Source organism: Macrobrachium rosenbergii, chromosome 45 (genome assembly GCF_040412425.1).
Source record: "Macrobrachium rosenbergii isolate ZJJX-2024 chromosome 45, ASM4041242v1, whole genome shotgun sequence".
NCBI lineage: Eukaryota > Metazoa > Arthropoda > Malacostraca > Decapoda > Palaemonidae > Macrobrachium > Macrobrachium rosenbergii.
Genome location: NC_089785.1, coordinates 8,286,448 through 8,358,536, shown reverse-complemented (window position 1 = coordinate 8,358,536; position 72,089 = coordinate 8,286,448).

Below are 72,089 nucleotides of genomic sequence, written 5' to 3'. Positions count from 1 at the left end.
TCTATTTTTCAACGCTGGAGATTACGGGCTAATGGATATTTCACTATTAACCGTATATTTAAGAAAAGTTATACAAATTTACTTAGTCACATGTCCAAGAAAATGTATCTTGATATAATTCGTTTTCAACTCTACAGATTCTAAGGTAAATAGGCCAAGGAGGACAAGGCTTCCCAAATAAAGCTTAGACACTGTACCAGAAATGGTTCTGACTTCCCTCTCAAAGCGAACAAACTTCTGCCAAAATGGCACCTTAGATTTCTGCGAATTAATGAAACACATTACATGCAAGCGTGTATATGGTGTATGGTCCTATAACCTTTAAGGTAGTATTTTACTTAGAATACCCTTTCTTAAAGTAATTTTATTTATTTCCAAGCCGACACGGCTCCTAGACCTGACAGAATCCTTTTCAAAAACCCGAAATGTTGCTGGGAGTTTTATCCTGAAAGCGGTGAAGGAAAGAAAGTTTTATTCTTTCTACTAAAGAGAACAAAGCTTTATTTCCTCTGTAGACAATATGTTCCCAGTGTCCGTATTAAAGGCATCAGTGAAGAATGGGAGGTAAAAAGCGAGTGCCTGAAATGTTGAGATAAGGACGGGAAGGGACTGCGGGATCAGAAGAAAAATCTGCAAATGATTACGGCTGATAAGAGAGAAATAAAGAGGGTAATTGACAGACAATTCCACTTGAGGTCTGGAAAAGGAAAGATTCCCGATAAATCGGAATGCCTAGTTTCATTCACATATTCTCTTAAAACGTTCTTTACTGATTTAATGCTTCTGTTCGTACATCATGACTGTATTTCGAGTGAAGTCCATTATAAAAGAGGCCTGAATACATTTTTACATCGGATATCTGTCTGCACCGATGGAATATTGGAACGAAACTCGTCACCTGCTTGCTCTTAATTAAGCAGCGTCAGATCCCGGGTTTCTTTCCCAAACGTCAGGAGGAGAGAGAGAGAGAAAAAATTGATAGACTCCTTCCCCTGGCTTTGATGGATGAACCAGTCACTTTTCTTTCGGTGGTGAAATAGTGGAATGATGTTCCCGAGCGGCATAGTAATAGGAACATATGTTGTCATCACCAACAATAATTTAGGTTTTCAAGGGAAGAACTCCGGGTAAGGAGAGACGTCATACTTTTTTTCGATATAGTGAAACATAAGGCAGAAACAAAGTACATAGGTCTTTAGGATTTTCAGAATTGTTCGGGACCGATAATACAGAAATGAAAACAACATGTATGTTAGATGTCAACCAAATGGTATTTTTTGTTTGCATGGCAGATAAATAACGAATGAATATGAAGGCTTTTCCTCAAATATTTTTACCCAAAATAACAGAAAACAATTCATCATCATCATCATCATCATCATCATCATCATCATCTACTTCATTGCCTCAGGGTTTTTCCTCCGCTTTTATTTCCTCAAACCTCCGCTCATCTGGAGCCTCCTGTCTCTCATAGTTCTCACCCAAATAGGCCTGGGCCCTCCAACTCTTGTAATGATGCCCGCAGAAGTCTAGTTGACACTGTCACGTGCTATTCTCCCCGTATGATGCGAAGGACAACTACATCGTGACAATATAAAAAATTTTTTTTCTTTAGGTAATGGGTAAGTTGAGATTATCTTGGGGCAATGATTCCTTATTTTGATTCATCTCAATTTTTTTTGTTTTGTTCGTCTAAATGACTGAATCAAAGCTGACATAATTCCATTGCTTCTGATAAGAATTAAAAAGTCGTTTAACACTGAAAGTCGTCTTCAGTGCTACGATTTCTAGCGGGGTGTTAAATCTGTTGTCATAATATTTTAGCACATGTAGGAGGAATAAGAGAAGTGCACTGTGAAATAATGAAATAAAGGTTTTATGAAGATCATTTTGTGTAACAAGGAGGAAGAAATAGTAAGAGTGAAAATGGTGGGTATTGAAAACTCATGGTAAATTTGAGGAAATAGGAAGACAGAAGTTATTCAGTAAATTGAGCTGTATTTTTGGTAAATTTCAGGAAATGGGACGAGAGAAGATACATAATAAATTAATCTAAGAATAAAATATGTAGTTAGTGAGGTTCTGCCTAAAGAGATTGCAGGATTCTGTCGATGAAAAAGGTTTGGAATAAGAATGGAGGTGGTTAAAGTATGCCAGAGAATGCTTGTAAAGAGTGTTGAGTATATAGTAGTAATAGGATGAAGAATGGCAAGATACCATGAGTTCAAAGGAATGCAAATAGCATGCTGAGTCATGGGGTAAGAGTACAACTGACCGTGTGACCAGGATGTTTCCCCACCTATTTGGCATGTGGATTTATATTGTATAGTCAGCAAAGCGAGTGATATGCAGTAACTAGGCGTATACTAATTTATTGATCAAAACTCTGGACATGTCATTAACAGTAGCGAGCGCAAAAGTAAGATTTAAACTAAGAACAAGAAGGGCATACAACTGGTATAAATTGTGTTTTCTCACACATGAAAAAGACTAACTGTTTCCTTGCATGTGCCAGGGAAGACAATATAATACATATGGCTTGAAAGCTGAAATGTTTTTATGTTTGTACACAGTTGCGTTTTTATATAATAGATGACTGTCTGGCGAGAATACGTAATAAACGTTGTTTCTACAGCTTGTCCCTGGTCTGTGTTTCTGGTGACCACATGTCAGGGGTCAGCCCCATGGTCGGTCTTCGTTTAAAGTTTCTGATGGCGTCTGCCTGGAGGGCCCCAGTGGAGGCCTACAGTACTCCCCTGACAAGAGGAGGCTCAGGTGAGAGTCCCGACTATTGGCTGGTATGCTTGGTGAAGAAGCCTGTTGTCGATACCCAGGTCGTTCTTACATCCACTGACAGTTGGTAGATTTCTCTCATCGCTGCAAGATTTTGGGGGGTCACCGAGTAGGCAAGTGATATTGAGGGGGCTGATGGGCGTCTATTCTGATGAATGCGTGGCTTGCCAGACCAAGTTCTTCTGGGAGGTGTAATTTTCTGGATGTTTCATATGTCGTCTTCGCCAGCATTATTTGCGTTAATGCTCTACGATAATTGCCATCCTATAAGCCAAATGACAAGACCTTTATCCCCAAGGATGCCATTCAACCGCCTATAACCCAGCCTCACCCGGCCCCTTCCAGGCCATCGACTGCAAGCAGAAATCCCTCCTCACCGACATCTGCGTCACGACAGATTGGGTTGCCATCGACTGCCTGAAACCAGCATACTTGCCCTGTAACATTACTCCTCCGGTCCAGTTTTCAAGGGCGGGACGCCCTCTGCAATGGCCTGGTCAACTGTTGGGGGGGGGGTGTATTGTGCCGCGTGAATAGGTTCTCACGCTGCACCTACTTCCACGACAGACTGGCACATACTTCCGCGACACCTGGATCACACGTGGCTCTCGGACCGTGGTTCTCACGCTATTCTCCTCAGCAACACATCAAGCCGGCAGGACGGCGCAGACTTCCGTGACACTCCTGATCTTCATCTTTCCATTTAGTTACTATGTAAATTCCTGGCCGCTAATTGGTCAGCAATTCATATAAATACCGCGGTAGTTTATTAATAAAGTATCTTGTTCAAGATCAACGTCTTGTCTCAATTACCATTCTGCTAACAGGTCAAAGGAAGGCCTTGCCACTAGTAATGGTCGAGATGGTCAAGAGAAGGGCAGGATAAATCCTCGGACAAGGACCCTTGTGAAACCCCTTCCATTATGCAGAGGTCATCGTAAGCCATTCCTAGTCTTTCCTCTCTCCTCCGGAACCCCTGTTGTCCACCCGCGCATTGCTCAGGAATACGGAAACAAGTCGAGTTTTCTTCTCCAGAGAGAGCAACAGAGGGATCGAGTGGGAAAAAATAGCTTCAATTGGGAAACAGTGATTAGCATTAATAATATTTTCAATGTTAAATACAGTATCAATATTAATCTTCTTATTTTTGTCATTTTCAGGTATTGGTGAAAGTTAAAAATACTATTTTATTTTTTTAATGATAAAACATTTTTTTATTTAGTCAGTTTTATTAGGTTATCTTTTATTTTTTTTCCGCATGTGTATTGCACTCTATTCTACTGAGGTATTGCTGATGTTACAGCTTTGTTAGTTGCTTTTGATTAGATGTGACTGGTTTTCTTTCAGTATCATTTTCTAATGGGAAGTTCGATCAAAATTTTGAATTTTTTGTTAGGTACTCAGCAAATCGTTATCATATTAATATTCATTGAAAAAGTAATTATGAACTGCAAAAATTTTGCAGTACGTTTCTTAATACCGAGAAAGGTCTGTAGCATCTAAAATAATTTTCTGAATGCGCGTTTGTACTCAAGTTTTCTATTTCGTAGGTAGTGCTGAGGGGTTTGCATAAATCATTTAAGCAGATTCAACTTCATCTTTCTCATTTCCTTGACAGTATCGCGAGTCCCTAGATACTGCAGGTTTATATCTGTCACTGGAATGCAGCAGACAAGCTTAAAAGTTATTCAAATTTGGAAAACCTGTAACTCGATCAATTTTGAAATGAACCTCTATTTTTTTCTTAATATTTATTTTATAAACAATACAAAACAACTCTAACGGCATCTCCAGTCCCTAAGGATCATCTTTAAAAAAAATGAATTCAGTGCCTCTGTTAATAACGGAGATGTGGTATTTTCAGACTCTGAAATCTTTTAGCGCATTTTATGCAAAACTTTTTTTCTTTTTTTGTGTGTGTGTTGTTGCTTGGGTTTCATTTTAGCAAGAACCTTCCGTTATTGTATGTTACAAAACTCTACTCTCTGCTCAAAATTAGAAAAAATGCCCATGAAAAACACAACATTAAATTACTTATAAAACACCGTGGACAGTTTTTTTTTACTGTAATGGCTCTTGTGAAACCCTTGTTTTAAAACGTATAATGGGGAAGATGTATACTTGGACAAGTAATTCTAACACCTCATTAGTAAATAGCGCATAAAAATGCAAGATTTTTTTATACAACCTGAGTAAAACTTCAAGTTTCCATTAAAGAAATTAATTTTAATTCTTGTAAAACATAATTTTGTGGACTTCAGCGGTCTTTTTCGTATATATACGAGTATGAGAATTCATTTTCTGAAACAGATCAAGTTGAAGCTGATTCCTTGACGAACCAAGAGCAGTAAAATTTATTAAAAAGATATTTTAAATAAAAATTTACCAATATAGAACACCATTATGACTGAATATACAAAATAGTTCAGCTATTATTTCGTTTTCAAAGCTGGTGAAGTAAAATTATTCAAGTAACATCGAATCAGACGGTAGTAATCCGATTACTGAGGCAATTATCTACTTAAAGCGTTTATAATTCCTGTACTGAAACTGGAGCGATTAGCTTTTAAAGCCGAGATTGAACGTTCACATAATATATACGATACTTATTTCAAGTTTATTCTTTAATAAGAATTTAGAAAAAAATAGTTTTTTATTAGCACTGGAAATATGTCAATTGATAAATTGTTTGGTTCCGAAAGAAAAAAGTAACGACAAATAGACCTCATTCTTTACACTTTATTCTGTTTATTCTTTTTCGTTGTCATAAGGTTTTGATTCATTTTGCCTGAAGATTAATGATATCAGCCAGGGCTATCACCAGCTTCTTCCATTGTTATATATATATATATATATATATATATATATATATATATATATATATATATATATATATATATATATATATATATATATATATATATATATATATATATTATATATATATATATATATATTATATATATATATATATATATATATATATATATATATATATATATATATATATATATATATATATATATATATATAAAATATATATATATATATATATATATAAAATATATATATATATATATATATATATATATATATATATATATATATATATATATATATATATATATATATATATATATATATTTTATATATATATATATATATATATATATATATATTTTATATATATATATATATATATATATATATATATATATATATATATATATATATATATATATATATATATATATATATATATATATAATATATATATATATATATATATATATATATATATGTAAAGTGAGTGTATATGTGTGTGCGTGTACACAAGAAACAATTGATTGTTCCATAACTAAAGATACATCGCTGTTATCTTCTTCGTTGTATACAAACTACGGGAATATAGGAAAGAAATAACAAAATAAGTATTGTAATACCTTAGAATGGTTGGAAACATTATCATGTAATAGAAAATGGGGCAAAAGTTTTAATATTCTTTTAGGTAGTTCCTAAAACATCAGTGAAAGGGACTTGCTGAATGATCGTATATGTGTGCGTGAGTGCGTGCGTGCGTGCGCGTGTGTTGAAAGAATAAATTCGTATTTATGTATGTGTAATCAAGATATCAAAGTTATGACGGGAATTTCTATTTGTTTCAAACGTTTTCTGAATGCGAGAGCCACGGCATGTAAGCAGCACATTTGTAGGGAATGATATGTAATGTATTTTTGTCATTTCGACCTCAATAGCCAGCGACTGTATAATGACCTGGTAGAGAACACATATTTTGCTGTCTTGGCTGAATTCAGAAATGAAGAATAGGGACTCGCATCCATTAGTGCGAGAATATTTAAATTTAAGAAAATCATGGTGAGTAGATCAGAAAGCAGAGAATAACACTAATGGTCGATATGTCACATGTAGATAAAATACACCAAGGAACTCTAGTTTTGAGGTCTGTTGTAGGACAGACTGCTTCCACCGGTGGTGTCATTCATTATCCGATTCATTGTCTAATCCGGTACATTTTATGTGGTTACTTCACGTAGTCCTCAGAAGTACTGTACGTGCAAATACTGTTAGATGCAGGCATGCATAGTAGCTCGGGTAATTTCCGAATGATTGATTTTGATGAATTGAGTTTTCACTTTTCGAACAGCTGTCTGGGCGTCTTCTGTCAGAGCCCGAAGGCTTCATTTTTTGTCATGTTTTTTGTGTCATTCACACTTACTTCTCTTTGTTAGGTGGCATTCTTTGATTGTATTTATCTAAATATTTTTGTATGTGTTCATGGCCATTATGATTGATAAGTTTCTCAGAAGGGAGAAATATATGACGAAATAGGAAAAAGATGCCCATTTCAACCCCCGCGGCCGGATGATGAAGAGTTAGAGGAATTTATTTCTGGTGATAGAAATTCATTTCTCGCTATAATGTAGTTCGGATTCCACAATAAGCTGTAGGTCCCGTTGCTAAGTAACCAATTGGTTCTTAGCCACGTAAAATAAGTCTAATCCTTCGGGCCAGCCCTAAGAGAGCTGTTAATCAGCTCAGTGATCTGGTAAAACTAAGGTATACTTTTTTTCAGAGTATTTATAACTTCTTATATATATATATATATATATATATATATATGCTGCTATATATATATATATATATACATACATAATGTGTGTATGTAAGTTTCATCGTATGATGACTAGTTTCTCAGTAAATATTGGATAAGGTTGCTACTCCAATCCCCCTGCTCTCTCTCTCTCCTCTCTCTCTCTCTCTCTCTCTCTCTCTCTCTCTCTCTCTCTCTCTCTCTTCACAGCAGACCATAATACCCATTTACAGCTGGGTGAATTAGTCGGCCACAATCCGGAAGCGACCCTTGAACCTAGAAAATGTGAGCTAAAGGCTGCACCACTGCCACGTTGCCCCGTTTTAGTTAATTTCACCTTCCACAGGTGGGCGAATGAGTCATCATGTACCTTTGTTATAGAATTAACGAAGACCGTGACAGACAGCCAGGAAAACACATTAAATTACATCTTTTTTATTTCGAATTCTCATGAGAAATTGTGGCTGTGCACTTCACGAACGCCATTGCACAAGAACCATACTTGTACGATTTACTTGTGTTAGAGTTGCTTTTAATCAGGCAGCCAGCCATTGAACTGGATGGCCAATTATCTGCTGTTCCCCCTTCCATATCACCTGAAGCGCTTATTTCATTCAGACTTCGCTGTTTTATTTGTTTTCCTTTACGTATTCACTCGGTTCCCTAACCTGCTTCCTGATAGGCTGGTCTCCTTCCGTGACTTCCGGAATTGTATTTAATGTTTTTAGAGCTTTTTCTGAAGGATGTTTTAGGCTATTTTTTTAACACATTTTATGCTTATGTAACTCTTATGAACTTCAGTTCCAGTCTTTAAAGATCTTCTTAGTATATTAAGTATCTGGTACATTGTTGTATGCTGAGCCTGGAGAGATAATGAGTCCAGAAACGTTGATCTTGCAACAAAATATACTTTGGTTGGATTTTCATTCTCACGCATTATACCTTAGCTCTCTCTCTCTCTCTCTCTCTCTCTCTCTCTCTCTCTCTCTCTCTCTCTCTCTCTCTCTCTCTGTATGTATGTATATAATATATATATATATATATATATATATATATATATATATATATATATATATATATATATATATATATATATATATATATATATATATATATATATATAATCAGAAAGCTACAAACGTACTTTAATATCCAATTCGCTCTACCTCAGAAATAATATACTTTCATATATATGTGCAGAATTTTTAGTTGATAATAAGTCCACACTCCAGTAGGGGTCGAACCAGCGACGGACGAGAATCAGGACTACAGGGCGCACTAACGCCAGTCGGCCACAGAGAGGTATAAGTGAATACCATCTCCCATCAACTCACCCGTCGAACTCAGGGGTTTTGCGTTTGGAGACGATATCCACCCACCTCTGCCATGTTGACCGTGTAGTGCGTTTGTCGCACGTAGCCATATTATGACTATTTATCACATCACCGTGATTCATATACAATCAGAAAGCTACAGACGTCCTTTAATATCCAATTCACTCTACCTCGGAAATAATATATTTTCATATATGTTACGAGAGATTTTTAGTTGATAATAAGTCCACGTCCTGTGTGGGTCGAACCAGCGGCGGACGAGGAATCAGGACTACAGGGGCCAGCACTAACGCAGTCGGCCACAAGAGGTATAAGTGAATATCGCCTCCCATCAACTCACCCGTCGAACTCAGGTGTTTTTGCGTTTGGAGACGATATCCACCCTCTGCATATTGACCCGTTTGATCGTTTATCATATATCAACCATATTGAAGCTATTTATCACATCACCGTGATTCATATACAATCAGAAAGCTACAAACGTCCTTTAATATCCAATTCGCTCTACCTCGGAGATAATATATTTTCATATATGTTACCGAAGGAGAATTTTTTAGTTGATAATAAGTCCACCGTCCGTTGGGTGAACCAGCAGGGCGAGAATCCAGAGACTACAGGGACGCACTAGCATGATGCGACCACAAGAGAAGTATAGTGAACCATGCGCCTCCATCAACTCACCGTCGAACTCCAGTGTTTGCGTTTGGAGGCGATATCCACCACACTCTGCCATGTTGACCGTGTAGTGCGTTTGTCGCACGTAGCCATATTATGACTATTTATCACATCACCGTGATTCATTTACAATCAGAAAGCTACAAACGTCCTTTAATATCCAATTCGCTCTACCTCGTCCCTGTAGTCCTGATTCCTCGTCCGTGCGCTGGATTCATTTACGAATTCAAATGTTCAATATCAACAAATATGATAAACATATATAATATTATTTCGAGTAAACAGTGAATGATAAGACGTTCTTTCTGTTCAATATATGAATCACGATGATAAATAAATGTTGCTACTCTCTGCTATATATATATATATATATATATATATATATATATATATATATATATATATATATATATATATATATATATATATATGTTAATTTATGTGAACATATATACATAAGTGAAAAATTTGATATATAAAAGATATGTACAGTCTATATACTGTATATATATATATATATAATATATATATATATATATATACATACATACATACATACATACATACATACATACATACATACATACATACATACATACATACTCATATGTATGTACACTTAAACACACACCTAATCACTGCATGGTGTATTTTATTTTTTAGAGCTATACTCTCTGATTCCGGATACAGAGTACTATAACAATAAAAGGTCAGAATCATTATTGTGAAACCTAACATCTTTTGACCTAAAAGGTAAACTGCTGACAGATGTTAAACAGTAATTATTCAAGTCGTGGAAAATTATGATTATAAAAGCTGGACAATTTATGTACGTTGAAAGCAATAAAAATTTTTACAATAATTAGTAATGTGTGATGGAGCAAAATGATTGCATACCTCTCCATAACGACTCTGCAAATAATAAAATATTTAATTTAAACGGCTAAATGATTAAGTGGGACGTAAATCTGCCATTAAATTAGCTGAACCGAAAGTTTAAGCTAATTAGTATGATGAGCCATAATGTGAGTCGAATTATCTCTTAACAAATTGGCATTTAAATTATGAGTTATAACTATTTTTGCTCAAATTTATAATGGGGTAATAGCTACATTTCATTCTGTAATCCTGTATAGTTACTGAGTTATAAAACATTTTTGTTCGTATGTCCCAATAAAACAAAGTCTACAGCCCCCCCTGCGAATTGAAAAGCTATAGTCTTCTCATAACATATTGAGGAAAAGGAGCTTGTATGTAAGATCACCACTGATACCTGGTGTTGTCTCGTGGGAAATTGGCGATGAGGAGGAGAAGACGAAATAATAAAGTCACAGATTCTAGTAAACGGATGTTTGAAAATGGACAGAGGAAGCCACAATACACAATCGAACTTCAAAGAGAAGAAAACTTTAGGAAGAGCAGACTAAATGGGGCTCAACTCAGTGAAGCTGTGTTAACAGTCCCTAAATGTTATAGGAATCAATTGAAAAAGAGACTTGGACTATGTATAATTTATTTCGTTATCTCCAGAGGTTTAATTTGGAATTTATCTTTCACAAAGGCATTTACAAAGATGGAAAAATGGTTGGTGATATGTTACGGACCACAGTTATTTTGCAGTGGTGCCCTGATGAAGCAACAAAGCGGCCAAAGAAATATATGTATCTGTATATACATACATATATATATATATATATATATATATATATATATATATATACAGTATATATATATATATATATATATATATATATATATATATATATATATGTGTGTGTGTGTGTGTGTGTGTGTGTGTGTGTGTGTGTGTGTGTGTGTGCGTATTTGGCGAAGTCGTTTCCTTAAAACATTTAATATTTCATTAAATACTGTCATAAGCAGATATTTAATTCTGTATTAAGTGTATGTTTATGTTGTATACATATTAAATACCTGTTACTTAATATTTTAAAAATTATCAAATACTTGAACGCACAGTCCATCAGTGACAAGTATCAAAATAGAAACAAACATAAAACCTCAAGAGGGGCATAATGCAATGCTCGCTTACAATGAGAGTTTCTCCTCAGTGTTGTAGGAGGGTAGCGCCCTCAATGTACCTCACACGGTGCGCTGTAGGGATGGTTCAAGGTTCTTTGTAGCGTCCCTTCGGCCGTAGCTGCAACCCCTTTCATTCTCTCTACTCCGTTTATAATATCTTTCTTACATCTTACTTTCCACCTTGTCCTAGCAATTGCCACGTTTTCCTCCAGTTACACCTTTCAGACCTTCTTTACTTTTAATTTCCTTTTCACCGTTGAATGACCTCTTAGGTCCCAGCGCCTAGGTTTTGGACTAAATATTATACTGCATTGCATTCTCCTCAGTCAAATCGTTCGCGCGCAAGCCGGTATGACGTCACAATCGCACCACGATGTAACAATCTAACCCTGTTGTTATAGCTTCAGTTGGTCAGTTGTGTGTGACGGTGTAACCTTGACTTTGTAAAGAGTGTTTGTTCTGTTTTCTCTGGTGTTATAATCCTGTGGGACTTTTGTATTGCTGAAGCTTTCAGATATTTTAAATGTGATGGACATTGCGAGTATGTTGGAACAGGACACGAGGTTAATCATGGAACTGCGGGAAGACTCATTTTCAAGAAGAAAGTAATTGAGAATTATAAGGAATAGTTGCCGGTGTTCACGCTCCCAGGACTTTCAAAAGCGCTTCAAGATAAAAATGACGAAGTACATGCGAGTCATTTTGTAATCAAAACCCCACCCATTGCCTAACGGCCTTGTTTACTCACTTCAAACCGGTTTTGATCATCGGCACACTTTGACGCTGGCTCTGTATAGCCTAGCCATGAGAAATCTATCGTAACTTCAAAAGGTTGCAGAGCCGATAGGAAAACATCCAGACAGTTCGTGAAGACGATTTCCACATTATTCTTAGCAAAAGAACTCCAGGTTTTATTCCCAAAACACTTAACACGTCTGTCGAACAGACGAAATGTCTGCAATGAAGAATGTCCTTCGCTAAACGTCCTTTCGAGAAAATGTTTTGGGAAATGTGTCTGTTTACGAAAAAGGGTTATGAATAAAATGGTCAAAGAGAAATTGACGTATAAAAGTGAGGGTTATAGAGAGAATAGACGGGGAATTCGAGTAGTGACATAAGAAACTGTCCTTGGAGGGAGGATATATACCAGGTGATCGAGCAATTGTGGATCCGGAAAGAAAGGTGTAAATAAAGAGACGCTTTTGAAGAGAATAGAGACATGTGTCGAGGGAGTGAGAATTGAGATTGGTTACTGAATGAAGAAGACGGAAGAGGAAAACCAGCCTGAATGATGCAAGGGGGGGAGGAAGGAAGGAATAAGTGTTTGAGAATGTTTGTGATATCACTGTGTAGTGTTTAAGGAGAACAGTTTGAAGGTTCGAGCACAGGGAAAAGTTACTAGTGGATGGGAATACAGCTGAAATGCTAACGGAAGGTGGGGGTGATTATGTACTTGTGTGGCTAACTGGGGAATGTAAGGTATCTCTTATTGAGGGAATGGTTCTGAAGGAATGGGTAAAAGGAGTAACTGCTCCGTTGTGTTGGGGATAGGTAATCAAGGCTAATGCTTGAAAGAGAAAAAATTGCTAATTAAGACTAAAAACGGAAATGAATGGAAGAAATACCAGCCCTGAAAAAAAATGTCGATATAAATAATTGACGACGGTCATGACAAAGAGAAATGAATACTTGCCGAGAGGCCTGGTAGTTAATAAAGAAATAATAGGACCAAGTTATGACTGGTGGAGATAACCCCATAAAGGATATATAGTATACGCAAAAATGGAAAGATTTGAGACCGAGCTAGAGAGTTTGAAAGGAGGAAGAAATAGAAGTATGATGAAAAAATATTCGAAACGGTGATCACGTCAGTTTACTGTCATATTGTTAATGCTTCACTATTGGGTGTTTAATCTTCATAATTCTTCTTGGTGGTTTATTTTGAATGATGGTGTTTAATCTTCATAATTCTTCTTGGTGGTTTATTTTGAATGATGGTGTTTCACAAGTAAAAACTCTTGCTACTTCATTTAATGGCAAGGTTATGAAGTCCATGAAATTTAAGTATATGATGGAATATTATAATAAGCTAGCTTTTGTACTTTCAGTCATTACTGCTCTGCCCATCGGCCATGCATGGCAAATGTTCTCCTCCTGTAAAACGATTTCCTCTATCATAAGGACCAGATTCATTCGTACAATGTCTTTCTAAATTACCACAGAGAAAGTAGTCTCATTGTCATCAGAAGTAAACTGCCGAAAATATTGCTCATTTCATAATTCAAATCCAAGAGACAGGTTCGGAAACGGGTTGGAGTGGTTGACTCTCCATTTTTTCATTCACTCTGTTTACCAAAAATCAAAACCAAACTGAAAGTCATTCAGAGAGCAAGGTCGTTCCAAAATTAATATCTGATGACCTGGAAGAGGTCAATTTAAATGCTGATTTTCGCTTGTTCCAGTTCGCATGGAATTTCATAATCTTTTCCAGCAGTCGCGTTTGCATATATATTTTTTGACAGTGGAAAAGCGGTATACTGATACCAATCATCATTCAGATGGGGGTATGAATTATGGAAGGGCTCAGTAACATGTGGTTCTCCTAAGTCTCTCTCTCTCTCTCTCTCTCTCTCTCTCTCTCTCTCTCTCTCTCTCTCTCTCTCTTCTCTCTCTACGGTCCTCAAGGCACAAGAGTACCACTCTACGTTCTCCACCAAGCCAGAACATAGATACAAATACCGTTACTAAAGGAAAGCACATATCAGTTTCTGCAACTGTTCTAGGTGTTGTTTTAGGTAGTATTTTAAATATAGCAGAGAGAGAGAGAGAGAGAGAGAGAGAGAGAGAGATAGAGAGAGAGAGAGAGAGAGAGAGAGAGATGAATGGTAACAGTAGAAGGTCTCAGAATCTGATCATATTTTGAAGATAAATGAGAATAGTTGAATTGGGGTCAGTTACAAGTTGTACGATTTTTTCCGTCGTTTACCGTTGTATCTTTTATGTCATCCGGATTATGCAACACAGAAATGAAAAGGGTTGTAGTGTGCATAATTACAAGGGTCTGGATGCAAAGTTCTGGCTCTCCCAAGCTTACAAAACAACTTTGAGACCTTGGGGGATCTGCCTCGACTCAAGTAGATGGTTTCCCAACTGAGGAGTCAGGATGATAATAGTTATTAATAGGCGTCATATTACACAGTAGCTCCCTAGGACCCCCCCACCCCGCCCCACCCCTCCCCATACTATGGCAGTCTCATAGTAAGTGAATTCGAGTGAGGTCCTTCGTATCTCAATGAGCCTCACCTCATCCACAACAAAAAGCAAGTACTGCAAGAAACTTGGAATTATTTCTTGAGGGTTAATTTTATGTCTTTATATGTCTAATAAAACTCACTTTTATCATGTTTGTGAGAGTAATTAACGGGTATTTCGATAATATTCGCTGATTTCCGAAAAAGAATAGAACAGTAGTAAATGGGTGCAAAGTGGAAACTTGATATTTTTTGAACAGCTATATCAGTTTTAGGAAAAGACATTATTATTCATTTGATAAAATCAAGTTAAAAAGAAAAATTTTAATTATAATACTTTCATTTAACTAAATATTATACCGATTTTCATAAAAACTTGAGGAATAACATTTTTATAAGACTAACGAACCAGTTTTCTAATAACTAAAGCAAATTCTAGTAATACCTGACGTAAACACATCCACACATCCCACCATTTCCCTACACTTGGACAAATATCATTTCCTCCCAAATGCTCACCTTATCAATATGACGTCCAAGTTGGAGTTATCATCTCGCATAAACGAACACAAATCAAGCAAACATTTACTCCCCATTGTATGTGCAATAAAATGAATGGTATCAACCGTCACATTTTTCACATTCATTCACACGTTTCACATAAATCATATATCACTTTGTCAGTAAATGACTTTCGGTGACTTCATTACAACTCATACGACTGAATTCTGTTGCAGTTCACAAATTATGATCAAAAAGTCCATGATAGCGAAAAAAGGGGGTAGAGGTGTTTGTTCGTATACGACCAGTGTTTATATCATCACTTATAACACGATTGTTTTGTAATAGCAAAGAAAATAATCTAACTCCTCACTAACGATACATGAATATTCATTTATAATATGCGTAGAAACAATCTTTGACATTTGAAAGCAAATCCTGCCTAAGTATTTATTTTTAGCCTCAAAAACCGAGTCTTAAAATGTAAATGAGACTCAGAGACATAAGGGTGAGAAAAGTGTGTTATTTGGAGGGACTATCGCCTCAACGGGTCCGTCCCGCGTGCTCGTCTTGTCACTCTGTTGGTTGGTGGATGGCTTTAGGGAATGCCAACAGAACTGACTCTCTGGTCATTACTATTTTATCATTGTTATTATTTTTCTGTGTATATTAATTTTATGCTTACTTGTAATCCATTTGAAATGTGTTATATGAATACTCTATGCGATTTTCAGTGTTGTTAATATTTTTGTTTTTTTATGGTAACTTGACGAGAGGTTGGTACTCGCCAACCACTTGTCTGTGTAACATCATGTAAGCAGTAGCAGCATTCTTTAGGGAAAATATTAATTCTGATGTTATCAGTATTATATTGCATTTGCACCTATTTTTTTAAAGGTATAATTCTAGTATATGAAACGACCAATACTGAAATAGTAAAGTCGTTACCTGAGATTAAGTCAGAATAAAGGTTGGTATCAGCTTACTCGCCCCACCCCCAGCACACCCGCTGCTACTCAGCCCCAACCTACATTTCTCACTTTGCGGTAATTTGTCGTTCATTAAACAAGTGCGTTAAAGTTCTCACAATTTCGCTGATTATATTGTAATAACTGTTCATTAACTAGACAATTAGATAGCTAAGGAGGATCAAGGAAGGCCCATGTAAGTGTTATATAGAAAATAAAACTGTCTTTCCAGGAAATTGGGCTCCAATGTCGTGTAAAAGTCTTTGGGCAAATCACCAGCTAACTATGATGATTCAAGAACTTTGCCAATGACGGCGTAAGTGTTCCTTTATTTATTTCTTGTACGTTTATTCTTATTCTTGTTAATCGGTATATATTGTTTTTTCTACGATTTTTCGTGATCATGTTTGTTGAGAGTTAGTTTGTGGCAGGTTCGCAAAATATTTTATTAATAATTTCGTGCACGTTGCGTGTCCTTGTAATAACTTTATTTTTGGATTGTGAGTTTCTCGGCAGTTATTAATTTCTGTCTTATTTGGTGTGTTCAGTATTTCCCGTTTGTTTTGGCCAGATTTTGAATGAAAATTATATTTCACTTACTGGAAATGTGTGTTTAAACTATGGAGGCCGAATAGTGCATCTTTTTATTTTCATTTTCGTTATAGGGATGAATTTTCACTTTTTCTTGTTGCTCTCAAAAATAATAATAATAATAATAATAATAATAATAATAATAATAATAATAATTATTATTATTATTATTATTATTATTATTATTATTATTATTATTATTATTATTATTATTATTATTTTATTTGTTGGTGATAAAGGAGGGTCAAAATTTTTGGTGTCTTGAGAATGAGTTGGTTCCATTATTAATCGAAACAGAATTTTCTGTACAAACTTTCATATGGGATGGGGCGTCTTTTGCCTGATGGTTCCTTCGGTGCATTTGGTGGCAGGGGTCAAGCCTTTCCTCGGATTCTGAATGAAAAACAGTAGGTTTAACTAAGCGCCATCTAAGGGTTTTTTTTTTAAGGATGGGGATTTCAAATATTTTATGGGATTACCTGACAATTTTTCCGCAATATTGTATTATTTAGTTTCCTTTAAAAAAGAAATTTCAGTGAAGGCATCGCTAATAATTAATCTGTTAAAAACTGGCCGCCATTTTTGGTGATCTTCAGGTTTCATTAGGTACCATCGTATAGGGACTTTGATAAACTTCTATAAATTACCGTAAAATAGTTTTTAGCATTTAAACATCGCAGCCTTACATGCTTTCTTGTCATCGCAAATTCTGTTGATGCTAGAAGCAAATCTATCGATGTTAAAAGTAAATTCTGTTGATGTTAGAGGTAAATTCTATTGATGTTAGAAGTAAATTCTATTGTTGTTAGAAGTAAACTCTAATGATGTAAGCAGTCGAGATCCTCAGGAACAAAAACGACTTGGATACCTATTTGCTGGTTCAACCTCCCAGGCCGATTCAGTTTCAATATAGTTGGGGTAATATAACTATATATTGCTGTTAGCGATAATATTCAATACAATATTATAATATCCAGCTTACAGAGGATTAGTTAAGTGTCGACAGGTGCTAACGAAATCTTGATTTAATTTCAAGGGATGAATAATACAGCACCGTAAAACATAATTGGATAATCAGATGAAAACAATGAATTCGATGCTATGTTTGTTGGGCCATTGTGTGATCTGGGTCACGTGATGTAGCCTGCTCTGGGACGAACAGGTGAACACTGCAAAGCACACGGGCTTCAATGGCAGGTACCCAGGTGGGTTACCTGATGTCACTTCCAACCTTCCAAGGCGTTAGCCTCAGCCTCAAACCTGCACTAAGGAGGAGAGGTTTTCAGTGAGGCCTTGCTAGGGAATGGCTGTGAGGTGGGTTTCCTGTGGCTGCCTGATGCCTCTGCCATATGGTGTTTGTGCTTGTGAATGGAAGCAGAAAAGGGAATGATGATTGGACAGATTTTAAGCTGCTCAAAGGGATTTCGAAGTTACATAGACAACACAGTAGATGTCTTGTCCAAAGGCTGCATTTATCATATCAGCATTCAGAATACAGTATTGCAGTATTTGAGAAGAGAAAGGCAGTGGATTGTTATTTTCATGGAAGTGTCAGAATGATAGACAGTTCAAGGGTCTTACGAGAAGCGTGATAGACTTAAAGGTTCCCATTAGACCAAGTAGAGAAGGTGGGGAGGGGAATACATGTTGCATTGGAGATCATTTGTATCCAGGAAGCACGCATGGAGTGAAGTGGAGTGGAGTGGGCGAAGACAGGTAGATAACCCTGCTTATGAAGCAGCTCCTATTTGGTAGTTTATCCTTAATCTGCAATTAAATGCTGAAATCGTCAGCAGCTGTTGTTATGTCCTTCTCTAGAACACCAGAGTTTGTGGGAAATGGCTTATTGGTTTTTTGCTGTGAAAGGGGTAACACCAATTTCTCTGAAAGCCTTTTAGACCTGACCTGGTTGTCTTTACTCTTTTTAGTTTTCTGTAAGAACAAACTATTGAGATGGCTTTGTCTGTCCGTCTGCACTTGTTCTATCCGCCCTTAGATCTTGAAAACTATTGAAGCTAGAGGGCTGCAAATTGGTTTGTTGATCATCCACCTCCAATCATCAAACACACCAAATTGCAGCCCTCTAGCCTCAGTACTTCTTATTTTCTTTAAGCTTAAAGTTAGCCATAATCGTGCTTCTGGCAACGATATAAAATAGGCCACCATCGGACCGTGGTTAAAGTTTCATGGGCCGCGGCTCATACAACATTACACAAAGACCACCGAAAATAAATCTATTTTCGGTGGCCATGATTATACGGTGTAGCGGCTCTACAGAAAACTCGATTGCGCCGAAGAAACTTCGCCGATTTTTTTTTTTTTTTTTTTTTTTTGTAGGTAAATACCAACCATACCTTTTATGCAGGAATATTCATAAGCACGAACTATAGCGGCCATTAACATTTGGTAACAAGCAGTTAAATGAAGTCAGTGGTTAAGGTTTTTTCTTCGCCCGTGGTCAGGTTGAGAGGACTTGCTCTGATCTCACTGACCTCCAAGTGGAAACTTCTGTCATCTGTTTTATTGCATAGATGGTGTTCGTGTTTTTTTCTTCAGCAACGATTTGGACAAAAATTCTTCGTAGAGAGAAAGTTCTGGCACATCTCATGGTGGCTGAGGGCCCCACCAGTCTTGCATCCCTGTGCCAGAATTCGTAGGAAGTTACAGGAGTCATTAGTCCTCTGTTTATGGTTATGACCAGGGGCATGGCAATCCCAGGTGGAGATTTATTTGGCCAGTGAGATAAGAGATCACCCTCCCACTTCAGGAGTGAGTCCTGCATAAAAGGCGACGGTTTGTATTCCCATTGGAACAAATATATACCAGTTTTTTTAAGTGATATTTATTTATCAGAGATATACAACCCTGAGCCGTCTATCTTAATCCCACCTCTTTCACCCCATTTTCTCCGTGATGCCAAAGTACAGAGTTCCATATTAGGACAGGTAAGAGGGGCGTGGAGTTCCTCGTACCCGCCTGCATCACCTGCATTTAATTCCCTTGTCACCAAGTGTCAACGACTGTTTCAGCTGGTGCTGATGGAGTCTCCTGCATCAGAGGCTTTGGTTTTGTGTACGTTGGGGAAATAAAAATTAACTTTAAATTTGCATATGTTTGTATCTCATGATTGGTTAACAGACTTAAGTTAATTCTTGAAGGTACTAATAATTCGCAAATTAAATCTGTTATTTCTTGAAGCTGAATACTAAATGATCTTTTAAAACATTTAGATTTACAGCATATTTAGTAATCTAGAATCAGCAGTTATCAAATGTTGTGCATATTATATAAGTGAATGCAAAAGAGAAAACTTATGTCTATCTCTCTCTCTCTCTCTCTCTCTCTCTCTCTCTCTCTCTCTCTCTCTCTCTCTCTCTCTCTCTGCCTGTCTCGCTGGATTGCCTAGGTAATGGAACCTCTTACCATAGCCTAGATTCACAAGGTGTCAGCGAAAGGTAAATTAAGGTCTAAAATGTATTTATGTATACACACACACACACACATAAATAATGTTTTTGCGCATGCTTGTATGTGTGTGCGTTCGTGCGTGCGTATTACCCATTACTTGATCGTATACCTTTTGCTTTCAAAGGGATTGTTGCCAGGGTTTAGTCTTGTGATTCTAGATATTCATTTTTGGTGAGGTTGCAAGCCCTGTGCTCTTTTAAACCTAGATGCAACCACCACATTTCTCCAGTTACCAGGTACCTAATAAACCGCTTTGCTTAAGTGAGGTACAGAGTTTTCCCTAGGTATGCCCATCCACGTGCCCTCATCATGGGGTTTTATACCGTCTGGTACCACTCACAAGGGGGAAAAGTAAATGCATCTACACAAATACAGTGAGTGTGGGCCACTGCCCCATTGCTATGGGAAAGTGTCCAGATTCATGCAAAAGGTCCACCACTGTTGCCTACACGGGAAAGCTTCTCTCACTACACTACCTGGAATGCTGTCCATGCAGAATTGGAAATTGTATACATATTTTAATTAACGTGAGCCAAGTATTACGACAGAGGAAATCTTATCGGCTGCCGTAGAACAAGAGCCCGTGCCAGCAAAAGTCTGTCTTAATCTAAGATGATGATGGAGGAAATTATAAGGAAGAAAATAGAAGCGCTCCACAGACGAGCCTAGAGCACAAAGACAGCAACTGAAAACTGACCAAGGGATGGCCCAAAGACAGGAAGCAGATGCCCTGTGAGAGAGTATCCAGCTGCCCAGTTTTGTAGCAGTTCTTTTGATAAGAGTAACACCACCCCTAAGGGATTCAAGGAATCAAAGGCTAACATTATTTACAAATTCAAACGATTGCAAGGGATGCACGGGGCTCTTGATACAAGCACATAAAGATGCCTTGTGGGTGAGCCTTCAAGCTGACCTCAACAGTGGGATCATATACTAAACTTTTGTGAATAACAAAAATCCATATCAGGAACACAGAAGTTGTTCACCCACAAGAGGGTTATTTGTGGCTTGTGGGTGCTGAAGCATTGAGCATCGCACTGCAGCTGCTTAATCTGAATGTCCAGATGCCTTGAGATATGTTCTCCCCTCCAGCGTTAGAAAATGGGGATGCAGGTCTTTGGGACTTTTTGGAGACATGGGATCCAGTCTTGTGAATTTTCAGGAAAGCTTGTCGAGTTTCACCAGTGAATTATCCAGACATGTGAATTATTTTTTAATTTTCCATTGTTAGAGGGATTCTAGTTTTTAATAATTAATTTTCAACTGTAATCATCCGTCTCTTGTAGTTCATTTCCACTGCCGAAGTAGTGTTGCCTATTTGAGAGCTAGAAGTTAATACCTGGAACAGTCTGTCAGCCTTGAATAGACACGGGAACAACGTAGCTACAATTTATGTAATATAAATACACAAACTCACACACACATATATATATATACACATATATACAATATATATATATATATATATATATATATATATATATATATATATATATATATATATATATATATATATATATATATATATATATATATATAATGGCATTTGTATAATGTATGTATATACGGTACATATAGATTTGTCTCTGTCTTAACTGTGGAGTCATTTTGAAGGGACAGCCATCTGCTGATGAGGTTTTAACAACCTGACACGATTTGGGAACTTCATAAAAAGATTCGAATAATATAAAAAAAACTTTAAATACAAAACTTGAAAGTTTTCTCGAATATAAAATATGTCCCTTGGAACTGCATTGGATGATAATCGTTAAAACTTGTCAGGTTTTTCTAAAACCAGGTTAAATGTAGCCTTACGCTTGGAAACAAAATCTTCAAAAATATTTTGATATGTACCTATGTGGATGAAATTTTTTTTATAAAACATTTGGTTTTATTTTAGAGTTTTTTATTACTTTTTCCAATTCTGACTTCCTATCCATTTTCCCGGTCCTTTCTCTCATTTTCCGACGTTGTCACGATACAATGACGTTCACAGACTAATAGGACTTTCTATGATTACTCCTTTTCCCAATTACCCTTCGTCCTCTTGTCGTGAATATTTCTGACCCACGGAGACTCCCGTTATCGAATTTCTAAATAGATTTGCAAAGTGGCCATTTTCCTATATTTTTTTCATTTACTGCCTGGTGTAATTGATCTGCACTAATTTAGGCAACTTACGAAAATAGACGTCAAACCATTAGCCCTACAAATTTTTTACTATGTTTGAAATGTAGAAGATTCTAACCAATTCAGGGTTTTTCAGTTAAAATTCCGAGGTTGCTTGGTACTCTGATATCGTACTGAGAGAAGAAAGTAATTTTCACAATCATTTCATGATGATAAGATGACTTTTATGTCGTTTTTACCTTTGTTGTGTTATTTGTTGTCAGATTCACTCCTGTATTCTTGTTCCCTTCGTCTTTTCCCCCCTCCCACTCTCTCCTCGAATACGGGGTCGTTTCTTCAGCTCCGCATCTGCATTTCTGACGATCTTTTTCTTCTCTAAATCTCTCTGCTCTCTCATTCCCCATCATTTCCTTTCTTCATCCCTCCTTTCTAATAACTTCACCTGCAAACACCCTGCTGACTCATTGTCACCATCCTTTTGATTTTGCTCAATCCTTTTATTTCATTGTCTTTTTATATTACTCTGCATATGCAGTTCTCATTTCCTTTTCATCGAACTTACATTAACTGTGACATTTTCATCCCTTCCTCTATAATTAAAATATTTATCTCGTGTAATTTTCATTTCAACCACATACTGAACAAGAAGCTCGTCTTTCATTGCCCCTATATTAGTGTTTAATCTAACAAACTCTTTCTATTGATATTTTCTTTTACAGAAAATATTTATGAATATTCTGTTCTGGAATACGTGGATTAATAAGTCAAGCCTCATTTTGGATACATTCTCTCAAACATCTATTCATTCGTAGCAAGTCCAGGTTCCCCAAACTTAACCAAGCAAAGATTCACTTACTGCCACAACATTTTCTCCCGCCACGTGGGGTTTTACCAGAGCAGTCTGTGGAATAACTCATTTTGTGATCTTTGAAGCACCTGCTCACTCCTCTCAGCCTTCGTGTCGTGATGAGCACTGCTGCGCTCTTGGTGCGCCCAAGGTCCGTTCAGTATACCCTGTGTGCGCCCATCATATTTTATTGGAATACCTAAAGGCTCTGTACCATTTGGTGTCTAGTATCGATATCCCAGGATAAGGATCAAACTTAGAAAGTCACAAGTTATCGCAGCTTCTTTGCTGTATTTCTGACTTCTCAGTAGGACACAAAGGCTAATTGTGTGAGGACATTCCATTGAGGCAGTAATTTAACCTCAGTGAATGCCTTCAGCATTCGTCGCCTCGGTTGGTAAGGCAGAGTCCAGGGTTCCAAATCAGGCCTGTTCTCTCCCTCAACCCCGGACGTCCATCCACGGGCAACCAGGGAGCTGAGGAAGGAGGCTTCTGGGAAGCCTCTTTTTGCCTTTCACTCCGCACATTGGCTTCTCCGCTGGGCCGTAGTTGCTCTGCAGTGATAATTAAACATTGATTTCTTTATTAACTATTGTTTATCTGTTTTACACAACAAAGCAATTGACCTGGTTACTACTTAACAGCGCCACTTAACCATGTCTTTGCCGCCTTTAGTCAGGAATTTTCTGAGAACACTGTTCGTATTTTGCAAATGTAGGTTTGTATAACAGCTTTTTATATAAAAAAAAATTGCCTGTAGGCTCCATAAGCAAATGCTTTTGAAGTGACATCTAAAAATGTTACTTCATTTTAATGATTCGTAAGCTTCTTGAAATATTTTTTAATATAAAATGAAGAAATATCTAAGCTATCATTGTCTGTCTTTGTTCCACGTAAATAATGAGCAGAATAACTCTGAACACATATTTAGTATTTCAACTTATTTCATATTACATCCACAGATATTATGAAGACCTCTTTGCGTTCATTTTCTGTTTTCATATCGAATATTGTGTGATAGTCACTATTATTATTATTATATTATTATTATTATTATTATTATTATTATTATTATTATTATTATTATTATTATTATTATATTTATTGCTTTTAATTTTTATAAAAGCTCTCCAATACTTTTTTTCGTGCCAAATTCACGTTTCGCATAAATATATTTGGGTGAATATATATCTATATAAATAACTGGCTGTGGACATGAAGGATTTGTGCTTCGTTGAAGTATTAAATTGAAATTAGAATAATGAACAAAAAGAATCGGGATTAGAATTACAAAGGCCTTTCAGGAATTCAAGTCCGTTTCCCCGTTGTGCAGAGGTCACGTTTGATTGCAAATTTATTTTTGATAACAGCGGCGCTGACTCAGTTTATTTATAACTTTCTGATGCTCAAGTGAATGGTGTTTGATCATTACGAGGTATTATTATTATTATTATTATTATTATTATTATTATTATTATTATTATTATTATTATTATTATTCCTTTTGTTTTATGTTGGCCATATAATGTTACAATAAACTGTAGCACAATTTTTTTGTTTTTGTTTAGAGTTTGTAAACTTTGTGAATTTTTTTTTTCTTTCTTTCTTTTTGGTCTATCACAGTCACCCTATTCGACTGGGCGGTTTTTATAGTGTGGGGTTCCGGGTTGTATCCTGCCTCCTTAGGAGTCCATCACTTTTCCCACTTTGTGCGCTGTTTCTAGTAGCACACTCTCCTGCATGAGTCCTGGAGCTACTTCGGCATCTAGTTTTTCCAGATTCCTTTTCAGGGATCTTGGGATCGTGCCTAGTGTTCCTGTGACTATAGGTACAATTTCCACTGGCATATTCCATATCCTTCTTGTTTCGATTTTCAGGTCTTGAAACTTATCAATTTTTTCTCTTTCTTTCTCATCTACTCTGTTATTCCATGGTATTGCCACATCGATGAGTGATACTTTCTTCTTGATTTTTGTCAATCAACGTCACGTCTGGTCTGTTGGCACGTATCACCCTATCTGTTCTGATACCATAGTCCCAGAGGATCTTTGCCTGATCGTTTTCTATCACTCCCTCAGGTTGGTGCTCGTACCACTGCAAGCTAGCTGGTGTTTCTTGCACAGGCTCCAGTGGAGGGCTTTTACTACTGAAACATGCCTCTTTTTGTATTGGTTCAGTGTAAGCGCCGGACATTCGCTTGCTATGTGGTTTATGGTCTCGTCTTTCATATTGCACTTCCTGCATATGGGTGAGATGTTATCTCCATCTATTGTTCTTTGAACATATCTGGTTCTTAGGGCCTGATCTTGTGCCGCTGTTAGCATTCCTTCTGTCTCCTTCTTGAGTTCTCCACTCTGTAGCCATTGCCATGTTTCATCACTGGCCAGTTCTTTTGTCTGTCTCATGTACTGTCCGTGCATTGGTTTATTGTGCCATTCCTCTGTTCTGTTTTTCATTCTCCTGTCTCTGTATATTTCTGGGTCTTCGTCTACTTTTATCAGTCCTTCTTCCCATGCACATTATTATTATTATTATTATTATTATTATTATTATTATTATTATTATTATTATTATTATTATTATTATATACTTTGGCCTCTTTTTATCGTTTAGTATTTGTAAAATCTGAATGGCATTTTGCGTTGATAGAAAAGGCATAACTTAGTAATTCACATTGCGCAAACTTTTAGCTGAAAAGTTGATTCTTTCAGATCGAACTAAAATCGACATAAAGGTTTCACAAGTTTTAGCTTTCTCTTTACAAAGGGGAGAGAGAGAGAGAGAGAGAGAGAGAGAGAGAGAGAGAGAGAGAGAGAGAGAGAGAGAGAGAAATTAAACATAGCGCCAATCAAGAAAATATTAAGAACACCCTCCACTATATTTGATATTTAACTCAAATATTTACTGGCGTTAGGAATTAAATAAATCTTACAATGTTCCACAATGTCATTCCACTGCAGCCATTATTCTGAATGTTATAATAAGTTGCAACATAAAACTGTCAGTCCGCGTGAAATTTTACGATTTTTAAATCGCATGTTTTTTTGGCTTATGGACTCCTCAGAAGTGCAGGAGAATGGAGAATGAAAAGGAATGTTTTAAAATGGCAGTAAATAAAAGACGAAAGATTTGACCTCCGGAGAAATTTGATTGGGGTCTGGGTCGCCCTTTCCTGGTCAAGTACCTCGTTTGATCTTTAAAGCTTTGGTCTATTCAGAGGGCCTTGTTATATCAGTGAATTAAGTTCTGTTCTCATTTAGGAATCACATTTAAGAAGCATAAAATGTGATTCATAATTTAAAATTTAAAAAAATATAAAACAGTCTGAGTGTCATTATGAAACCTTACCACTTACAAGGAGTGACACTTCCCACATTTCTTTCTCTTCTTTTCTTTTTGTTACATTTCCAAACGCTTCTCTCTCCCTCATTTGATTCCTGCTCCGTTGCCATCTCTGTATTTACTCCGAATTTGGCTCCTGATCCACCTTTCTTGACTTGCTCGATGGTTAGAGTAAATTGTCATAATGATTTGGTAATATAACCATAAATCAAATAACACTCGTTTGATTGTTTCTCTAATAGGGCTGAGGTAGCTGTGAGTTATTTCTCTTAAGAATAGCATACAAATATAGATAAAAAAGTAAATATAGAAGTAAATTAGATATAAGGAAAAATCGTTGGTTAAAAAAAGAGTAAATAACTGATTCTCCACCAGTGACCAAATAGCTTTAGGAATAATAATACGAACCCAACGCAGGAGAGAATTCCTTTGTTATCATATCATTCATAAGTAGCCAAAGAGAACAGATCTTTCAGTAACTGGGCAATATTTTTGGAGTAAATTTTACATAAAATGAACATATGTCCTTATTCAGTCCTGAATGCTGAATAGCTAGCAGTATTAAGTGAAGGGAAGGATTCATTCAGGACTGTTCAATTTGGTGTGTTAGATTCCCTTAAAAAAACATATATGTAAAAATAGTAGATATATATATATATATATATATATATATATATATATATATATATATATATATATATATATATGTATATGTGTATGTATATATATATATATATATATATATATATATATATATATATATATATATATATATATATATATGTGTGTGTGTGTGTGTGTGTGTGTGTGTGTGTGAAAATTTGTGTTAATATGTTGTAGATAAACAGGTTACAAGGTAATTGTAGAAATAATTAGATTTTAGTTCCATATTTTGTAACTCACAAGGGCTACAGAAATATTTTCTTTATTCAGTATATTAGAATATTATTTATTTTTCCCATGCGTTGTGTCTTAAAAAATCTTTTATTGTAGGAATGTGATTCAGCATAGTGTGTATCGTCTTTTATTAGTGAAGCGAGTTTGTATTAATAATTATTTTATCCTTAAAAGTCAGGTAATAACGAGAGAAAGAGAAACATAGAATGAAAAGTAGAGAGAGAGAGAGAAAGAGAGAGAGAGACCTTACCTTACCTTACAGACCTTACAATTCGTTCGGGTTGCCCCAGGTCCCTCAGTGTGAGGCGCCTTTGATGTCTACCAGAGAGTTGCTAACGCATCTTCCGGTATATTTTGCATCTTCCAGTCTTGGATGGTCTGGGATGCATCTTAGATATTTGTCGAGCTTATTCTTAAACACATCTACGCTCACTCCTGTTATGTTCCTCAGATGAGCTGGTAGCGCATTGAATAGACGCTGCATTATCGATGCTGGTGCGTGGTGGATTAATGTCCTGTGTGGTTTCCTTAATTTTCCTGGTATAGTTTTTGGCACTATTAATCTACCTCTGCATGCTCTTTTTGATAATTTTAGTTCCATGATGTTTTCGGTAATTCCTTCTATCTGTTTCCATGCTTGAATTACCATGTAGCGTTCTCTTCTCCTTTCAAGACTATATAAATTTAAGAATTGTAGTCTTTCCCAGTAGTCAAGGTCCTTAACTTCTTCTATTCTAGCTGTAAATGACCTTTGTACACTCTCTTCTATTTGTGCAATATCCTTTTGGTAGTGTGGGTACCATATTATATTGCAATATTCAAGTGGACTACGAAAGTACGTTTTATAAAGCATAATCATGTGTTCAGCTTTTCTTGTTTTGAAGTGCCGGAACAACATTCCCATTTTTGCTTTGCATTTTGCCAATAGAATTGCTATTTGATCATTGCATAACATATTCCTATTCAACATCACACCAAGGTCTTTAACTGCTTCCTTGTTTGTGATTGTCTCATTATTAGGTCCTTTATATGCATATAGCATTCCTACTTTATCACCATAGTTCATTGATTCAAATTTATCAGAGTTAAATACCATCCTATTTATCTCTGCCCATTTATATATTTTGTTTAGGTCTCTTTGTAGCGAGTTCCTATCTTCATCACAAGCAATTTCTCTACTTATTCTTGTGTCATCTGCGAAACTTCTTACTACTGAGTCCTTAACATTACTGTCTATGTCTGCAATCATAATCACAAACAGCAATGCAGCTAACACCGTACCCCCTGGTACACGGATATTACCGTGGCTTCATCCGATTTCTCATCGTTTGCAATCACTATCTGTTTTCTGTTTTGCAAAAATTCTTTTATATAGCATTCCTACTTTATCACCATAGTTCATTGATTCAAATTTATCAGAGTTAAATACCATCCTATTTATCTCTGCCCATTTATATATTTTGTTTAGGTCTCTTTGTAGCGAGTTCCTATCTTCATCACAAGCAATTTCTCTACTTATTCTTGTGTCATCTGTGAAACTTCTTACTACTGAGTCCTTAACATTACTGTCTATGTCTGCAATCATAATCACAAACAGCAATGCAGCTAACACCGTACCCTGTGGTACACCGGATATTACCGTAGCTTCATCCGATTTCTCATCGTTTGCAATCACTATCTGTTTTCTGTTTTGCAAAAATTCTTTTATCCATCTTCCTACTTTGTCAACAATGTTATGTTTTCTAATTTTTTTCGCTAATATATTATGATCTACCTTGTCAAAAGCTTTTGCAAAGTCTAGGTAAACCACATCTGTATCTTTTTCATTTATCATATTTTTTTATATATGCTTTCATGGTGGACTAACAGTTGGGTTTGTGTACTTTTTCCGGGTACAAAACCATGTTGTCCTATATTAAACAATCTATTTTTCATTAAATGTTTCATTATATTTTTTTCATTACCCTTTCATATACTTTCATAATATGAGATGTCAGACTCACAGGCCTATAATTACTTGCCTCTAGTCTTGAACCACTTTTGAAAGTAGGAGTAATATATGCTAATTTATGCTCATCATAAATCTTGCTTGTATCTATACTTTGTCTTAATAATATTGCTAGCGGCTTTGCGATTGAATGAACCACTTTCTTTAACAATATGGCAGGTACTCCATCTGGTCCTGCTGCTGATCCATTTTAATTTCATTAATAGCCTGCACAATATCGTCTTCTGTAATATCTATATCTGATAAGTATTCAGTATTTTCATCTCTTATTTCTGTATCATTATCTTCATTGTCAATTCTAGGTGTAAATTCACTCTTATATCTTTCTGCTAATATGTTACATATTTCCTTTTTTCATTCGTTAATCGCCCTTCAATTCTTAGAGGGCCTATTTCTACTCTTATTTTATTCATCTTTTTGCATATGAATAAAAAATTTTAGGGTTTTGCTTGATATTTTGTAGTGTCATTTCTTCTAGGTTCCATTTTTCATTTTCTTTTGATTGTATAATCTTTTGTTTTGCATTTTCTATCTTACTTTTTAGTTCCATCACTTTCCATGCATTCTTTTCTTTTGCAAGAGCTTTTTCCACTTTCTAATTTTCTGGAACAAGATCCTTCTGTCTCTTGGAATTCGTGACTGATGATTACTTTTTTCTTCGGCATATATTTTTCCACTATTTCTCTAATATTTTATATAATATATCGGTATTTACCTGTATATCATCACTTACAAATATATTTTCCCATTCTTTGTTTAATTCTTCATTTATTTTTGATCAATTTATATTCTTACTATAGAAATTGTATTTTCCATATCCTTCCCATTTTTCGTCTCTTGCTTTTCTCTGTTTTCGTATGTTCTGGAACGGACTGTTAGTTCTATGACATTATGGTCCGAAATACTCGTGTTATATACTATTATTTCTTTAACATAGTTCACCTCATTCACAAATACTAGATCTAAAATATTATCCTTTCTTGTTGGTAGGTGATTTATTTGCTGAATGTTATGTTCTAGTAGCATATCTAATAGCTTTTCAAATTGCCTCTTATCTTCTGCAGTACTATTGCTCTCTTTTTTATATGTATAAATACAACCACAGAGAGAGAGAGAGAGAGAGAGAGAGAGAGAGAGAGAGAGAGAGAGAGAGAGAGAGAGAGAGAGAGAGAGAGGAGAGAGAGAGAGAGGTATAATTATATCCTTATTCCCCAAACAACAAAAGAGCACGGCTGACTACAAGAGACGCAACCCAAAGTAGAAAGAAAGCAGAGAGAAAGAAGAGCCAATTGAGCCGAAAACCAAAGTGGTAGAAAGCTTCCGAACGCCACACAGGTTTTCATCCCGAACTCTTCTCTTCGTGGCATCAGAACTCCTTCAGCTGAAAGTCCAGATGACATTTTCCCATCCTCTCTCTCTCTCTCTCTCTCTCTCTCTCTCTCTCTCTCTCTCTCTCTCTCTCTCTCTCTCTCGGCTTTTGGCTCCGGGATAGGATGGTCGCGATCCACCTGGCTTTTGCCCTGTTTTTTCATAAGTTTTTCTCGTGTTTTTTATCAGCATGCACGTGTTTATTAAGCCATGGCGTTATTTCGTTTTCCGTTAAGCTGTGAACAGTCTATCTTTTGTTTTCTATCAAGGTGTGGATTTTTTGTTTCCTTTTCCGTCATTTGTGGAATACTGTTTTTTTTTTTTTCGAATTCCGTCAAGTTATGAATATTATTTTCCGTTTTCCGTTAAGCTGAGGATGTTGTTTTTCCCGTTTTCCGTTAAGCTATGGACATGAATTTTCGTTTTCAGTTATCTTGTGGACATTTTTCCGGGTGTTTTTTGTCTTTGATTTAGTTGTGCACAATTGCCGTCATATTTTTCGTTTTTCCCTCATCCTTAGAAAAGCTGGTGGGTTTGGGAAGTGGGGTGGGAGGTTTGGTTCTCATTACGCTAACTACTTGTGATTTGGTTTCAAATTTACGGTCTTTCTTGTGTTCTCCACGTCATGGTGTATATTAATTAATATTTGTTAAAATTTTTAGCATTGTATTAATTTTTCTTCATTTTTTTATTTACCGTGTCTTAATGAAGACGAATTTTTTAGTTTATTTCTTAGTGAGCTTTTAGGTTTTATTCCGTATCTTTATTTCGTCTCTGAAAAGTTATATTTGCCTGAAATGGCTTTTTTACAAACCGCCCCGCATTTTGCTACGACATTTTTCCTCCGTTCGTAAGAGAAGGCGGAAAAGCCTAAGTAAAAAACATGTTTTTAGCTGCGAACTTTTCTGATTCCTTTCATGTGTTTTGTAAATAGTGGGTAAATTACATTATACACTTTTGTTTAGAAGCACAAACATAAAGCTCTTCAGCTTTCTGTTTTCGTCCGCGCAGTGTGGACTTTCATGTTGTTGTTGGAATATTCTTGGAATCAGGGGAATTCATGTAATTGAAGTTCCTGTTTCTGTAAGAATATATTTTATTCTCTCATTTTATCATTATCATAAAATGGTATTAGTTTATGAGATTATGGCCTAACAAAGTCTGAGGGAAATTTTTATTTTTACCTTCCTTAAAATTTGTTGCTTATTTCGACAGCTCCTGAGGTTAAAGGGGAAATGACTTTGACATTTTTAATGGAATCATTTACTTATTAGTTTTTAGCTACTGAAAACGTTGATTTTATTCATGTGGGTTTCATTCATTATGTCTTTACATATACACACAGGCAAAAACAGAAACATTTCCACATCTAGAAGGTGAGAGAGAGCGTGCAAGATGGGGGTGAATGCCGCAGTATGTATAAGGGGGTTGAATGTGTTACTGATAACCTGACGTGTAGGAATGTGTATAGGCTAATGAAGTGGAAGTTTTCTGCACAGGGTTTTCAGCCACTCTTCATCATTTTAAGTATGAAAGTGGCTGTGAACATTGTCTGTATTCTCTTGGAAGGTACCCCCTCCTTTTAAGGGGAACAGCTTAATGTATATATACAGTATGTAAAATAATATATATATATATATATATATATATATATATATATATATATATATATATATATATATATATATATATATATATATTATGTGTGTGTTTGTGCGTACGTACCTGGATACCATTTCACAAAAAATTCGCAGGAACATGAGGGACCCTCACAACCGCAAAACACACCGATGAATCCAAACGTAACTCGTTCATGCTCTGACAGACAATTTCCTGATTACGTCTCACTCTCACAGCCAATCAAATGAGCCTCTCATTAACAAATGCATCGAATATACCATGAAAAAAGTAAAGCATTGTCAAAACAACAACAGCTCGTAATTTAAATGATGGTGCATGGGACTGTATTTGACGTTTTTATTATGGTTTAACCCCTAATTTCACTACTGAAAATTTGATTGACATTGTGCCCAATGCGGTGTGCGGTTTATGAATGAACGAATTGAGCGCAATAGCGGTATTTGGCAATCAAAAATAGGTATATAACGCAGCCTTAACACTCGGTTTGTCCAGGATGTTTAATCATTACACATGCTGGTGAATGAGTCGATGGGGGATTGTAAACTTATTGGCAGATTATTGTACAATGAATGTTTTTGTACTTCTTATTGCATTTTAAAGGTATATAAACAGATTGTTACAGTGGGAACATTCATTAAACATTTCTTAAGGTGCTTCATCGCTGCAGCAAATCGCGTCGATAACTTATCGTCCACTGCCTAAAACTGGTCAATACAAGTCAACGACTTTTAGTTGTTCAGACTAGAGCTTCAGACGACTATCCGGCATTTGCCAAAGATTCGTTTCCACTGACGGTCGTTGACTTTGTTGTCAACTACTTTGTGATATGTTTGCGATAGGGTTCCGACATCTTCACGACGTGTTTTCCTGGGTATGAACGCACCTTTAGATTTATGTATAACACAATCCACAAAAAAAAAAATCACGAGGAAAACTCGTTAACAAATAATTTCAGTCCCCTTAATTTCATGAAACTTAAAAAGAGCATTTACAGTATACATACGATATCAGTACTATCGAATGCCAAAATAGTATACATATATATATTATACAATTGCAAAACGTTTATTATATACACGAAAATCTTATCTCATTTGCTTTTCATATTGACTAAATAAAACTAATTCTGGCTATATCAGGAAGTGTTTGCAGAATTTCATAGACACTGAAATAAACCTGAAAATATACTGTGAAAAATATACACATTTTTTTGAAAGAAAAGACACAGGTCTCTAATCCGGAATGTTTCCATTTTGCAATTATTCGTGAAATGTGGGAATGTCAAATTTTGATCCTCTTGGCAAACAATGTTTTTAACTGCCTTATTAACCCACTAAATACTTTCTAATGCATTTTTGTAATTTTAACTAACAAACCACAGGTTGCAACCATCTGTCTGGTAATTGTCTACATACAAAAAGGTGTGAGTAAGATAATTAGGTTTTTATATATGCCATGATAATCAATATATGGATTTTGAATTTATTTTTTAAAAATATATTATTGGGCAGATTCTGACTTAGTATTAGGACTTGTACCAAAGCTGTTGCTCTACGTAAAGAGTTGCATTATCCAGCTGATGAAATGTAAGTGACTGGACTTGAACTTCTAGTGAAAAAACAATGCCCACTTATTTAACTTTTTCTTTATTTCCGTTTTTATTGTGTTTGAAATGACGTGAGATTAACAGACAATGGCAAATGCTTAGAAATGAGCAGAAAATAAGTCAGCTTACATTGTTACATAATTAAAATTTAACATTTTCAGTGTATCAGGTTTGAAATTCTGATTTAGATATCAAATATCTTCTCCTTTCCCCTTGCATGGCTGAAGACATGCCAATCTGTATCAGGGTTACACAAGATTTCAAGTTTGATACAGTAATAGTATTGACTATGGCAGTTATAAAGTCTGTTATCTTTGGAATCACTAACTGTCGAATTCCTCCAAGAGTATAGGCTCTTTCATATGCAAATCACCTTGGAAACAAATTATATCGAAGGCAATAGGAATTCGATGGCATAAGTCCTTAATTTATTGCTTGTCATGTAAAAGATTTGAAATGAGATTATTTTCAGGTACTAGGAATTCGATTGCATTATCCGTTTATCAGCTTGTTCAACCATGACCCTCTGGAATCAGATTATCCGGCCACAAAACACCAGTCGATAAAATGAACAGAACGCTTGTTAAGTCTGTACTGCGTGATGTCATCGCTGTTAGATACATTCAGTGACGCCCAATTCGCTCATGTGGGAACGGCATCACAACAAGTAGTCGCCGCCAGTACGAACGGCCGAATCATGATATTCAACATCGCTAACGAGCTTCGGTGAATCAGGAGTGGAATTTGGAGAGTTTGAGGGAGAGAAAAGCAGATTATCAAATTGTCCGAATGTGACTGTGGGAACCATAATGAAGTCATCGACCTTTATTTGCTGTGGCTGTGATCCTTCATCGAGAATTATGAGAAGCGTTTGTTAACGACTGTGAAATACGGTGGGATTGCTGTTCTCGCTACTCTTACTTTTTTGTTTTTTTACTTTGTGCGGTTGCGCTACGTACTGAATACACCTATGTAACTGAAGGGGACCTTGTGTATGTTGGTATACTTGTTAATGCGAGATGATGACTCTAGCTTCGACGAGAGTTTAGTTCGGAAATCGTTTCACGCAGCATCACTTGAGTCATTTCTCAACGTTGTGATAAATTGTTTTAACTTATCACGGAAAAAAAGGTTATTTTCTTATCAACGAAAACAAGTTAATTTTCGTGTGTGTGTTTTTTTTAACTTGCAAGCTGAGTGATGTCCTCCATCTAGGCAAATTTCTCAATAAATTGGAAAATGAAATTTTTCTTAAAAATATATTCACTTGTTTTCTGCCAGATACCATTAAAAGAATCCGATTCTGCAAGTATGTGTAATACACCTATCGATTATCTGTTTTGTGTTTAATGAAGTATTTCAGGAACACAGCAAAAAATTAGGTTGATTTTCTGACACAATATCTAGCAAGGTTTGAGTCAGTTCACTGTAATTATTTGTTACAATGAAAGAATTAGTGAAACATATATCAAGTAATACTATAGGTACAGTGAGATTTCAAACTGAGGTAAACAGAACAGTAACTAAAATAGTACCTACAGATTATAGGGAGAGTATAACACATAGGATTAGGACCTCCACCTGACCTCACCAGAACATTGACCAAAATAGTACCAGTAAAAAAGGAGCATACTGCGTGTTAAGAATGAGGATGAAATAGTATCTGTTGAAAAGAGGAGAGAATGGATTGTTAGGAGTTAGACCTCTACTCTAAAGTGCAAAGGAATACTGACCACAAAAGTAGCTTAAAAAAAGGGGGATATAACTGCCTGGTTGGGATAGGAATCCTACAAAAAAATCTCACTGGGACAGTGACTGAGGTAATACTTATAAAAAGAGGAAAGGCACTGCCTCACAGGAATGGGACCTCTACCCATTAGTTCAAAACTGAGCCTGCAGGAAATAGAACACTCTCTGATAAGACTAAAATATTGACCAAAATAGTACAGTAGAAATAGAAATAACTCTACACCTCAGCTCAAAGGAACCATAAAATAGTACCTGTAAATTAAAAAAGTACTGTTTGATTGGAATAGGACCTCTGCCCTTCAGTTCAAAGTAATGCTGACTGAAAAGTACCTGAAAGAAAGCAAGTATGTGATTGTACTCTGTCCAGGAAAGAATCTCAACCCTTGAGCTGAACAGAGTTGAAAAAAATATTGCAGGTACACAGTTGACAGAGTATCGCCTGATAAAAATTGGACCTTTACTCTGCAGCTCAAAAGAACAGTGACTGAAATAAATAGTAACTGTAGAAAAGGGTGAGAGAACTGTCTGACAGAAATAATAACCCAACACTTCAACTCCTAGGAACCATGGCCAAAATAGTATCCTAAAAAGAGAAGGAGTGCTGCTTGATATTGATAAGACATCCTGTCCCGCAGCTCATCGAATCAATGACCAAATTAGTACCTGTAGGAGGGAAGAGAAATAGTATTTACTGAAAGGAAGAAGAGACCCATATTGGAGCTTAACAAACAGTGTCCAAACTTGTATGTGCATAAATGAGAGGAGTTACTACTTGACAGAAATAAGACCAGGTGAGAGGAACATTGACCAAAATAGCACCAGCATAAAAGAGAGAGAGAGAGAAATTCCTTTTAAAAGTAAGACCATTACCCTAGTGTTAAATAGGACAGAGACCAAAATATTTCTCACAAAAAATGAGAGAATATTTCTTGATAGGAACAGGACCTCTACCCTTCTCCACCAGTGGAACAGTGCATGACATAGTAACTGGTGAAAAACGAGGGTACTCAACTGTCTTATAGGAATAAATATACATATACATGTATATATATATATATATATATATATATATATATATATATATATATATATATATATATATATATGGAGAGAGAGAGAGAGAGAGAGAGAGAGAGAGAGAGAGAGAGAGAGAGAGAGAGAGAGAACTTCTCGGCAGCAGCTACCAGATACCAACTGTTCCTGAGGGGACAATGTGACATAGTGCACTTCCTATCTTTGAATCAATCAGACACGGCCTATTTCATAATCTAACCAAAAACTCTATGTAGTCCTTGTAAACAGTTGGAACTAAAAGACAAATGTTACAGGAATTCCCGGCAGAAAAAATCACATCGAAAATAGATCTTTATTCGGAAAACTTGTCGCTTACAAAATGAGCATCTTGCTGATGGCATCAGAAAACAAAAAGCGTTTTGCTCATTATTCCGAAACACATGGAAAACCACAGTTTTGGGAGTGTAATTAGTTTCGTATTTTTTTTTTAGTTGCTAAATGGAAGTTCGGAGAAGCGGTTAAATGAACACCAGCAATTATTCATATTGGAATGATTGAACTTTTCTAGTCTTGTTAGTTGTCATTGAAAAACTATTAATCCCCCTTTCTCATGCTTTCATTGAGTCTTTTTGTGTCTTTCATAATGAGCTTGATTTTTAGAACAGCTTTATACAGACATCCACTATTTATGATAACGCCAAAACCTTTTGTTAGGATTTGAACTTTTAACCCCCTCCAGAATCCTGGTTTAATGTTAATGCTTACACAAGAACTGTATTACCTCTTATTTACTGTATAAATTATTGCATAACTGATTGCCGGAAGCACATAATGATGAATATTCATGGCTTGCTAAGAACCCGATTTGAGGCTGTCAGTTTGTGAGGGAGATTCAGGATTGTTGAGCTGAATTACGCTAATTTCCTGTGTATTCTCAGGTCAGTATACTTGAGACTAGTGAATTCTTTACATTCCAAAAGGTCTGTTGGCAGCAGTCTTGAAATAAAATAAAAAAAGTTACTCAATCGTTTTTCTTAACTTCATTTGTAGACTATTTACTTTTTATTAATGTGCTTTTGTTTTTCGAGTATTGTGTTTTGAAGAAGACTATTTCTTGAAGGTTTCTTTTTTATGAATTTAAAGTAATACTGCAGAACGGGTTTCTTTTTTAAGATTCTTAATAGCTGTAGGAATCATCGAACTGATTCCAGTTGTTGTACACTCAGCTTTGTTGTGATTCTTGATATAAAAACTATGTTGCTTGTTCCGATTTATGTTTGAAATAACAGAAAAGTGAAATCAAGCGTTTGTTAATCAGGGTTGTTATTTTGCCACACAAATCAAGATGGCACCTACAGTAATATTGAATTAATTAAAAGAGAACTTTAATGCAAAATACTCCCCGCTGACTTAATTCCGGTGGGAAACTTTCTTTGTTATGGAATTTCGACAATTACGTGTAATGTTTAGTTTCAGTTTGGCAAAATATCCCCCTTTTGTTTTGAACCAAGTGGGATGAGTGCCTGTCTCTGGCTGAATTTAATATACCTATGAATGGCTTTTCTTTCCATGTGAATAGTAGACTTTTTGGGGCGTTGGCTGAAAGAAATACCAGGACTTTTGATGATGATGGCTATTAGGTTAGGAACTCTCTCTCTCTCTCTCTCTCTCTCTCTCTCTCTCTCTCTCTCTGTTTAAGTTAGCTCCTGTTTGCATTCTTTATTTTGAGCTGAAAAGGTTAATGAATTCTACAGTTCAAAAAAGCGGAAGCTAATTTAATACGTTCAAGGTAGATTTACGATACATTAAAAAAGTCCTTAATGCAACTGGTTATGAAGTTACCGAATGAAAGTCAGCCTTCCAATATAAAGTGATTAAAATGAACCATTGCAGAAATAAAAAAACTAATGAAAGAACAGTTCACTCAGAATATTTAAAACTTTTTCACTCCAATCTGTTTAATATTAATTACTCATCCATCCACCGAAATAAAATACAAGATGTATTAGAAGATGATAATTTATAGTTTCCCTCAGCTGGAATAGGAGTCAGATGAAAGAGAATTACAAGAAGACGGAGGCGAAGAGATGAAATTATAGCCTCCAGATCTCATTAACTGGGCGTTTCGTCTTTTGTTAGAGTAATTATCTGGATACGAGAGTCAAAGGATAACGATACATCGTAGCTATGAAGAGATGACTGGATGATTAAAGATAATTTAATTAAGTATGAGCACATCAGTCTTGTAAGTTATGAATGTATATTTAGGATGATAGATTTTTATAGAAACTATTCTACAAGGCGTTTTATATAGTTGTTTAAACATTGGCTATTTGTTTTAATCCAGTAGTAGTATTTGATAATATTTCTTGATGACGAGTAAATTTATGCGCAAAAATTAATAGTCATTTTTAATTCTCTCTCTCTCTCTCTCTCTCTCTCTCTCTCTCTCTCTCTCTCTCTCTCTCTCTGACGCAGAACATAGTAGCAAACGTGAATCATGAAGAAAGTCAAAGCCAGTTTATGTAAATCTTGGTAATGGGAATAGTTGAGATCTTGTTGTTTCGATGACCAGTTCAGTAAATAAGGATGCGTAGGTGAGAACCTGATCTCATTTGGATGATGTCCATGACAAAAAAGAAAATGAAAATTGCCCCCGAGTCTGTTGGGATCATCCTTGGGAATGTCAGGGCCAAGTTGTGATAGATTTTTTAGTCGTGGTTTGGACAGGGAAGATGCGAGTGGTTTAAGTATTTATCGTGCAGCGGAGACATGAGAATTTGGAACACGAATGGAAAACCTGTATGTGGCATTCTTGGACCAAGAAAAGCTACTTACAGAGTTTAGAGAGATTCAACGTATAAAGCAATAAAGACACTCGGTATGGAAGATTAGTAGTTGATGGCAGTGTAACAGCTTTTCATGGTGGAAGGCAAAATATGTGTTTGAATATGTAGATGAGAGAGTGACTGGTTCGATGTAAATTTGAGGATGATGCAAGAATGTGCCCCGTAGTTGGGTAGTGCCGTCAGTGCATCTCATGTGGTGCACTGTAAGCATTACTTAAGAATCTTTGCAGCGTCGCTTCGGCCCATAGCTGCAACTTTTATCATTTCTTTTACTGTACCATCCGTTCATTTTCGCTCTCTCCCATCTTACTTGCCGCCCTCTGCGAGGTTTTCCTCCTGTTACACTGTACCTTTCATTCAAACTTTTTTATTGTAAGTTTCCTTTTCAGCGCTGAATGACCTCTTAGGCCCCAGGCGTTGTCCTTTGGCCTAAATTCTATATTCAGTACAGACACAAGGATGTGTAATATGTCTACATGGCTTTTAAATATCTTGATTGAAGGAGTGAGATCAGAAAAAGAGTCACGAAAGGAGAGTGGAATGGCTGATGGTTACAGATGGTACTTTACTGATTGTGCATAATGACGAGAAGCTGCGGAAATTAGTGAAATAGTTTGTACAGTATAAAGTCAACGAGAGCAAGGAAAGTGTTATCAGGGTAAATGCAAACAGGAAGGAGGAGGGAGGAATGTTGATATTGACTGACGAAGAATGGAAGAAGTATCAGGAAGTAAATATAATGATTAATGGTACGATGAGAGAAGCTGTGAGAAAACGTCGCGAAAACATATGATTTATATATCACAAATACCAGCAATACAATAAGCCTAGTATGCTATTTATGAAAGTTTCTTTTAATTCATATCACTCAAACACAAAGTTATCTAGTTGATTCTTCTCCATTATAGATTATAATATGTGCCTAGGGTCAAATATAATTTTTTGTTCTATCACAGATACAGTAATAACAATAAAAGGCAATTTTACTCGTCCTTTGACGTGAATTCCTCCTTTTTTTAGGCATATGCTATCTTTATAAATACTGGTAATATTCAGGAGAAAGTTAACATCAATACGTATCACCTTCCTGTTGCACAAAATGATAAGAGCAAATTTAAATTTCTTTACAGCTAAGTAAAATCCTTATTGCAAACTTACTGGTCACATTCAGGGCTCTAAGACTCATAATGACGAAAATACTTTTTAAATTCTCCATTTATACTATTTTTTGTTTTTTACTCTTTGGACTGAGTCTTGAAATCGAAACGGAAATAAGCGAAGCCGGTTTCCTCCTTTGGTTGGCTGGAATTCTCTTGGTTTGACGACTGGGACGGTTCGTTGTAGCGATGGGAAAATCCTTCATATTGCTGAAATTTCTTTGGGAGACCTAAAGGTCACGGGGTAACTTCTGTAAATTGCATTGTTTATTTTCTCAAAACATAACAGCGCCAGAGAAAACTAAGCGTGTTAGGCGGTAAATCATTTTCTGCCTTTTGCAAACAAATGGCCAAAAGTAAACATTGTCGTTGCATCAGCCCACATAGAAATAAAATTTGTGCAGAAAGAATTGTGACCTAAAATTTAGTAGCAAATGAATCACATTTAACGGAAATCGGGTAACCGATGTAATGATCTGTATTTATTTTTAAGAGGAGAAATTTGCTTTTATTTAGATGAGTATTTTGCCATAAAATTTGAAAGAGGTAAACGAGCTTTAATATCTTCATTGTTTTATTATTCCATAAACTAGTTGAAGTCAACACACAGAAAAAAAATCGCAGATCGTAAGTAGAAACTGCTGGGGAATGTATATGAAATATGTTCATGAAATACAATAAAAACAAAGAAAAAACATGCTAGATATATATATATATATATATATATATATATATATATATATATATATATATATATATATATATATATATATATATATATATATATATATATATATATATATATATATATATATATATATATATATATATATATATATATATTATATATATATATATATATATATATATATATATATATATATATATATATATATATATATATATATATATATATATATATATATATATATATATATATATATTATTATGATTAGCAAGAATTCGCTAGCAAATTGCCTCCCCCTCCTTTGTTGTTGTTGGTTGTTCTGTCGTGTTTCATTTACTGCCAGCCGGCCGATCGATAGACCATCTGTCTATCGACTTAAAAACAAGGGTTTAAAAGATTAAAGGCGCTCCCATTTTTGATAAAGATCTTTCCTTCGAGGCAAAAGTAATCTGGCTTGGGCGTTTCTCCTACAGGCAAAACCTCCCCTGCGGGCAGCAGGTGCAATGAGTCAAAGCATCTGTGTTGGAGCGCACCCCTGCCCCATAGGGGGATAAAGGGAAAAGCCCACGAGGTCTCGACACACACACGCGGGCTGGAAGATATGGAGTGAACTTGTGAAGACGTCCCCAACACCTGGCCCCATCGATGCCCTTGCATCCTAACCACGTGGCCCTTTCAAAAGTATACTTCTCCTCGTGTCCTTCGACCGTATTCCTCGAGCCCACACGCCATTGCTTGGAGTTTCGAGGAGTCCCCATCGCCTTGCCCCTTTACGGAAGCCCTTGCATCTCACCACGTGGAAGAAACTCGCCCTCGGAAATTGCAAGTCATCCACGCACCGCCTTCTACGCCCTCGGAAAATCTGCTAAGGTAAAGTGCCCTGGAAGAGCCCCATTTCAGTCACGCTTTTGTCTCGTAATATTTTCTTAAAGAGAAAGCCAGAAATCTCCCTTGTCTAATGTCCGTGCACCTCTTGCATCGGCAGTGTTAATTCTTTATTACTCCTTTGGCACCCTCAGTGCAGCTTCGAATTCATTATTCTTTTGTCTATTTTCATTACTGGCGTATAATGTGCATATCTCTCATTTCAGAGGATCCCATCGTGGAAGCTTCTCGGACTGTGTCTGGAATTCCCCAGTTTCATTCAATCTACTTGAGTTCCTCTTTCCCGTACTAAGGTCATTTATGTAAATGCACTACTTTAAATGTGCCCACGTGTTTTACGTAATATTTCCCTCAGTAACCAGAGCCCTATGCTCATATGAAATTCTCCTTTGTTTTCCTCTTTTTACGTTTTCCCGTACCCACGAAGTCAGAATCACAAGGCAAAATCACCTTAAATTGTTGCTACCTGTCTCACAGAGCATATTTCAAACTAAAACCACGGAAAACGTAAAATGGCGACCTGGCCATAGATCTCGTTTGCAGTTGCAGTTCCCTAGTGTTGCTTTTTTATTGCATTTGCAACTTGCCAGATCAGCTATTAGCAAAGCTAAGCTGGGTACGAGACAATTACGAACCTTTTGTGTAAAAACCAGCACACAGATCCAGAAAATTCCACGTAAGTAATGTGTTAATCTTAGCAAAACCTTTTTACAATCGTGACTGTTCCTAGGAATTAGAAATAGGGACGCATGTAATCACTGAGAGAAAAGAACCGCCGTATTAGATTCGTTAATGCATGCCTTTCAGGATAGGTAGTTAGGAAATAACCAGTGCTAACCATCCTTTGCTTCGAGGAATAGTGCGAAATTCCTCTGTGTTAAAATCCTTGCCATATTCTTGCTTCGAGGAATAGTGCGAAAAGAAATTCCTCTGTGATAACTTTTACTTCGCATTTCGAATTAGCGAACTGTTATTTAGGCGCGAATAAATTCCCACGTGGGACACGACGAAGTCAGCTTGCATTGCTGAAAATTCTCTCAGTGTAGTTAGGATTCGAGTTAGGTGTTAGGAAAGCGAAATTTAAACTCCGCTTATAGGGAAATTACTAGGCCGTTGTCATGTTATCCTCTCAGACGACTAAATTCCCCGAATCCCAGACGGTAATATAAATATACGGTTCATTCACCCAGAATCTAAAAATACCTCCGGTGTTGGCCAAACGACCTGCAACCCCCACCCCGCCCATGCCCGCGTGTGTAGCATTTTTTTTTTCCCCCCATTCATTTCCCAGCATACATTTTTCTTTGGGTTTCCCGTTAGTAATTTCTAAGTCCTAAGGGACGAATCGTAATTCCAAGTCCTAAGTGACTCCTAAAATTCTACGTCGCACGTGGCGAGAATTCCTCCAAATTCCACAAATTCCAAGTCCTAAGTGACTCCTAAAATTCTACGTCGCACGTGGCGAGAATTCCTCCAAATTCCACAAATTCCAAGTCCTAAGAGACTCCTAAAATTCTACGTCGCACGTGGCGAGAATTTCTCCAAATTCCAGTCCTCAGAGACTCCTAAAATTCTACGTCGCACGTGGCGAGAATTTCTCCAAATTCCAGTCCTTAGAGACTCCTAAAATTCTACGTCGCACGTGGCGAGAATTACTCCAAATTCCAGTCCTCAGAGACTCCTAAAATTCTACGTCGTACGTGGCAAGAATTTCTCCAAACTCCAGTCCTCAGAGACTCCTAAAATTCTACGTCGCACGTGGCGAGAATTTCTCCAAATTCCAGTCCTCAGAGACTCATACAAAAATTCTACGTCGCACGTGGCGAGAATTTCTCATTCCTGCGGAACCCAAAATTAAGTCCTTTGAGACATTATATAGTGTAGTTCACACACATCTAAGCCCTTACGGGACTGATCATTCTAGTTCGTTAGAACAACTCCTTAACTTCACGCTACAGCCGCCAAGTCCGAGCGTGACAAAATCCAACTACGCCTTCCGAGACGACATATTAAAATTCGTTCGCCAAGAACAACCACGTCTTTCCAAGACATATCAAATTTTAACAAAAAGTCTCCTCAGACACTAATCACCTGTCTTATTCAGACAGATCCATTCTCCCAGCAGTCTGAACCATTGAGTGTTTTCAGATTCCTGCAATGAGTCTTTTCAGACAACCTGAGTCTTTTTCAGATATATCATATAACCATTATTTCAAAATGGCTAATACCAGAGCCCAACAAAACGAGGATTTCAAATTCTAAGGGACATGGGACATGTCCGCTGGGAAGACATGGGACTATCGGGCAAGATCTGAGAGCATGGGTTCAAGAGCGAGGGACGATGCCAAGGCGGAGAGAGCAAGAGAACGTGAGGAGAGAGAAAGAGAACGTGAGGAGAGAGAGAGAGAAGAGCGCCCCATGAGCTCCAGGTGCTAGAACGACAGCACGCCACCCCCCCCCCCTGCCGCGGGAATGAGTGCCCTCAGCCAAGCTCACTGTTCATGCCAAAATGGACGGAGTCCGAGCCTGAAGTATGGCTTGAAAGGGCCGAACGAGTCCTGGAGTGCTGCGATCTCTCCCCGCGGAACTCTCCCTTGTTCTCACTAAATTCCTGGGCGGAAAGGCCCTCGTTGCCTACCACGCCCTTCCCGCAGACGATCGGGAAACTGGGAAGCCGTGACGCCAAGCAGTTACGAAGGCGTACGAGATTACCCCCCCAGCGGTGGAGAGACGTTGGAGAGAGCAGCCCAGAGAAGCAGGCCAGACTTGGTCCGATTGGGCGTACCATTCGGAGCGGGCGCTGACAAAATGGCTCGATTCCGAAGGAGCCACTAACACCGCCGAGGTACTCGAGCGGTTTAAATTGAGCATTTCCTGCGCTACGCCCCTCCTGCCCTCGCCACTCATATAGTGGAAAAAGCCCCAGCAACACTCACCGAGTGTTGCCGAATAGCAGATATGTGGGAAACTCACCACCCTCAAGAAGGATCCATGGGGCGGAAAATAAATCCCCGTCCCTCCTCGGAGGTTCAAATTCCCACAAAAATGGGAACTCGGCAAGCCCATAACTTGCCATTATTGCAAGAAAACGGGCATTCCTCCGAACAGTGCCGGAACAAGAAACCGGCCCTCTCTCCCGGAAAACCGACAAATAACTCGCCTGCGCCCTCCACAGGGGCAGCGCGGAAAGATTTTGACAGACCTTTTGCACGGCGTGCAAGGTCTATGGCCATTCTCCCGCATGGGCGAAATGCCCACGCACAATAAATCAACTACTCCCACCGTCGCCTTGGCCGTCACAGATCCCCAGTCATTAGGCCCTCCCGCCGAAGGGCCTGTATACGTGGCCCTCCACGAGGTAGCGAGCCCGCGCGCCGAGTCACTGCTTTCGAGGACTCGGGCGCACAAATCTCCTCATCCGAAGGGACAGAGTTCCCACGGGCTATCGTCAATAGACGAAAACTCGTCACGATCGAGTGAATAAATCAATTTAAAATGATACTCCCTACGGTCCAATTGAGAGTCACAAGACCTCACCAATCCAAAATTTGCAATCTTGCAGTAGCAAGCCATCTCCCCGGAGGCTATGACGTCATCCTGGGACAGGACTTTCAGTCCCCATCGAAATCACGACAATCTAGGGGTCCACATTCCCGAATCATTCCGCGGGCGCGAGTAGTCCTCCCGCTTCTCCCTCAGCCAAGACTGGCGCCCCTGGGTACCAGGAGGACGTGCAGTCCCCACCAGTGCCACCTGAGTACAATGTACAGTGGCCCCCGATCGGTTCCCGATCCATTCCAGTGCCCGGCCCTGCCTCAGTGCCAGTGCCAGGGCCCCAATCAAATCTCCCTTCAGGAGATGCCACCCTGCCGGTGCCACTTGCATGCCCCGAGCAGGGCCAAGCTTCGTCCGTCCTGACCGACGAGCCCAAGAAACCTCTGATAGCGCCTGACTCTGCCCTAGTGCCAACGCCAGAGCGCTACGCCGATCTCCATTCACGGGATCCAACTCAGGACCCCTCTCTCCCCGGCCTGGCACCGCTACCAGCGCCGGTCAGAGACGGTTCCTCCCGACCACCGCGGAAGCTCACCTGCAGGTGCGGCCTCGCAACCCGTGCCTGAGCTGGTCAACGTTACCCGCGAGCCGCCACGCCACCCCGACCGCCTCCTCTCTGCCTCAGCCCGTCGCCGACGCAATTGCAAGTCAGGATTCTGCCATATCTCACTTGGCCGATGAACTACAAGAGCCGCGACACGGATCATGGTAGAACCCGCACGGAACACTCCTGCGTCAGCTGTCGCATCAGCAGGCCCAGGTGGTACTCCGTGCCGCCCTCCGGTCGCGGGCCCTCCGCTTCCCCGGCCGAGGACGACTGTCCCATTAAGAAAGACTCGAGGCGAAATTACCACGGGCGTGGGACATTCCAGGTAATTTACAAAGAGCTCTAGAGCTCCCATGGCACCTGTGCCACCATTTCATTTTCGAAGGTCTTGGCACCCTAATCCAGAAGGGGATGTCAGACCCTCCTCTATCTTCTTCCGTTCCTCAGAACTGCTATCTCTTACCATCCTCTACTAATCTTCCCTTAAATTATCCCCACAAGAGGCAATTAAATACGGGATACCATTCCCCACACAAATGTATAAATCATTAAGAATAACAGAGTGAGAAGTGGCACGCCCTTGCGCCCATACCTTGGCACCGGGCGTGCGTGTCAGCCCTCCTGAAGGAGTCGCGCCCTTCGGGTGCACTTTTCCTCGCCCTGGGACTGAAGTGATAGTCCGGGCCGTAATTTATAGGCGTAGGACGATAAATTCCCGCCTAACACAATAAAACCCTCACTCTTTTTCCTTAGCTCTTCTGCCAATATCATTTACTTTCTTTTAGTCATTTAGTTATCTTTATTTTAATGAATCGCGAGTCATAAACTCTTGCCCTTGTGATTTAAATGCCCCTTTCGTAAGCTCTGAGAGACGTGTCCCGCCTTTCATATGCGGTCAAGTTTCATTCGTAACGTCTTGGTAATTTTCCTTTTGTTATTATTATCCCTTTTCCCCTTCCCATTCTAAAGAATACCAGGTCAGACCGTCTCAGCGTTACTGCGCATATTTGTGACGTCACTGGTATGTGGCTATAAAAAGAAAACCAAGAAAACAATAAAATGAAGGGTCACTATGGGAATTGTTTGCCCACACCCATTCTCTCTCTCTCTCTCTGTCACGACCTTGGGTGAGAAAGGTCCCCGTTAATCTCAGGTACTGCTGAATTAAAGGATTGAATAACCTCCATATGTCTCTCTATTGCAGTTTGGCTAATGCAGTAGGCCTAACTCAAATCCGCCCAGGTGTGTCTCTTAAGACAAAAATAGTTAAGAACCTCATGTTCATATTTTACAATTTCTTCCACATCATTCAACATAAGACAAGGATAAGAAAATTCTCTTTAAATTTCAGTGCTGTTTAATGAAAGTACACAGAAACAAGAAAGCAAGTTAAAACTTTTAAATCTTTATTATGAAAGTTATTTTGTTAATTTTGCATACTTTCTCTTTTGATTTCTCTCAGAAGACATGTTTTTGTTTAGGACTCGTATCCTAAAAAAACATGCACCACTGACAAATAGGGCAATAACCTCATTAGGTAAATTTACATATTGATGCATGTAAGAAATTAATATTTTGGTAGCGTCTTTCCCAGGTTTCAGTGACTTCTCTCCATGATAGCAGACAAAAATTCCTTTCCATTTTTGAAGTTCACTGAAGAAAAACACTGGTGTCATTAAGCCATTTTCCTGACTCCGGCTAGCTGCCTCATTCCATGTCCCTTCCCCAGGTTTTATGTGGGAACCAAGATGTTGGAACTGTGGAAATCTAAAAGCTATATATCCACCTAAATAGCGCAGTCCTTCTGTTTTCATCTCATTTTCCAGTTCTAAGGAGTATAGCATCATCACAATCTTTATCTGCAATATCATCCATCTCTAAGTTGTCAGGATTAAGAGAGGCAAACAGCATAGCAGATAAACACAGTTCCTGGTCTAAGTTGTTCTGGTCACAATCAATTGCCTGTACACTGTTACTTGAACATTGCGATATATCGTGGTACTGAGTTATGTCCTCATTTTTCTTTTCAATATTGCAGTTCTCAGCAACCAGCTGGCTTTCCTTTCCTAAAAGATGTGACCTAATTCTATGTTTAAAAGACACAGGTGAGGATGTTCATATGCAGCACCTTTTTGCCTTAGACTAGCAAACAGATGCTCCAAGCCATCCTGGTTTAGCCTGTATGTTAATATGTATGAAATACCATACCTTGACTTGACCATTTCATAAAGTTTCTTTAAAGACTCAAGATACAACTAGTCCTTTCTGAAATTGATACATGCACTTACTTCCAATGACTTTCAAAGTCTTTGCAGTATCTATCATACAGTTTAATGTGTTTCTTTGTACTTCAAGATGAAGTCCAAATGCATGTCTGGATGGTTTTTATCGAAGGGCACTCTGGAATTCATCAGATCAAACCATTGTTATGAGTCGCACAGGTGGATGAATTGACTAGTCTCTTCCCACTCTTTGCTTTTCAAAAGTCCTTTGTTTCCAAAGTATTTCAGAGTCTTCGCAGTTGTCTCAGACAGTAGTTGAGCTGCAAGCCTTACATTCATTCTTTTAACACCAGCAACAGTAATATGTTTATTGGATAAGCGATGCGTTGTCTTCAGATCACTCACACTTCTCATGATAAGTTCTCTAACACATCCACTCAGTACACGTTTCTCATTCGGTAACTGAAAACCTGAATCTAGAAAATTGTTTCTTACTAATTTGATGAGATGCGGGGCATCAGCAAATACATACACTTCCCTATCAGTACTAGATGGATTTGTGAATGAGGAATTTTCTAGTCCTATACCTAAATTATTCCATAATTTTACATTTGTAGGGCCTAAATCATTCACCATACCAACAACAATAAACCCTGCTGCTTCCACCCTCCCTATGATATCAAACAAAATATCTTTAGTAAGATCAGAGTTAAAATTATAGTATATCAACTGCTTCCATGGTTTAATAAGCCCCCTAATCATGACACACTGAACCCGGTTTTTTGGAGGATATAAAATATCTTTTCCCTTTTCGTACGACCATACTTGAGCTACACTACATTCATCAAATGAAATGATACATAAACGATCAGTTTCAGGCATTACCACAGCTTTAACCTTCAGTAAATTTATGAATGATGACAATATACCTGGCTCTACATCAATTTTTGACAACCATCGATTTAATGTTGTTTTAGAGGGATATGGTAATCTACATACTTCCAAAATATTTATAGGCTTTAGGGGCTTAAACTAAAGGTAATAGCATTTCTAATATCATCACCAGACCAACGATGTATAGGGGTCCCATTTAACAAATATTCGATTTGTGACTCACTGAAGAATTTACTTAAAGCAAAACTTATCTTGGCTACCAAACTTTGCATCTCTTTCTTGAGAAAGAATCCTCTCTTCTTCCATTCTTCTTTTTCTTCTAGCAAAGCATCTCTTTGCTTTTGACAGCCTCCAGTTCCTTTTGCACATCTTCAATACGAAGAATTTTCTCTGAAGGTCTCAGCCTGCAAACTGGTCTGGTTTTCTAGGGAGGACTTGCATAAGTTTCCACTGGAAAATCCTTGCCCTTATTTTCAGTTCCCTTCTCCTTTCGTTCAATTGCAGCATTCACTGTAAAACAATTTCATTATTGTAGACTGAACAGTTTATTTTGAAGATACCATAAATGCTCTCATATTAATACTACGAATACACTACAATTAATAATAATATAATAATAAGGGGCAAAAGATGATTTGTAGATATTCTTGTAACTGATGTAATTTAAACTTTGTTAGATTCAAGGCTTACCATTCATTGTCGGTAGATTGAGAGTAGGAACAGCACCATCTTGCAGTAAATTTGCATTTCTTGGAGTTTCCAGCTGAAGGAGCTCCACTTCAGATGTCTCTTATAGGCAGTAGATTCAAAATGCAGGCTACAGACTTTGTTTTGAATATTAACAGTAGTATTGCAAAACTGCAGCCACTTCTGTTGCACCTCATGATCTTTAGGAAAACGATGAAATTTTATTTTTGGATCTTCCTTTCGCTTCTGACTAGATCTGCATCCGTATACAGAGCAAGTAGCCATGGTCTCGGTCGGGCCGTCGAGATTAAAAGGATTGACCAGTGACCAGCCTTAATCCGGCCTAAGAGAGCTTCCTTTGTTCTTCACTCTGGTGAAGTCAAATACTGACTGATGACATTTTTTGCCTGAACCTCGGCCAGATGCAGCCTCGTGACGTCATGCGCGAGATTGTCCTTATTTTGGTCGGAAGCGGTCTGACCTGGTATTCTTTAGACCTTGTTTTCCCCCTTCCATTCCTTCCAAGATCGCTGTTTGTCCTACCCCGCATCTTTTGTCTGCTCGCCCCGTCATAACATTGAGTAGGCAGTGGACGCATAAAATTAGCGTAGTTTAAGGTTAGCGAATTAAAACCTCGCGAATACTCTCGCCCGCACCCGACTGTCAAATTCCGTGTGTGGGTCATCCTCAGCTCGCGTTGAACGATAGCTGAGCCAAGTACGTTAAAACGAAGATAAATTATCAATGCGAATATGTATAGTCATTACAGTATCGCGTAAAAGGGGATGTCATTTACAAAAATAAACGCTGTTTTTCATTTGCACAGCCTCTTCAAGGCAGATTGTACTAACCGCATGCATTTTATCTAAAATTAAGTAACCGTGTATTTTAATTCTTGAACAATAACCTTTCTTTTCATTTGTTGGCCATAGCCTCATATATGTGGTCCTATAATCTTAATTAATTCATAATTGTTCGAGTCACTTTATAAAGTTACCAGTGGGTAACCAAATCTAAAGTAATTATTCTTTTGCAAGTGTTTAAATCACTTTGCGTTCTGTTAACGAAAATTGTCCCAATGTGTTATTAAAAGTAACCAAGCTTCATAAAACCCTTAGGAGTAAAAGTTCATTGCAAGGCAGAATGTAGAGTAACGTAAAGCATTTGCCGCTCATTCTTGAATATCGATGTACACACCAAGGAGGTATGTACATCATCTTGTATGGGGAGGTATTATGATTAGCAAGAATTCGCTAGCAAATTGCCTCCCCTCCTTTGTTGTTGTTGGTTGTTCTGTCGTGTTTCATTTACTGCCAGCCGGCCGATCGATAGACCATCTGTCTATCGACTTAAAAACAGGGGTTTAAAAGATTAAAGGCGCTCCCATTTTTGATAAAGATCTTTCCTTCGAGGCAAAAGTAATCTGGCTTGGGCGTTTCTCCTACAGGCCAAAACCTCCCTGCGGGCAGCAGGTGCAATGAGTCAAAGCATCTGTGTTGGGCGCACCCCTGCCCCATAGGGGATAAAGGGAAAAGCCCACGAGGTCTCGACACACACGCTGGCTGGAAGATATGGAGTGAACTTGTGAAGACGTCCCCAACACCTGGCCCCATCGATGCCCTTGCATCCTAACCACGTGGCCCTTTCAAAAGTATACTTCTCCCGTGTCCTTCGACCGTATTCCTCGAGCCCACACGCCATTGCTTGAGTTTCGAGGAGTCCCCATCGCCTTGCCCCTTTACGGAAGCCCTTGCATCTCACCACGTGGAAGAAACTCGCCTCGGAAATTGCAAGTCATCCACGCACCGCCTTCTACGCGCCCTCGGAAAATCTGCTAAGGTAAAGTGCCCTGGAAGAGCCCCATTTCAGTCACGCTTTTGTCTCGTAATATTTTCTTAAAGAGAAAGCCAGAAATCTCCTTGTCTAATGTCCGTGCACCTCTTGCATCGGCAGTGTTAATTCTTTATTACTCCTTTGGCACCCTCAGTGCAGCTTCGAATTCATTATTCTTTTGTCTATTTTCATTACTGGCGTATAATGTGCATATCTCTCATTTCAGAGGGATCCCATCGTGGAAGCTTCTCGGACTGTGTCTGGAATTCCCCAGTTTCATTCAATCTACTTGAGTTCCTCTTTCCCGTACTAAGGTCATTTATGTAAATACACTACTTTAAATGTGCCCACGTGTTTTACGTAATATTTCCCTCAGTAACCAGAGCCCTATGCTCATATGAAATTCTCCTTTGTTTTCCTCTTTTTTACGTTTTCCCGTACCCACGAAGTCAGAATCACAAGGCAAAATCACCTTAAATTGTTGCTACCTGTCTCACAGAGCATATTTCAAACTAAAACCACGGAAAACGTAAAAATATATATATATATATATATATATATATATATATATATATATATATATATATATATATATCAGTTACCGTGCAAATTGTGAAATGAACTGTTCAGTGAATGTTAGGGACAACTTGAAAAGCCTAATTTACAAACAGCGCCCCGGTCAAACGATTAAGCTGAAGAGATGAAGAATAATCGAACAATAATAATGATATGCAGAACCTTACTCTAATGAATTTTTATAGTAATTTCAAACTCATATGGCTTCCAAAATTGAGCGGTTAACGAACAAATTAGAGGAAGTGGGCAGCCTGCCCACCAAAAAAACCGCTGTTTCACCATCGCAGCTAAATTATCATAGCCCTTAACTATTCTGTTTTCTGAGATACAAAGAAAATACTGGAAAACTTCGATTTTAAATGAAGGAAAAGTATTAGGTAAGATAACCACGTCCCAGAGGTGTCCCTATCTGCCTATTATCTATTTGGGTGAAAGGTAAATCTTAACTTTTAGATTGACCTGTGAACTCAGAAAAGAGGTCATGGTAAAAATTGGGGGGAAAGTAGGCATGAACACCTAACGTGCGTCTTGCGAAGATTCCTCAGAATTCAAGAAAAATTAAAACTAAAAACAAAACGTTTTCTTTTGGTTTGATCTGTGACTTACGAAAATAAGTCAAGGTATATAATCATTTTGTTAAATGACCACCAAACCCCTAAAGTGGCACGTGACCTTGAAAAATTTGTCTGGGTCAAATATATTCAGCAGAGTTATGACACACCTACAAGGACCTCAACTATCCAGTGACCTTGAATAATAGGTCAAGGTGTAAACCATTGTCGGTCTTCGACACATTGCGTCGAGTTTTTCAGATAAAAAACTGAAGCGATTTCAATTTTTTGCCATATAAGTAAAAAGGTCAAAAGTCGTGAATTCAAATTGACCTGCAACCTTGCAAAACAGGTCAAGGTGAAAAATTACCCAACTACAAGATTGACGAAAATCAAAGAAAAGGTGAGGAAGGAGACTAGCAAGAAAAACAAAGATAATTTGCTTGTTGCTGTACATATTGCTCTGTTATTGTTATGTCTCGATATGGATTATATCTGTATTTTATTTTAGTGTTGCTTATCAAGTGTTGTAACGATGTTTCCTTGTCATGTTTGTTTGTGCAGTGTTGGAAGATGGCTCCTGTGTCTCTGTGTGCAAGTAATCTTCGCCTGAGAGCAGTAGATGTCCTGCCAATGTAGTTTTCTCTGGAAGGACTGCATTTATCCTCGGGGGAAGTAAATTCATAAACCACATTGGTAGCCATCTCTTAAGGTGTAGGTGCGTATGTGTTTTTTCCATTACAAGTGATGCCAGCCGGTTGGGTTTGCAATACACCCGTTTGTTTATGTCGATATAGGGGCTTGTGGCTTGACACCCTTCTTAATATTTCTCTTGATGATGTTGATGCTGTTGTTATGTTCGTTGTTAAACTTAGTTTGGTAATATATTGTTATCTGTTGTCCTGTCTTCTCTTCGTGTTGGTGTGTGGTGTTGTCTTGCTTTTGTAGTATCGGTCAAAAAATCACTGTATTTCTGATTGTATCTTGTTGGCTTCAAGTCCATTTATTGTGAGTAGCTGTTGTATTCTGTCTAGTTCCAAGTGTGTCGTTTTCCACGTGGTACAGTGGGTAAAGGCCGGTCACACATAATTATGATGATCGGATTACAGACGGTTTATATGCCTCCGGGCATTCGCCTCTCCCATTAAGGCAGCATCCGATGTCATTAGCTTTTGTGTTTACTTCCGTGTCATATTTTTGTTCCCGGTGTTTACTAGTACATCCAAAAATGGTAGAGTTTGGTCTACGCTATTTTCTATGGTGAAATTGACCACGGATTTTTCTCTGAAGACGTCTTTCAGTGTCTGCGCATCTTGTTTGTTGTTTGTTGCGATGGAAATGTCGTCAGTGTATCTTGCATAAATTTCTGGTTTCTTATGATTGCTGAAAACGATGTTATCTAGATTGGCCATGTACGTATTTGCCTAGGGGGCAACCCATGGCTGCACCATCTGTTTGGCGGTAGAGTATCATTCTCCTTTGTGGGATAAAATGGTGCTTCTTAGGTCGGACTCGCGGTCAAGGTCACCACCAAATGGAGCCATGCCCAAACACTACAAACGAAGAAATCGGCAATTTCATTAGGAATACAAGATGTAGAAATAGAATGTAAAATCAATACCGTAATACAGTTACGCCATGTAATAACATGTAAATATTATCTAAATAACTAACCAACCCCTTGTACACTAATCTTGTATTGCCGTCAGCTTAGAGGTATAAATAGAACGGATGATGCTTCTACGCATCAGTTCTTGCTTGGAAAAGCCTGAAACACAGGCGAAACGGATCCTGCCACTTACGATAAATGGGAACCCCGTCACGACTTGCGTACTTATCCACAACTTTGAAGAGATTGAAAACAGCTTATAACCCATTTGTCATGACCCACAGGTTGTGACCCTTAGATTTTGACCCATAGATTATGACCCATAGTTTTTGACCCTTAGGTTATAACCCATATGTCGTTACCCATAGGTCATGACTCATAGCTTGTGACCCACAGGTCGTGCCCCATAGGTTGATACCCATAGCTTGTGACCCTTAGCTTGTGACCCTTAGCTTGTGACCTATAGGTTGTGACCCACAGGTTGTGAGCCATAGGTTGTTACCCATAGGTCATAATACTTGGATTGTGACCCATAGGTCGTGACCCATAGTTTATGACCCTTAGGTCGTGACCCATTGGTCATGACCCATAGATTGTGACTTATAGTTTGTGAACCATAGTTTCTGACCTATAGGTCGTGATCCATAGATCATGTCATCACAAATGAGCCTGAACTCAAGGCTTTGTTTCAGACGGAACCTTTTTTGTGTCTTCAGGAGATTCATTGCTGATACGAGCCTCACGGCAGGACACCTGTAGAGGTAATTAACAGCCATCTGAAACCTTAATGGACATCGTCAAAAGCGAATTATAAACTTGAATGAGGGAATAATTGCTGACGAAAGTTTAATTATTCTCTTATAGAATGTCACTTGTTTCCACGCTTCGTGTGTTAATGAGTGCCAAATAGGATGACAACCTATCACTTTTGGCTTTCTAGGTAGCTAAAGGATCTAAACATGTGCTATAACACCTATGGTACCAAGAAATACTTGAAATATATATGGCATGGTCGTAACTCACTGAACATGGCGTTCTTTTTTGTATTTACAAGAAATAAAACATCATTTGCGTATTTATGATGGGTTGCGTAGCTGTTTGATGTCCTCCAGTTACACAAAATGGTGATAATGCTGTAGAAAAGGAAAGTGGAGGGCTATGCAAGAGAGAGAGAGAGAGAGAGAGAGAGAGAGAGAGAGAGAGAGAGAGAGAGGGGGGGAAGGGGCCACTGTCAGTCCGTCGAACAAATTATGAAGATAAGTCTTAGATATCTGTCTTGTGAAGACCGATCGTGATGAAGATAAAAAAACATTTTATAACGAAATATTTGCAGATTCCTCAATGAGAAGTATTGGTTCTGAAGTGACATCTAGTAGCGAACATCTCAGCATAGACGGTGTACCTTCCGCAATAAATGGCTTCCCGGCAGAACGGGTGTATTCAAAATAATCCTCAGCCGTCTACCCGCAAAATGAAATAAAACGCCGTAGAATAGTATGCTGTGTTATGCAGAAATACAAAACTAAAACGATGTATTATTGAATAAAACCCTGATTAGCAAGTAACCACACAATGACCCTTGTAAATGCTGTTCTTCACAGTTTGTGAACTATACAAATGTATTACTCACTTTCTCTGTAGTGCAGATATTTACCATCTCAATTTTTCGGGCCCAAGTGTCGAGTATTTGAAAGTTACTGTGGCACATATTAGATCTTGGAAAAACTATGACAAGTGTTAGATCTTGGAGTAAGTAATTGAAAATTAACGGGAAAAATTAATTTAAATTAATCAGAAAAAATGGTTGCTTTTCTGTAATTATGGATTCCTTACTGTCCTTTTGAGCAAAGATAGGTCTACCTGCCAAGTCATCAGCTGCCACTGCGTGGTCCCCCCCCCTCCCCCGTCTTAGTATAGGTGCATGGGGTCTTAGTCGCTGAATGGTGTGTGCATATTTTCGGTGTCTTCACCTTGTACGGCACGAAATAACCTGTCCTTTGCCTCTGCCTCTGCCGCTCATGTGCAGCCTTTAAACCTTCACAAAGCCTCTGCCGCTCATGTGCAGCCTTTAAACCTTCACAAAGCCTCTGCCGCTCATGTGCAGCCTTTAAACCTTCACAAAGCCTCTGCCGCTCATGTGCAGCCTTTAAACCTTCACAAAGCCTCTGCTGCTCATGTGCAGCCTTTAAACCTCACATGCCTGTGCAACCTTTAAACCTTCACAAAATAGCCATGATGATGAGCATTATGGAGGAAGTGAGATGCACTTATTTAGAGGTTTTGCAAAACTCGGTGATAAATGATGGTCCAAAAGCAAACGTCCAGTTTAAAAGTCATTATACATAAAAAATTCAGTATGAATTGCACTTTTTAAGAATCATGAATGAGTAAAACTCATCTTTCTCAAAAGGTAAAAGTGAAGTTGGTTACCTTTTAAAATTTATTTCCACAAATTGAATGAAGTCACTTTGAGCTGAATACTTCTAAACAGCGCACGTTCACATGGACCACATTACCTCCCTCCCATTATACCCTCCAGCCAGATAACCCTGGTATACTTAACTAAAACTTGAGTCACTGAGTCTCCGCCCCTGGAATAAAAGACTCAGGCGAGAGAGAGAGAGAGAGAGAGAGAGAGAGAGAGAGAGAGAGAAGAGAGAGAGAGAGAGAGAGAGAGAGAGAACTATAACTTATTTGAAGATTATAAAATAAATACGATTCGAAGAAGGACAGACGCATAGGTGATGAAATCCGAAGGAAGAGACTTTCATTATAAAGTTCTCTGATTATCGCAGCTTTAGAATTCTTATTAAATTCCATTTTTGACATGTGAGCTTTATTCCTGAAAGAAATAACGTAAACATCGTTTTTTTTTTTTTTTTTTACATTTTACTTGTCTTCGAATTTTTGACCTTCTTCATAACTTTCCCTTTCAGTTTTTATATATGAATTTATTGTCTATTTTTAGCATCTGATGTATACTTGGCTTGTGTTATCATCTGCTCGGTTTTATGGCTGGATTCTTATAATTGAAGGCGCTTTTAATATTTCCGAACAATTTCATAGACTAATCCGTTATCGCCTCCTCCCTGTGCACTATTTTCGCTACCTCTGCTGGGTTGGTGTAAGTGCTGGCATAAGGCGGATTAGTCCAGAAAATAGAAGGAGAAGAAGAATTAATTTCGTACATTATTTTAGCCTTGCTATTACGATCTATATTTTTCCGCTCTGCTGAAAAACTTAAATGAAAAAATTTCCATCTTGCTAGTGAGACTATATTGAACCCATGCATCTACGGCAACACTGGAGGGTAAATCTGTCCTAATTTTACGTTGAATAAAAAAAAATTCAAAGCAAACAAAAAAAATAACTTATTTCATTGATCCATTATTCATTGACCTAACCCTTGAAGCATAGCTTCGTGCCCACCCCAGATTTATATTTTCTTGGGTCAGGGAAAAGAGTTCACGAAATTCCCCAATGGCGCTTTTGTTTTAACCAGTTACTGAACGAAATAAAGGGAAGGAGAAGAAATAAGCTGCTCCGCGCGTTCTCGTGGTGCTAAAAAGTTTCTCTTTCTCTTCCAACTTTTTGGATGTGCAAATTCGCAACAGACTGAGCTCCGAATTGCAATTCTGTTGGTGGTGTTTTTCCTCTTAACTATGGCCAGAGTATAAGAAGTAATCTGCATGTGCGTGTGTGTGTGTGTGTGTGCCGAAAGATATTTAGTAATTTCGATCTCTTCCAGAAGAGTGGAAACTGCAAGGCACAATTTTCGAGACATCACGCAGATCTTTTTCAGAGCATATCTACAGAGCTCCTAGAATCTAAGTCCTTTTCTGTTCGTAAATTTAAATTGTTTGGAATCATGGGGAACAAGTAACCACTGACGGATGGCACAATCATTCTCGCACTATTTTCGTGATTTTTACCAGAAAAATGTTGGAGGCAGCTTAGGAAATAAGGCTAAAAATGTCCACATTAAAATGATGAAGTTCAGACGAGTTTTATCTTGTTGCTCGTTTTGGGTGGAGGAGAAATTCCCCATTCATAGGTAAATTCGTTACTGGCATCACAGTAGCATGTTGATTATAAGTGCAAAATTATTTTATAAGAATAATGAGGAAATATTTATTAATTTCTTATTAATTATTTATTGGACTAACTGAAAATACCTGCAATACGTGTCATTAAATCCTCCACTCTTCATGATTGAGATATCTCACTTTCACGAACAGAAGCTACAAACGTCGTTTAATATCAGATTCTCTCAACCTCAAAATACACACCGAGGGGGAATTGATAAGGATAAACGTTGCGTCATCTTCCCACTTATAAATTCCCCTTCGGTGAATGTTATTCCCAAGTTGAGTGAATTTGATATTAAACGACGTTTGTATCGTAGCTTATTGTCTGTGAATATAAATGTATGTCACTGGGTATGTGACAAAAATATATCACTTTATGTATCAAATGCTGTACAATCATGTTAGTAATAAATAAATTATCCTATGAGCACTGCCTTGTATAGTTTTACAAATGAATGAAATTATAAAATTGCACGCTCTGTGAAATCAAGAAAAAAAAAAAAACGTATAAATGTAAGACCACTTCAGCATCTGGTCTCCATTCCATCAATCGGGATTAGCTTTACTGGCGTCGGCTGAGGATATGTATGTGGGGTTTCATAAAAAAATTTTATGGTGATATGTGCGGAGTTCTTATGCTGATGCAACTTTATGATGGTAAAATTATATATTCCATTAGTGCTTACAGGAGAGAGAGAGAGAGAGAGAGAGAGAGAGAGAGAGAGAGAGAGAGAGAGAGAGAGAGAGAGAGAGAGAGAGAATGTTGTTACAACTTGATGAAGGTTAAATTATATATTCCATTAGTGCTTAGAGAGAGAGAGAGAGAGAGAGAGAGAGAGAGAGAGAGAGATACAACTTGATGAAGGTAAAACTATATATTCCATTAATGCTTAGAGAGAGAGAGAGAGAGAGAGAGAGAGAGAGAGAGAGAGAGAGAGAGAGAGAGAGAATTGATACAACTTGATGAAGGTAAAATTATATATTCCATTTGTGCTTAGAGGAGAGAGAGAGAGAGAGAGAGAGAGAGAGAGAGAGAGAGAGAGAGAGAGAGAGAGAGAGAGAGAATTGATACAACTTGATGAAGGTAAAATTATATATTCCATTAGTGCTTAGAGGAGAGAGAGAGAGAGAGAGAGAGAGAGAGAGAATATTGTTACAACTTGATGAAGGTAAAATTATATATTCATTACTTGATGAGAGAGAGAGAAAGAGAGAGAATAAAATTATGAAGGTAAAATATATATTCCATTAGCGCTTAGATGAGAGAGAGAGAGAGAGAGAGAGAATTGATACAACTTGATGAAGGTAAAATTATATATTCCATTAGTGCTTAGAGGAGAGAGAGAGAGAGAGAGAGAGAGAGAGAGAGAGAGAGAGAGAGATATTGTTACAACTTGATGAAGGTAAAATTATATATTCCATTAGTGCTTAGAGGAGAGAGAGAGAGAGAGAGAGAGAGAGAGAGAGAGAGAGAGAGAGAGAGAGAGAGAGAGAGAGAGAGAGAGAGAGAATATTGTTACAACTTGATGAAAGTAAAATTATATATTCCATTAGTGCTTAGAGGAGAGAGAGAGAGAGAGAGAGAGAGAGAGAGAGAGAGAGAGAGAGAGAGAGAGAGAGAGAGAGAGAGAGAGAGAGAGAGAATTGCTACAACTTGATGAAAGTAAAATTATATATTCCATTAGTGCTTAGAGGAGAGAGAGAGAGAGAGAGAGAGAGAGAGAGAGAGAGAGAGAGAGAGATTGATACAACTTGATGAAGATAAAATTATATATTCCATTAGTGCTTGTAGAGAGAGAGAGAGAGAGAGAGAGAGAGAGAGAGAGAGAGAGAGAGAGAGAATTGATACAACTTGATGAAGGTAAAATTATATATTCCATTAGTGCTTAGAGGAGAGAGATAGAGAGAGAGAGAGAGAGAGAGAGAGAGAGAGAGAGAGAGAGAGAGAGAATATTGTTACAACTTGATGAAGGTAAAATTATATATTCCATTAGCGCTTAGAGGAGAGAGAGAGAGAGAGAGAGAGAGAGAGAGAGAGAGAGAGATGAGAAATTATATATTCCATTAGTGCTTAGAGAGAGAGAGAGAGAGAGAGAGAGAGAGAGAGAGAATTGCAACAACTTGATGAAAGTAAAATTATATATTCCATTAGTGCTTAGAGGAGAGAGAGAGAGAGGAGAGAGAGAGAGAGAGAGAGAGAGAGAGAGAGAGAATTGATACAACTTGATGAAAGTAAAATTATATATTCCATTAGTGCTTAGAGAGAGAGAGAGAGAGAGAGAGAGAGAGAGAGAGAGAGAGAGAGAGAGAGAGAGAGAGAGAGAGAGAGAGAGAGAATTGATACAACTTGATGAAGGTAAAATTATATATTCCATTAGTGCTTAGAGGAGAGAGAGAGAGAGAGAGAGAATTGATACAACTTGATGAAAGTAAAATTATATATTCCATTAGTGCTTAGAGGAGAGAGAGAGAGAGAGAGAGAGAGAGAACTTGAAGGTAAAATTGATGATATTCCATTATTCCATTTGGAGAGAGAGAGAGAGAGAGAGAGAGAGAGAGAGAGAGAGAGAGAGAGAGAGAGAGAGAGAGAATTGCTACAACTTGATGAAAGTAAAATTATATATTCCATTAGTGCTTAGAGGAGAGAGAGAGAGAGAGAGAGAATTGATACAACTTGATGAAGATAAAATTATATATTCCATTAGTGCTTGAGTTGATACAACTTGAAGGTAAAATTATATATTCCATTAGTGCTTAGAGGAGAGAGAGAGAGAGAGAGAGAGAGAGAGAGAGAGAGAGAGAGAGAGAGAGAGAGAACTTGATGAAGGTAAAATTATATATTCCATTAGTGCTTAGAGAGAGAGAGAGAATTGATACAACTTGGTGAAGGTAGAATTATATATTCCATTTGTGCTTAGAGGAGAGAGAGAGAGAGAGAGAGAGAGAGAGAGAGAGAGAGAGAGAGAGAGAGAGAGAGAGAGAGAGAGAGAGAGAATTGATACAACTTGAAGGTAAAATTATATATTCCATTAGTGCTTAGAGGAGAGAGAGAGAATTGATACAACTTGATGAAAGTAAAATGATATATTCCAGATTAAGAAAAAAAAAAGACACGCAATCTATATAAACCGACCTGCAAAAAAGATTCTGGTTTTAGTAATTGCCGATAAATAATTTATAGAAAGAATAAGTGAACCGTAAAACTTTGCCTGAATTTTTCTAAATGATGCTACTTCTTTCACATGAATTATTCAGGGAAACATTGTCTGAATATTTGTTTTGAGATCAAATATTCAGGCAAAAATTTGCTCCAGTCCATTAGATACTAAGTAAAAATCAGTGATTTATTTAAATTGTCATCAAAAATTATATAGATTAAGCATAGATTTAGTTATTTATATAATACGAATGTTCACAATATCATCAAGACAGTATTTACATTCATACACGACACTTCCACGACGTGAAAGATCCGTGAGGAAATCGACGACTACGAAAACGAGACGGCGACGACCTATTTGCGAAGGACTGCGGCAGCTATTGACAATAGAACTCGTCCCAGGAAAATGCACGACACGCCAGAAGGCTGCCTAAAGACGCGTGCACAATTGTTGCAGATCCACGTATCGTATCAACGTTGCATATCACCCAGTGATACGATAGGTGCAACATGGTTATGTATTCACTTGCTGCGTATCCGCGTGTCGTATTATCGTTGTTGGGTGCAACAGTCATTGAGTTTCTTTTTGAGAGCGTGCAGCGGGACGGGACAATGCCACGCTCCCCGTCCACGCGAGGCTGTGTGAATTTCCTATCATTCCTTTGATGTGGCGGCAAAAGACAGACAAATGGCGGATCGAGCACGTTGCCTTCACTGTATCATGTTTTGACTCGTAACAGTGCCACGCTTCCACGTCCATCCTGATACGCAACGATGATACGATACGTGGATATGCATTAAGTGTGTATGCGCCTTTGAGGGTTGCAACGATCTGAGCCGATTTCACGTCAGAATCCTTAATTTGGTTCTTGCTGATCACTACACATTACCCGATCGATGATATGAAAGAAAAATGGATTCATGTTGATTCCATGAATGGAAAGCAGCCAGTATATTCCACTTCCAGCAGATGCTCTGCTTTTAGAATAGTGACAGGCCAATATGTCTACAAACCTTGTTCTCTTCACAGAATGCAAATGGAATTCTGTCTCCCTTCATTTCGACAGACCAGAAACCGACAAAGGGGAAATGCTGACGGCTGTAGTCAGCTGTCAGGGTTCTCGGTTGCAGACGAGTTTCGTAGTTTGTTCAAAGGCAGAGATACGCGAATCCTAGTTTGATAATATGGAACTCTGCTGAATAATAAGTATAGAATTTTTGAGGACTTTGTTTTTTTAGCTTTAAAAACATCTTTAACATTCTCTCTCTCTCTCTCTCTCTCTCTCTCTCTCTCTCTCTCTCTCTCTCTCTCTCTCTCTCACACACACACTTATATATATATATTATGTATATTTATGTACATACATGTTTGTGTACACACGCACAAGAAAGGCAAGATCGCTTACCGAGTGCCGTTTCAAAATTGCTAAAAACTATTAAGCCACCAACAACCGCCGTTATGGTATTATGCTCTTTTTTTACCTCTCAGGACTGTAAGAGAGTGAATTTCTCTTTTTATTACCCTTCTGCCTGCCCACCCACCGCGCCCCCCCCCCTTCCCCTTACGCTCACACTCACGCACACCCATGAAGACGATGTATTGTATATATAGTTAGTAAATGACCAGTTGGAAGTGAACGACTGATTGACTATTACACGAAAACCATCCTCTGTCATGCACCACATGGCAAAGATGATCTTGCTCATTTGAGAAACATCTGTTGTCACTGGCACGAGAACTGCGGGAAAATTTCGTCTTAAATGGTCATGCAACCAGCGTTCATCCTTTACATGATACAGGAAATACATTGTCGGAATCCTCTACTAGTCCGGGGGCCACTACCAAGAAATTTTGAAAAAATTGCCCGGCATGATATAAAAGTTTGGTGTTAATATTTAGTTAGATGAACATCTGAGGCCATAAGAAATCAATGTTGGACTTAATGAAACTCTTGCAAACTATCTCAAAATTACTGTTTTTAAAGTTTTTAAACATTCGCTGAGTACAACAATAGTAAAACATCTGTAGTAAATTTAAAGTTTTCCTTGATGTGCAAACTAGTAGTATGGTTTACCAGTATATTAGTATCTTAATTAACTCACTAAGCTGACCAGTACTTGAAATTTTAGTACATTCCATTTGCAATACACTGAAGTTGAAATACAATAATATGATTTATGTAATGGAAACTATAAACACAATTATATTTTGTTTTCACCATGAACTAATAACCAACATAATTATATAGTATTTAGGTTGCAAAAGTTACATATAATGAATTAAACATAAAAAGCAACTTAAAATAATACATAAATGTACTTTAAAAAATTACCATATGAGCAATGCACAGATATTCTTTTAGTATATTAAGGCTCATCATCCTCAGAGAGTCAGTTACATATACAGTCCTACTACATTTTTAATTGTCCTAGACAAAGGCACCCTACAGAACAGGAACATCAGCTTTTGCACAAGAACATCCCCTCAAACACTTGGATTTTTACACATGCAATGTACAAATGACTTTATATCAGGTTTTGCTGGCATAGACATTGTGATAGGAATTAGGATTCCATTTTGAAGCTTCCATCCAAAATCACAAGGTGAGGGAGTGCTAAATTAATGGCACTAGCATTCTTGCTTGCCTGCTTATACAAAGTTAACTGGTACAAGGCACGCAATACATGAAAATGAAATGCATTCTCGGTTGGGGGAAGTACTCTCAGATCAGACTTTGTTGATGCAAATATGTGCTGGCAAACGTTTAAACATGTTATACCAGTGTCGTTGTGTCCATAAAGTGCAATGAAAATACTTTCTTGCATCATTGTATGTAGCATCCAGTTTTCCTGTATGCTGAGTTGCATCATAAGTGTCTAAATGTTGCAGTTGCCCCAACAGATTCAATCCCACCTTTGCAGCCCTACGTTTACCTCGCCTATATGGATAACTCACTGATCACATCCACTGAGGATGTATGTGCTGAGTAGAGTAGCTGTCATCTCCTTTGGATTTCGTTCATATTTTTCACTCAACGATTTGACAAGGTTGTGCACAGGGAAAAAATTTATTGCATGAATCCAAACTTTGCTTTAATTAGGAAATCGACAGAAGTGGTACATACATAACATTGTAATGTCAGTGTTTGTTGCGTATACAACTGCACGTTCATATTTAAGATGATCCACACAGTAGGCAATATGTGCGATAAGCCTTGTGTCTGCTTCCTCGTGTTCAGCACAAGAGAGGCTCAGCAGATCAGTAGTAGACTGCTTTGAAATGGCAACTGTATGTCCGCTGTCCTCATGATCCATTCCACCTAAAATGAAAGTAACATCATCTGGAAGTTCTGCTGAACTCTCACATAATGAGCAATAGAAAAGTGAAGGAGATTTGCCTTGTTCTTTGGGTTTGCCATTAACTGTTTCCATTCTGGGATATCAAGATTGCTGGATACACAAAAATTCCTTTGAGGTCTCTGTCTGGCCTCTCCTTTTCCTCTCATAAGTCTTCACACTGTGATCACTGTCAGTGTCATACCTATCACCAACTATATTAATACATGAACAACTGGTTGGCTTCATTTGGAGAATACGTTGGAGATAGGATTTGAAGAGTTCACCAAATGTTTTTGCACATGAATGCTGAAATCTGTTGACAAACGACATCATGTTGTGAGATACACTGTCTGTAAAGGTGAATCTGGCAGTGTTGGTTGTGAAATATCTTCTTCAAAAGAAACATTAGACTTGTTAAAAAGTTTGACTTACAACCTTTGCGCATTGAATATCCTGCTGCAAGTGTGCAATTTACATCAAAGAGTGACAGAGGATAAGCAGTCCATGAGATCTTGTGCAATGTTCAGAACCTTGTGGTGTTGTTTATCACAAACACCCTACCACATGGATCTATATCTGCACCAGTATTTGTAATTATCCATGCTAGGTGATTATAAAGATCATCTGGGATACTGTCAGAAGCAGAATCATAAGATATCTCTAATCCAGAGAATCTTCAACATTATCTACAGTTTGCGATAAGCTTTCTCTACATCAGCCTCTTTTTCTGTATAGCTGTGATTTTGCTCTTTCTTTCATCACAGACCTCAGATGTTTTGACAAACCAAAGAAGTCAGTCTGAGTACTTTAAAGACTGGTTGATATCACTGTCACTTTCATCAGATTCTACTTGTATTTCGGAATCATTTAATTCATGTTGCAAGCTAGCCACTAGGAGCACATCTCTGACACTGTAATCTTTTTATGAACAGACCAAACTTGCCTTTCCTCTTTGAGGCACTATCTGGATGTCACTCCCAAGAAGTGATCAGCCAGACGTTTTTGAAACCTGTCTGTTCTATATAAATCTGCATTGCCTGCTTTATTTTCTTGAAGGAGTTCCTGTATCTGTTTCTTTTGAGTAATAAAAACCAGATCGCTCCTTTAATAAGGGTTTTGTAATTTCAGACACTAGTTGAGAGAAAGCATCATCATGAACACGATAAATAGAAACTGAGGTTTGTGTTGGTCTCCTGTTCATGAAATGATTCATACATGACTTATGATACCGAAAATCTGAAGCAATCATATCTATTGACTCTTCTGTATGACCTTGAATCTTGACTAGAATATCTTCATCTTTTAATTTCTTAGCTTTCTGGTGTATAGCATTTTGCCTTTGCTTTGTGGCTACAAGGATAAGCCGCCATTCTCCCTTTGAATCTCTTTTTATTGCAAATAAAGCAACATGCCTTGAAGTTGACTGAAGACCTTTTGCGTAAATCAACAGAGAGAGCAACAGAACTAGTTTCAGGGTTGTTTTCCTCAACTCTGGACTTCTTTACAGCATGCTGTGATACACTTTTCTTGTGAGTATAGTTGCTGTATGACATGTTCTGTGACACACAGGTTTCATGGCTAGAAACTTGTTATCATCCATCATAACTGACCAAAGCCTGTCATAAACTTCATCTTGACGCATTTCCACTGCATATTTGAAGGCACCAAACCCCCTTTTCGTTAAGCTGTTTAGGTCACTGTTTGTGTCACTGCTTTGACAGATCACACACTTTGTAAAGTCAGTATCCTGGCATGAGGATCTTTTTGTTGTGAAAACAGGTTCCATGTTAGTAACTTATCTAAATTTTTCACCTGGAAGAAAATAAAATAGTATGTTAATTGTTAATACGATATTTGATGCAAGATCTGATAAAAACATTGTAAAAATTCAAGTTTTATATCGTTTGTTTAATATATCCATTGCTACTTATCCGTTGGTACTCTTCGTAAAACGTAAATATACAACAAATAGATTAATATTTTGTACTCTTTAATTAATTATTAGCATTTCAGTACACAATACTACACATCTCACAGTTGCAACACTATAGTGCTTGAAACTGGAGCCAGTATTATAATACATGGGAGCAGAAAACTCTACGGATAATTCAGCGAAATTAGAGCCATACACCACTGCAGTCAAATAGATGTTCACCTACTTTTGCAATAGAATTTTGAAAGCCAACATTGGTTTTCATGTGCTGGAATGTGTCCTCTATAACCTGAGGGGTCAAATATTTTTATATCAGAGGCTGTAAGGTTAGACCTGTTTTTTGCAAGCTAGAGATGTCTGGCCCCCTGACTACTACTGACCTTGTAGTCCGAAGCATAGCTCAGTCCAAGAATTTCAGCTCACGTATTCGCTCTGTTTGAGTTTCCTGAGTCATTCTTAACCTCTTCTTTTGCTTCTGCCCAAACATCTGTGCTTGCTGCTGCACTGGGGAGCTGTGTTGATCTAAGGTGCTCCTCTTCAAATACGATGGATTTGCGGTGTGCAGTTGATTTATCGTAAAAATCAAATTTGATTACTCTACATTGTGTTGTAACCATGTAACTTTGCTTTGAAAATTCTTGTTTGTTCTCTTGCATGCGGGTACATTTAAATGCTTTCTAAACAGTTACAGAATTTTGTGTATTTCCTACACAAGATGACCGGAGAGAAAATAATGTTTAGCGGAAAAATTTCCTAGTGAAATCTTCCTTTCATATTTTAATTTGGTTGGACATTACTGATGTCCTCCCAGCTAATGCATTGGGTTTATTTTATGAAATTTAGGCTGTCTAGCCAACAGTCCAAGAGCCAGGGGCCATTTATTTTTTGGAGATGACCAGATTTCTGATAAGTACTTTTTGAAAGGCCTTACCTTGTGGCATTCAAAACTGCAACTCTTAAAGATTGGCAGTGGTGGGTTGAGATTTTATGAAGCCCTTTTCTCAAAAATGTGACTCTTTGAACTGGTCGAAAATATGGAGGTACGTCACATTCTAATGTTAATACTATCTCAATCAATTTTAAACCCTCAACAAACAGTGGTATATCAAAATGCTGGCAAACGACCACAGAGTCACGGGTAACTTTATAATAAAAATTGGTCTCAAACATAGGTCACCATGGGTCAAAGGTCAAGGTCCCCACTAAAAAAGTACTGTTTATGAATAAAGTCATTGTAGTCCATTCAAACCACGAAATCCTGGGTTTACCCTTACGAAAACAGATGCTTCATAGAGATTTTGTATACAGGAAGTTTTCAAAGCCAGATAGGTTATACTCTCAATGATGTAGAGGCGTTGGGGGCAACTATGAATATGGCGTTATTCTGGAACTGAAGTAAAAGTTCTTGTTTCCAACATTTGCATATAATATCGCATCAAACTTTGCTTTTGTTTTAGGATATGTAATGAATAAGACTTGAATTATTTTACTTGTTGATTTTTTTCTTATTTTGTTCAGCTAATTTATTTCAGGAACGCATTATGTGATAATCTTCAACTTTGGTATACTTTTGTAGGATATGGCCTTATTCCAATATTTCATATGGCACTCTTTCAAAGAGTCACATTTTTGAGAAAAAAGGCTTAATAAAATCTCAACCCTTCATTGTCAATCTTTAATAGTTGCAGTTATGAATGCCCCAAGGTCAGACCTTTCAAAAAATACCTATTAGAAATCTGGCCATCTCCAGCTAATAAATGGCCCCTAGCTCTTGGATTATAAGCTCTGTGGAGCCCTCTTACGATAGTGCAAATAGGGAGTAGGAGTGATTGAACAGCAAGATTAAGAGATCCGGAAGAGAAAAGAGATATAGTACAATGATCTAGAGGTGGAATGGTTGAAAACCCATCATTTGTACTAAAAGCTGAAGTTAGAGAGGCTGGGGAGCAAGACAGAAAAAGAAAGCAGGAATGAAGGTACAGCAAAAGGGTAAAAAGTGGGTGCAGCTGGAGGACGAACGGAAACTGCAAGCCCCTATAGTGGGGCTTGCCCCAGTGCACCACATGAAGTGGACTGACGACACTAACCCACCACGGGGACTAATTAAAGTAGCCCTGAGGGCTATGTTTGTCTTCACAAACGCTAGAGGTTACAAGACATCAATAAAATACGACAACTTTCAGAATAATTGGCCAAGCTAAGGAGCCTGGAGAACAGCTTCTCTTGGAAAGTCTGAATATCGGAAGAATTGTACCGACGTTAAATTGCAAATCTTCGGCTGTTCCTCTGTTCATAGCATGAGTCGATTGTTTTTTTTTTTTTTATATTCGTCCGCCTCCTCCTTCTGCTTTTGTGCTGTGCTCTTTTTAGTGTGTTTTCTTCTTCCACCGTGAGAGGTGCGCCTTCTGCTCTCCTTTTTAAGTTTATTTTTAAATTCCTTTTTATTAAGTTCAGTTTTTTATTAAGTTCATTTTAAGTTTTCTCTTATTGGTTCTTTAAAGTGTAAATATATTTAAAACATGATTGTTTAAGTTTAACGGATTTTCTATTTTAAGTTTCTTATGTTCTGTGTATGTTTACTTTTAATTATGTATGCTGAATGCCCCGTTTTACATTATAACTGTAGATGTCCTGATGATGTGACCACGGGCCAACAAACTCGTCGACAGGAAATGTATGTACTGCATCAGTATGTGTTCCTGCGCCCTTCTCCTGCCTACTATTGCCCTCCGATGTGGATTATATATTACACACACACACAAACACACACACACACACATATATATATATATATATATATATATATATATATATATATATATATATATATATATATATATATATATATATATATATATATATATATATATATATATATGTTACATATATATACAAATAATCAGAACGCTACAAACGTCCTTTAATATCCAATTCACTCTACCTCAAAAGTAATATATTTTCATATATGTTACCGAAGGGGAATAATGACTGGTTAGTGTCACTGTAGTCCTGATTCCTCGTCCGTCGCTGGTTCGACCCCACGGGACGGTGGACTTATTATCAATTAAAAAATTCCCCTTCGGTAACATATATATTCAAAATATATTACTTCCGAGGTAGAGTGAATTGGATATTAAAACGTTTGTAGCTTTCTGATTGTATATGAATCACAGTGATGTGATAAATAGTCATATATACAGTATGTGTGGAAGTATATATATATATATATATATATATATATATATATATATATATATATATATATATATATATATATATATATATATATATATATATATATATATATATATATATATATATATATATATATATATATATATATATATATATACTATATGTACAATGTGTGTGTGGGGGGGAATCACTACATGGTGTATTTTATTTTTTTAGAGCTTTACTCTCTGATTCCGGATACAGAGTACTATAACAATAAAAGGTCAGAATCATTATTGTGAAACCTAACATCTTTTGACCTAAAAGGGTAAACTGCTGACAGATGTTAAACAGTAATTATTCAAGTCGTGGAAAATTATGATTATAAAAAGCTGGACAATTTATGTACGTTGAAAGCGCAATAAAAATTTTTAACAATAATTAGTAATGTGTGATAGAGCAAAATGATTGCATACCCTCTCCATAACGACTCTGCAAATAATAAAATATTTAATTTAAACGGCTAAATGATTAAGTGGGACGTAAAATCTGCCATTAAATTAGCTGAACCGGAAAGTTTTAGCTAATTAGTATGATGAGCCATAATGTGAGTCGAATTATCTCTTACCAAATTGGCATTTAAATTATGAGTTATAACTATTTTTGCTCAAATTTATAATGGGGTAATAGCTACATTTCATTCTGTAATCCTGTATAGTTACTGAGTTATAAAATATTTTTGTTCGTTTGTCCCAGTAAAACAAAGTCTACAGCCCCCCCTGCGAATTGAAAAGCGATAGTCTTCTCATAACATATTGAGGAAAAGAAGCTTGTATGTAAGATCACCACTGATTCTCAACGTACCATACTTGGTGTTGTCTCGTGGGGAATTGGCGATGAGGAGGAGAAGACGTAAATAATAAAGTCACAGATTCTAGCAAACGGATGTTTGAAAATGGACAGAGGAAGCCACAATGCACAATCGAACTTCAAAGAGAAGAAAAACTTTGGAAGAGCAGACTAAATGGGGCTCAACTCAGTGAAGCTGTGTCAACAGTCCCTAAATGTTATAGGAATCAATTGAAAAAGAGACTTGGGCTGTGTATAATTTATTTCGTTATCTCCAGAGGTGAATTTGGAATTTATCTTTCACAAAGGCATTTACAAAGATGGAAAAATGGTTGGTGATATGTTACGGACCACAGTTATTTTGCAGTGGTGCCCTGATGAAGCAACAAAGCGGCCAAAGAAATATATGTATCTATGTATATACATATATATAGATTATCTTTTATATATATATATATATATATATATATATATATATATATATATATATATATATATATATATATATATATCTGTGTGAGCAGTATTTATGAAGTCGTTTCAGATTAAAACATTTAATATTTCATTAAATACTCATAAGAAGATATTTAATTCTTTATTAAGTGTATGTTTATGTTATATACATATTAAATACCTGTTTCTTAACATTTTAAAAAAT